This window comes from Jaculus jaculus, chromosome 8 (genome assembly GCF_020740685.1).
Source record: "Jaculus jaculus isolate mJacJac1 chromosome 8, mJacJac1.mat.Y.cur, whole genome shotgun sequence".
Lineage (NCBI taxonomy): Eukaryota > Metazoa > Chordata > Mammalia > Rodentia > Dipodidae > Jaculus > Jaculus jaculus.
Genome location: NC_059109.1, coordinates 40,907,689 through 40,978,680, shown reverse-complemented (window position 1 = coordinate 40,978,680; position 70,992 = coordinate 40,907,689). Strand labels below are relative to the sequence as shown.

The 70,992-nt window shown below is 46.7% G+C and overlaps 1 protein-coding gene across 7 annotated transcripts; it reads left to right on the top strand.

Moving 5' to 3' along the window:
* The first annotated feature begins 20,395 nt into the window (after positions 1-20,395).
* Positions 20,396-50,057, top strand: Bmf (Bcl2 modifying factor). Of its 7 annotated transcripts, none has more exons than XM_004660776.2 (6): positions 20,397-20,602; positions 21,403-21,533; positions 23,606-23,902; positions 25,496-25,656; positions 46,345-48,270; positions 48,368-50,057. In XM_004660776.2, exons 3-5 carry the CDS (start codon positions 23,611-23,613, stop codon positions 46,444-46,446), a joined length of 555 nt encoding a protein of 184 aa, XP_004660833.1. In that variant the 5' UTR covers positions 20,397-20,602; positions 21,403-21,533; positions 23,606-23,610; the 3' UTR covers positions 46,447-48,270; positions 48,368-50,057. The 7 variants fall into 7 exon arrangements, with proteins under 7 accessions (XP_045013024.1, XP_004660833.1, XP_045013023.1 ...); XM_045157088.1 differs by having other exon boundaries at positions 48,365-50,057; XM_045157086.1 differs by lacking the exon at positions 20,397-20,602 and adding an exon at positions 20,822-20,840.
* The last annotated feature ends 20,935 nt before the right edge of the window (positions 50,058-70,992 follow it).

Here is a 70,992-nt window from a genome sequence, read left to right as displayed (position 1 = left end):
TGCTTGTCTCCACACACACATTCACATGCACACATACATCAAAATTGAACCCTACTGAAAGAGAAACAGGAGTAAGATAGCTTTGTACAGGCGTTCAAAAACAAGCCCAAGAGGGAACAGAGTGGTGCCATTCTGGCTGCCCTGGCAAAGCTGGAATTCAAGTCTGATCCTGCCTCATCCAAGATGGAACTTCCTACTTCCTTCTCAGCTCAGGTTCTCTGGGTCAGCCCGCTGAGCCCACAGGGCAATCAGGGTCAGCTCCTTGAGTGTGCAAATCAATCAGGTCTCTCCTTACACACCTGAGTCTGATAACAAGGTTCATCCTAATTGGATGTCTGATCCGTGTAAAGGAGGTTGACCACATGCGCCCCTCCCCTTTTTCTTCCCTGTGATTTTGCTTGCTTGAACACACGTGTAAGTCTGTCTCTCCCCTTCGCAGACTGGCTGTAAATTGGAGGGCACGTCTCTCCGCCTGGGCGTTTCCCAGCTTGCCTTCTATCTATGTCTTGCTCAGTGAAAAAGTGCTTTCTCACTTTGATTATGTGTATGAGTTTTTGTTAATCTCTGAGTGCGTCACTATGTCTTAATCCTCTCCAGTTTTTTGTTTTTTTTTATGTGAAGGGGATCTTTGGGTTCTTATGCTTTTTTAAAAAAAATTATTTATTTATTTATTTAATGAGAGTGACAGACACAGAAAGACAGATAGAGGGAGAGAGGGAGAATGGGCGCGCCAGGGCTTCCAGCACTGCAAACGAACTCCAGACGCGTGCGCCCCCTTGTGCATCTGGCTAACGTGGGACCTGGGGAACTGAGCCTCGAACCGGGGTCCTTAGGCTTCACAGGCAAGGGCTTAACCGCTAAGCCATCTCTCCAGCCTGGTTCTTATGCTTTTTATCTTCCATGTGAAATTCTCTTCCTCTTCCCCCTCTTCCTTTCCTGTCAGGCAAGAAGAATTACCCTCTGGTTTGAGTCTGTCAGCTGGCCTCCTCCCTGGATCTTAATTTGCCCTCGGAATGCATAATTTCTCCCTCAGTAAACTTAATAATTCACAAGTTACTCTTCTCAGAGTCTGTTTTCTCAATTCTTCATTAGAATGGACAAGAACCCAAAGGCTGGGGTTCATAGACCTGGGGTACCCCCTGAGCTCTCAAATCCTCCTGCATCACTGTGAGGCTGAGAATATGGCTTTCAGTAGAGAATTTGCCCGGCATGCACAAAACCCAGAGTTCAATCTCCCTCCCCCATGAAAATATCTGAACTCTGTTAGAGAATGCACAAATGTGAACCTAAATCTAAGAGTCTGGAAGAAAGCCTTCATGATGGGTACAGGTACAGCCTATGAGACAGGACTCAAAAATGTTATATTCATTTTTACAATAATAATTTTAGGTAAAAAAGTATAGGAGGCTATTTATTTGTTATTGAGTTCCTCCACTAGCCGAAAAAAAAAAAAGACCAGTATTTCCTGAAAACTGGAGATTCCAGTATGAATCAGCTAATAAGGAAGTTCCCCTGCTTTAAACTCTTACCAAAAAAAAAAAAAAAGTACATGAAATAATCTAATGTTAACCAATCAGTTTTCCCCCATCATTCTGTTTCCTTATTTTCACCTTAAAAAAAGGATTTCAGGGCTGGAGAGATGGCTCAGTGGTTAAGGCACTTGCCTGAGAAACCCAACTACCTGGATTTGGTTCCCCACTGCCCATGGAAAGCCAGATGCACAAAGTAGCGCATGCATCTGGAATTCATTTACAGTAGCTAGAGGCGCCCTTTTGCACACTGCCTCCCTTCTCCCTGTCTCTGTCTGCATGCAAATAAATAAATACAATATGTTTTAAAAAACAAACAACAACAACAACAAAAAACAAACCCACCTCATTTTACAGGCTGAGCATGTTGGTTCATACCTCGGCACTTGGGAGGCAGAAGTAGGAGGATCACTGTGAGTTGGAAGCCAGCCTGGGACTACAGAGTGAGTTCCAGGTCAGCGTAGGCTACAGTAAGACCCTACCTTGAAAAACAAACAAAAAACACATATTTTCTTTCTTTCTTTTTCTTTTTTTAGGTTTTTTATTTTTGTGTTCTTTTTTCTAGTTTTTTTAAATTTTTATTTCTTTTTTGAGAGAGAATGGGAATGCCAGGGCCTCTAGCCAATCGAACTGAGGTCCTTTGGCTTTGCAGGCAAATGCCTTAATCGCTAAGCCATCTCTCCAACCCATATTTTCTTTTTTAGTGCATATTTTCTTATTGTAGAGTGAGAGCTTTATATTTTGTAGAATTCATAAATCACAAATAAAAGCCAATTACATATATAACTAAATTTGTAATAATTTTGCCTTTTGATGTGAATTAAACCATATTCTGTTATTTAGATTTTAAATCATGTAGTAGACATGTAAATTGTAACTGTAAGTAGGTTAAGCCATAAATTTAATTCCCATGGCTGAGCACTCATTGGAGAAATATTTAGATATGTAAATATTTTTATTACATTTTACTTATTTATTTGAGAGAGACAGAGACAGTGAGGGACTGAGTATGGGAATGCTGGGGCATCCAGCCACTGCAGACAAATGAATGCCAGACACACACTCCACTTTGTGCATCTGACTTTGCATGAGTATTGGAGAACCAAACACAGGCCATCAGACTTTGCAAGCAAGTGCCTTAAACCACTGAGCTATCTCTCCAGCCCCTGAATATATAAATCTTTTTTTGTAATTTTTTTTTTTTTATGAGAGAGAGAGAGAGAGAATCTGTGTGCCAGGGCCTCCAGCCACTATAATCAAACTTCAGAAGCATGCACCACCTCGTGTCCTGTGCGACCTTGCGCACTTGCATCACCTTGTGCATCTGACTTATGTGGGACTTGGAAAGTTGAACATGGGTCCTTAGGCTTTGCAGGCAAGCAACTTGTGGTGGTTTGATTCAGGTGTCCCCCACAAACTTAGGTGTTCTGAATGCTAGGTTCCCAGCTAATGGAGATTTGGGAATTAATGCCTTCTGGAGGCATTGTATTGTTGGGGGTCGGCTTATGGGTGTTATAGCCAGTTTCCCCATGCCAGTGCTTGGTACACTCTCCTGTTCCTGTTGTCCACCTTATGTGGGCCAGGGAGTGATGTCCACTCTCTGCTCATGCTGTCGTTTTCCCTGCTATCATGGAGCTTCCCCTCGAGCCTGTAAGCCAAAATAGACCTCTTTTTCCCACAAGCTGCTCTTGGTTGGGTGATTTCTACCAGCAATGTGGACCTGACCGCAACATACCTTAACCACTAAGCCATCTCTCCAGCCCTGTAAACCTTTTTTTTTTTTAAATTATTTATTTACTTGCAAGCAAAGAAGAGAGACAGAATAAGTGCACCGGGGCCTCTAGCCACCACAAATGAACTCCAGATGCATGTACTTTGTGCATCTGGCTTATGTGGGTACTGGGGAATCGAACCTATGTCCTTAGGCTTCACAGGCAAGTGCCTTAATTGCCAATCCAACTCTCCAGCCCACCTACTTCCCTTTTTTAATACAAGGCCTTCCTCTGTAGCTATGCTGGCCTTGAGCTCTTGATCACTGTACTTCTCAGCCTTTCTAGTGCTTGGATTTATAAGTATCCAAATTATTTTATATATACATGCATATACATATATGCATATTACAGTTGAAAATACAAAAAATATGAACAGAATTTAAATCAGCATCAAGTAATTTTGTCTAATCTCTTTTATCTTTCCCTCTCCCTATTTTTTATACTAGAGACTAGTTATTTTATTGTAGATTATATCACATCTACAGATTTGTCTGGTTGCTTTTACACTTGTTCTAAGTATGATTCTATCAAAAACAGTTGGGCTGGGCATGATGGCTCAAGACTTTAATCCCAGCACTCAAGAAGCACAGGTAGGAGGATCATCGTGAGTTTGAGGTCGGCCTGAGGCTACATAGTGAATTCCAGGCCAGTTTGGGCTAGAGCAAGAAAAGACCCTACCTCAAAAAACCAAACCAAAAGATAGAGAGAGAAACCATTGGGGAACCAATGAGTTTAATGGGCTTACTTACAGAAGCATGGGTGACCCCAAAGTAGCCTCACCCCAGCATGGATGACGGCCTCCCCATAGCTGGAGTAGTCCCTCTTCAGTTAACCTTCCACATATTATATACTCTAGCACCTCCCATGATCATGAGGCTACATTTGACGGCAGATATTACATGTAGGTACAGTAGGGAGTTGTTGAGCTCTCAATGGCCCTCCTCACCCCTCCATCTATCAAGGAAGGTCAGTAGGCTCCATTTTGAGGGTTTCTTGCTGGTTGTCACAGCTGCAGTGGCGGATAAAGACAGCAACGGCTGTGATACTTGGAGGATAGCATCCGCCTTCCAGCTTGTCTGGGCAAGGTCTCTTGTTAGTCCCGGTGTCCTTGCGGGTGGCTGGCCTATAAACTGTAGAAGCACTGGGATTACGGAGACACAGTCTGGCTTGGCGTGGGTTCTGCACACCCAGATTCATGTCCTCACTCTTACATAGCATACAGGAAGTCTTTTACCCACTGCCTCACTTCCCCAGCCTGAATCTTCTGTTCTTTTTTTTTTATTAAAATTTTTTATTTTTTAATTTCTATTAACATTTTCCATGATTATAAAATATATCCCATGGTAATTCCCTCCCACCCCACCCCCACTCTTTCCCATTTGAAATTCCATTCTCCATCATATTACCTCCCCATTGAATCTTCTGTTCTTATAAAGTCCTTCCAAAAGAAAAAAGAAAAGAAAAGCTGGGGCACTGGAAAGGACTGGGACCTACAGATTGACTGTTAGGTCAGCCTGGGCTAGAGTGAGAGCCTACCTCAGGAAAAACAACAACAAGAAAAGCTCTTCCCTATGTATATATTCCTACACTCGGGGCACATATTTGAATAATCTGAGGGACTTTAAAAAATTCTGATGCCTGAGGCTGGAGAAATGGTTCATCAGCTAAGGCACTTGCCTGCAAAGCCTAACCACCTAGGTTTAATTCATCAGTACACATGCAAAACCAGATGCACAAAGTAGCAGATGTGTCTGAAGTTTGTTTGTAGTGGCTAGAGGCTCTCTCTCTCTCTCTCTCTCTCTCTCTCTCTCTCTCTCTCTCTCTCTCTCTATATATATATATATATATATATATATAATCTCCCCCTGTGTCAAATAAATAAATAAAATATTTTTATATTTATTTATTTACTCGAGAGAGAAAAAGAGAGAATGGGCACACCAGGGCCTTTAGCCACTGCAACTGAACTCCACACATATGCACCGCCTTGTGAACCTGGCTTACATGGATACTAGGGAATCAAACCAGGGTCCTTAAGCTTCACAGGCAAGCGCCTTAACTACTAAGCCATCTCTCCAGCCCTACTTCTTTTTTTTAAGGCTGTATTTAAAAAAAAAATGGCTGGGTATGGTGATGCATACCTTTAATCCCAGCAGAGGTAGGAGGATCATTGTGAGTTCAAGGTCACCCTGAGACTACATAGTGAATTATAGGTCAGCCTGGACTAGACTGAGACTCTACCTGGGCTGGAGAGATGTCCCAGTGGTTAAGGCATTTGTTTGAAATGCCAGAGGGCCCAAGTTTAATTCCCCAAGACCCACATAAAATCAGACACATAAAGTGGCCTACATGTTTGGACTTCCTTTGCAGTGGCAAGAAGCTCTGGCTTTTCCATTCTCCTTCCCCGGTTCACTCTTTCTCTCTCTCTTACTGCTTGCAAATAAATAAAATACTGCAAAAAAAAAAAAAAAAAAAAAGCAACAACAACAACAAAACTACCCTAGGTGGTCCCAGCCTCTGAGAGTGAAGAGGTGTGGGAGGGAGATTGAGAATTTGCATTTCTCCTGTGTAGCACAATGGCAGAGTACTTGCGTGGCCTGCGGCAGGGTTTGTTCCTCAGCACCACAAAAATAACACATGTATAGATATGTACATGTTTACATGCTGCACATCACTGAACAAATGTTAGGAATATTGGCATGAAGTATTTACACACATAGTTTTATTTATTCTGATAGCAGTCATATTCTGTAATTGATTTGTAAGTTAATTGATATATTTTTAACATGCTGAAGTTTGTTTTGCATGTGCTATGCTTAACTTCCCAAACAAAACACACATTCTGAAAACCAGGCAAATGGTTTTTATCACCCATTTTTCTAGGCTTTGTCATAGTGAGAAGGAGCTAATTAGATAGCATGCTCTTTATTAGGTAGTCAGCTAGGGGAAGGCTCCTGGGGCTGAGACGTCCTCTTCCCCACCCACCCTATCTCAGGGCAGAACTGGAGCTCAGCCTCGGCTTGGCTCACCCGCCCTAGTGTGGGTAGACCCCTTCTCTGAGCCCAAGCCAATTGGCTTTGACAGCTCACACAGGTGTGCCAATCTCTTCCGGAGCCCTGACTCCAAATCTCTTACCTGGGCTCCGCAAAGGGAATTTTCCTCCCTGATTCTTTGGCTGCTCACACCTCCATGTCTGGGTCCCTGTGCCAGGGATATTTTTTTGTTACTATTTTTATGACTTTTTTTCTTTTTATATATTTTATTTATATTTTATATTTTATTTATTTATTAGAGAGAGAGAATGGGCATGCCAGGGCCTCTAGCTGCTGCAAACGAACTACAGATGCATGTCCCACAGTGTGCTTATATGGGTCTGGGGAGTTGAACCTGGGTCCTTAGACTTTGCAGGCAAGCACCCTAACTGCTAAGCCATCTCTCCAGCCTATTTTATTTATTTGCAAGCAGAAAGAGAGAGAGGGAGAGAGAGAGAGAGAGAGAGAGAGAGAGAGAGAGAGAGAGAGAGAGAGAGAGAGAAAGAAAGAAAGAAAGAAAGAAAGAAAGAAAGAAAGAAAGAAAGAAAGAAAGAAAGGGTCTTTAGCCATTGCACATGAACTCTAGATGCATGCACCGCTCAGTACATCTGGTTTACGTAGTGTGGTAGTTTAAATAGATGACCCCCAATATACTCAGTGTTGCATTAGTTTGTAGTTTGCGTCTGCAGCCACCTGACTGGAGGTGGTGTCACTGGGCGGATGTTAAGGTGTGGTGGTGGGTTTGAGATTTCCATCTAAAGATATGCAAAGTGTGCCTAGCTGGAGTTCCTGAAGTGTGCTGTGCTGTGTGGCTTTCGGCTTTTTCTCTGTTTGCCTGGTCCTTTAACCGGGGACCAACTTCTACCATTATGAAACCTCCCCTGGATCTGTAAACTTCAATAAATCCCTTCTTCCATAACTGGGCCTGCTCTGGAAATTCATCTCAGCGAACCTGAAGCTGTCTGCTACACATGGGTACTGGGGAAGTGAACTCAGGTTGTTAGGCTTGGCAGGCAAGTACTTTAACCATTGAGCAATCTCTCCAATCCCTTTGGATTTTTTTTTTTTTTTTTTGGTTTTTCAAAGTAGGGTTTCACTCTGGTCCAGGCTGACCTGGAATTCACTCTGTAGTCTCAGGGTGGCCTCGAACTCACAGTGATCCTCCTACCTCTGCCTCCCGAGTGCTGGGATTAAAGGCGTGCGCCACCATGCCCGGCTGATTTTTTTTTTTTAAGGTAGGGTTTCATTCTAACCTGGCTGTCCTGTAATTCACTATGTAGTTTAAGCCTGGACTAAAGCAACACTCTACCTTGAAAAAAAAAAAGACAAAAACTACCAAAGAAATGTAGTAGGGGCTGGAGAGATGATTTAGAGGTTAAGGTGCTTGACTGCGAAGCCAAAGGCCCTGGGTTTGATTGCCCAGCACACACATAGACCAGATGCACAAGGTGGCACATCATCTGGAGTTTGTAGTAGCTAGAGGCCCTGGCACGCCTGTTCTCTCTCTCTCTCTCTCTCTCTCTATATATATATATATATATATATTATATATATATATGTATATATATATATATATATATCTGTCTCTTTCTCTCTTTATCTCTCAAATAAATAAGTAAAAATAAAACAGAAAAGAAATGGAGTAGGAAGCTTTCTACTTACAGGGATTTTGTTGTTGTTGTTTGTTTGTTTTTGTTTTTTGAGGTAGGGTCTCACTTAGCTCAGGCCTACTGGGAATTCAGTGTGTAGTCTCAGGGTGGCCTCGAACTGTCAGTGATCCTCCTACCTCTGTCTCCAGAGTGCTGGGATTAAAGGCGTGCGTCACCAAGCCTGGCTTGACAGAGAACATTTAAGCAATAAACAGTTAAAAGCAAAACTTTCCTTCCTGCAGACAAGGAAGCTAACAAGCTCCAGGAAGGCTTTCTGAGGACAAGGCTCTTTCCCCTTGCTTCTGCATGCACCGTAGTAAAAAGCCTTACTAAAGGGTAGGGGTTTATCCCCCGTCTTGGAGCTGATGATGAAGTTGTTCTTCCTGAGGTAAGAATTTATGCTAAGAATTGAGATGGGGTTGATTTATATATTGTAAACCCTCATTGTGTGAAGGGCCAGAGGTGAAAATACTTAAAACACTTTTTGATCCTTTTTACAGTTGTGAAATCCAGAATTGATCCTGTTAAATTTTTTTTTTTCTCTTTTAGTTAGTCTTTGCAGCTGAGTAAAATTCCGTTGAGCATGTGTACGAGGAGGTTTTCTTTTCTTTTTTCTTTTTATGTATTTACTGATTTGAGATAGAGGGAAAGAGAGAGAGAATGGGATACTCCCCGGCCTCCACCCACTGCAAGTGAACTCCAGATGCATGTGCCACCTTGTGCATCTGGCTTACATGAGTCCTTAGGCTTCGTGGGCAAGTGCCTTAACCTCTAAGCCATCGCCCAGCGCTGACTCGGTGTCTTTATAACAAGGTCACGTGGCCTGAGATGGTGTGCAGGAGTCCGTGGAACCTGGAGCAGCTCCATACTAAGATCTGATCTTGCTGAAAAATTCAGAAGTTTTGAGATTTCCCTTAATTTCTTTAGGGTATGTTACATTGGGAGCAGACTTAGTGAATCAGAGCCTGAAATGGCCCATCAACACCCAGTTTTACCTTATGATTGGACATTTCTTTTTTCTTTTTTTTTTTTTCAAAAACACCACTTTCCAAGTGCTTATGCTAATTTGTTTTTTTTCTTTTTTCTTTTTTTTTTCTTTTGGTTTTTCGAGGTAGAGTCTCACTCTGGCCCAGACTGACCTGGAATTCACTATGGAGTCCCAGGGTGGCCTTGAACTCACAGCAACCCTCCTACCTCTGCCTCCGGAGTGCTGGGATTAAAGGCGTGCACCACCACGCCCGGCTTAATTTCTTAATTTTTTGTTTATTATTATTTATTTATTTGAAAGTGACAGACAAAGAAAGAGGCAGAGAGAGAGAGAAAGAGAGAGAGAATGGGCATGCCAGGGCCTCCAGCCACTGCAAATGAACTCCAGATGCATGCACCCCCTTGTGCATCTGGCTAACGTGGGTCCTGGGGAATTGAGCTTTGAACCGGGGTCCTTAGGCTTCACAGGCAAGCGCTTAACCACTAAGCCATCTCTCCAGCCCAGACATTTCTTCTTCTTCTTCTGTTTTTGTTTTTTTGTTTTTTTGAGGTAGGGTCTCACTCTAACCCAAGATGACCTGAAATTCACTATGTAGTCTCAAGGTGGTCTCAATTTCACAGTGATCCTCCTACCTCTGCCTCCTAAGTGCTGGGTTAAAGATGTGTGACACCATGCCTGGCTACCAGACAGTCAGGCTCTACAAGCAAGTACCTTTAAATTTCACCCTCTCTTCCTTCTCCTATTTATTTTATTTTATTTAATTTATTATTTTATTTTTTTTGAGGCAGGGTCTCACTCTAGCCCAGGCTGACCTGGAATTCATTACCTAGCTTTAGGCTGGCTTCAAACTCACAATGATCCTCTTACCTCAACTTCCTGAGTACTGAGATTAAAGGTATGTAACACCATGCCTGGCACCCTGACATTTCTTTAGACAAACTTATCCAGTACTGGCAACTTAATGCTAAGCCAGTCCAAAAAGAATATTTCAATATTTATTCAAATCACTGATCCTGTTCCTTTGACCCTGCCAAAAAAGTGTGTCAAGTTAGGCATGCAAAGAGCAACCAGAGAACTGGCGGCCCATAGACTCATCATCAGTCTGATGCAGTGCTCTCTCTGGGCATGAGAGTGGTATATTGCCATTTAAAATCCCACTTGGAGCTGGGAGTGGTGGCACATGCCTTTAATCACAGCACTCGGGAGGCAGAGGTAGGAGGTTTAATTCCCTAGTACCCACATAAAGCCAAATACACAAAGTGGCATATGCATTTGGAATTTGTTTGCATTGGCTAGAGGCCTTGGCATGCCTATTCTCGCTCCCTCTCTCTCTCTGTTCTCATTCTCGGCTTGCAAATAAATAAATTAAAAAAAAAATGTCACTTGGTGGCAGGAGTGCTCAGTACTGCAATATCTCTATCATACCTTCCAAGGCTCAGGATCTATTGCGGAAGAGGTGGCAGAAAGAATGTAAGAGCCAAAGGAAGTGTAGGACTCCTTACAATGTGCTCCCCACAGACACAAAATGGCCTGGATATCCATGACCTCACAGTGCCTGACACTACCTACATAAGACCATCATAATAGGAGGAAAAGCTCATGACATCAAAATAAAAGAGATACTGATTAAGAGGGGGAGGGGATATGAGGGGAATTTCAAAGGGGAAAGTGGGGGGGGAGGGAGGGCATTACCATGGGATATTTTTTATAATCATGGAAGTTGCTAATAAAAATAAATTTGGGGGCTGGAGAGATGGCTTAGCGGTTAAGCGCTTGCCTGTGAAGCCTAAGGACCCCGGTTCGAGGCTCAGTTCCCCAGGTCCCACGTTAGCCAGATGCACAAGGGGGCGCACGCGTCTGGAGTTCGTTTGCAGAGGCTGGAAGCCCTGGTGCGCCCATTCTCTCTCTCTCCCTCTATCTGTCTTTCTCTCTGTGTCTGTCGCTCTCAAAAAATTAAAAAAAAAAAAAATTGGAAAAAAAAGTCACTTGGGGCTTGTGATGTAGCTCAGTTGGTAGAGGACTTGCTTAGCATGTAAGAGACCCTGAGTAGATCCCCAACATCACATAAAATGGGCTTGGGTGGCACACAACTATAATAGGCAGAGGCAAGAGGATCAGATGAAACTCAAAGACATCCTTGGCTACATATAGAGTCTGATACTAGCCTAGACTACATGAGACCCTGTCTCAAAAAAAAAAATAAGTTGAAGCTGGGAAGATGGCTCAACAGTTATTGGTACTTGCTTGCAGAGCCTGCTGGACCAGGTTCAACACACGAGCCACCTACATAAGCCAGGTAGAAAAAGTATGTAAGAAGTGGGCTGGAGAGATGGCTTAGTGGTTAAGGCATTTGCCTGCAAAGCCACAGGACCCAAATAAGCGAGATGCACAAGGGCACATGTGTCTGGAGTTTGTTGGCAGTGTTTGCAAGTAAATAAATAAAATATTTTTTAAAGCCAGGCATGGTGGTACACCATGGTGATCCTCTTACCTCATCTTTCCAAGTGCTGGGACTAAAGGTATCTGCCACCATGTCAGGACGCAAACTATTTTCACATGGCCATGCTAAGTAAACTGTTTTCAAATGGGATGATAACTTTAAATAAAGTAGTCTCTCCCCCTGAAATGACTTCCACTAAAAGGTGGAGTGGTTTGCAAGTCGTGATGGCACACTCCTGTAATCCCAGCATTTGAAAGGTTGAGATAGGAGGATCATGAATTCAAGGCCAACCTGGGCTCCATATTAAAAATCATGTATAAATATATATATTTATACATGATTTATATATATATTATACATATAATATATATTATATATATTATACATATAATATATATTATATATTATACGTATAATATATATTATATATATTATACATATAATATATTATATATTAATTATATATTATATTAACATATATTATATATTAATTATATATTATCTATATTAATATATATGTATGTATGTATATGTATATAAAACTTATGTAGTAATTGAGCTAATAAAACCTTGAGCCAGGTGTGGTGGCGCATGCCTTTAATGCCAGCACTCGGGAGACAGAGGTAGGGGGATGTCTTGAGCTCAAGGCCACCCTGAGACTACGTAATGAATTTCAGGTCAGCTTAGGCTAGAATGAGACCCTACTTAGAACCACCCCCCGACCAAAAAAAAAAAAAAAGAAAGAAACAAACAAACAAAAAACTCTTGACTTGTCAGCACTTGGGAGGCAGAGATGGGAGGATTGCTATGAGTTCGAGGCCAGTCTGAGATTACATAGTGAGTTCCAGGTCAGACTGGGCTAGAGAAAGACCTTACCTAAAATATGTAAGTTTAAAAAAAAAAGAAAGAAAGAAAGAGAGAGAGAAAAACCAGGATAGGAAGGCAGAAGGAAGCATGGGACAGAGGCTCTAGCCTGAGTTCCAGAAATTTTTATGTCAGTATAAAGAAGGGATACAAGGCCAAGAGCAGCACACAGCCAGTCAAATGGGCTCAGACACCACATCAGAGACATTCGGGCTGTGTTGGCAGCTCTTGAGTTCACCTGACAGCTGACATGAGCCAGGCATGTGGGCCCCTGATCCTTGAAAGATAGCTGTGAGGTAACAATGACTGCCAGAGCGTGCCTTCCCTTGCTTGTCTCTTAAACTCAAGAGGATTTAAAAAAAAAATTTTTTTTCAGCCCATAGGATCCCTAAATGGCCTTGAACTGGGAAAACTCCTTCAGGCAGAGTGCACCTCCACCCATTGGACCGTGCTCATAAAAGGAAAGAGGGACCCCTGTTGGTCTTAAACAAATCCCAAATCCCATCTTAGTGACAGACCTCGGTCTTTCAGCTAGTAGCCTGAACCCACAGGGCCAGGTCAGGGAGGAGAAGACAGGGCAGAGCATGCTAAAGGTAAGCAAGGATGGAAGTAGGAACTGAAAATGTGCCCCAGAGCTGAGCAGGGCTGTTGGGCCACTTCCTGTGGGTGATGCAATAGCTTCTGCCACAGGTGGTGTCTTGGTGGCAGTGACTGAGGTTGTGGGAGTGTTTGCAACTGATAGAGGCTAGAATTTACCTCACTAGACTGCCTCAGGGTTGGCTTTTCTATTCTGGGGATAGGAGGCAATGTGCTCTGTATAAGGGAAGATTGTGCCTTTAAGGCAGTAGATATAGCTGAAGCTTCAAACCTTGGGTCTGTTGTTGCTTTCTTGTTCTTAGAACAATAACCTTAGATTCCTTATGTGTAAAAGGGGACTGGTGGTGATAGCTCCAGCCTGGGTTGTCAGAGATGAAGTGAAATCTTTTTTTTTTTTTTCCAGAGGTAGGGTCTCACTCTAGCTCAGGCTGACCTGGAATTCACTATGTGCTGGGAGTAAAGGCATGCACCACCACAACTGGCCATATATATATATATTTGTTTATTTGAAAGAGAGCCAAAAAAGGGGGAAAGGGAGGAAGAGAATGGGCACAGCAGGGCTCCCAGCCACTGCAAATGAACCCCAGATGCATGCGCCACCTTGTGCATCTGGCTTAAGTGGATGCTAGGGAATTAAACCTGGGTCCTTGGGCTTCATAGGCAAGTGCCTTAACCGCTAAGCCATCTCTCCAGCTCCTGAAATCCCTTTTGTAACAACACTGTGTCTGGCACATGTAGGTGCTCAACAGGTGGGGGTTGGTTTGACTATAGCTCAAGTGACCTGGGTAGGATTGAGATAAGAGGCTGGTATCACCCCACATTACCCCACAGTCCTAGCCTCTGCTGCGCTAGATTTTATCCAAAGTATGCTTCTGCTAAGGAGCAGGAACTTCCCTTACCTGTTGGCGGCAGAACTGGGAGCTAAGCCTAGATTTCCTGATGTTTAGCCTCAAGCTCTTTGACAGGTGGGCTTTGTGAGAGAGGAAGAAGTGGGATGTCAGGCCTTTCCAGATACTTCTGTACGAGGAAAAGCAAGGCCATCCGAGAGGAAGCTCAGCTCCTTGGGAAGGTTGTTTCTTCTCAGCTCATCCAGTTCCAGATCTTTCTGCCATACCTACCTCCTGTTTCCAGCATTTCTTTGAGCCTGTGTGATGTGTGTGAGAGGTCATGTGCTGATATACTCAAGGAATACCCCCTCCTTGGGATTGTATCTGCACCTCTAGTTCCTGGCATGGAGCCCAATATCTGGCAGACACCAGTGCGTGTTTGATAAACTCTCATCTGGATGATTGGAACCCCTTCCCCTCTTCTAGTCAGAGAGAGGCTTCTCCTACTCTAGACAGTGGGAAGGAGGGGAAGGAATTAGTTGGGAGGCATCCAACCTAACTCTCCTTAGCTCCTTAGAAACTCTTCTGAGCATCAGATTCAAAACCTGGAATATAGCTGGGCATGGTGGCACACGCCTTTAATCCTAGCACTTGGGAGGCAGAGGTAGAGGGATCCCTGTGAGTTCGAGGACAGCCTGGAGCAACAGAGTAAAAGTGCACCTGGGGTGTGTGTGTGTGGGGGGAACAAAAACAAGCAAAAATCGTGGAAGACGTTAAGCCAGGAAGGAACTCTCAACTCTTATTGTCAAGTTTCCTTGATAACACTTCATCATTCTCTTGTCTGAGCTGAAAATTTGGAGATTTTCCTGCCTGAAATCTGAAAGAAGAGTACGTGATAACATACATTTGTCTAGAAAAGGCTTCCATTCTAGTGGAAGTGGAATGAAAAGGAAGTATACTTTGATTGGATCTTTCCAGTTCTGGGCACAAACAAAGCCAACTTCCTTTTCCATGGATTGGACAGCAAGTAGAAGGACGCGGCTCAGTTTTTCTGTAAATTATCTGTATGGACTTAGTGATGGTCATTGTGTCCAGGCATGGAGGAGTGGCCTGAGCCTGTCAGGGGGAGGCAGCATCACTGTCGCCTCCTTGCTGGATCTCCCATGCTGATGAGAACCTAAGGAAGGCCAGTCATTCCAAGGACACACGCAGGATACACAGGACACTTACTGGAAATCCCCACAGGGATGTCTTCCTACTTTAAACTATTTGGATTTTCAGCTGCAGGCCTATTTGCACATTTTAAATGTAAAACTGTCTATTCAGGGGCTGAGGAGATGGCTCTGTGGGTAATGGCACTTGTTACTCCATTCCCATCACCCAAGAAAAGAAAAAGCCAGATGCAGCCATCCATGCCTGCAACCCCAGCACTGAGGGAGGGGGAGACAGGATGATCACTGGGTTTGCTGGTCAGACCTTGTTTGAAAGAAATAAGGAGGAAGAATGGTAGAGGAAGACACGTGACATCCACACACATGTGCATAGGGTACGCACATATGCATACAACATACACACACAGCACAAAAAAGAAAGAAAATATGCATTCATTCAGCAAGTAAGCACTGAGTAGTCTCCAAAACAAAAGGGAACCCACGCCCACTGTTATGTAGAACCACTGGGCTTCACACCCATGCTCTATTTTGTCCTGAGCTTGTCTGAATCTTGTGATGTCCTGCTTGTCCTATCAGAACCCTGCTGAGTCCTGATGAGTGAGTAATGAGCTCATTGGCCAGAAGCCAAGCTGTTCTAGTCAATTCAAACTTCAAACTTGAGGCAATCCTCCTGCCTCATCTCCTCAGTGCTATGAGTCCCCGCCCCAGCTGATTATATACTTTTTCTGTCTGCATGTTTCTCTGGCTTTCTCATACATTTTCTGAAACTCTAAACAGAAGAATTGTTTCGTGGACAGATGGAATGATGCAGATAGAGAAAACTGTCTTGTGTCAGGGCAAACCGAGCAAGGGAAGGAGCCCCAAACCTTCCAGGTCCCGGTTCTCCTTACATGCTTGATACCTCCTAAAGGGAGTTAAGAGGAAAGCACCTTGGATTCCCCTCCCCATCCACCAAGACCCTACCTTCCCATAAATCAGTTTCCAATCTAACCCTTCCCGGGGGGGTTGAGTTACAAATCTCTGTCACCCCAGAACTGCCTGCCTTGTAATTCCTATTATTGAGCTGTCAGCTGTTTTTTTGTTTAAAGCCACCCTTCCCAGTGATTCAGTTACTGGAGTTTCAGAGGCCATTCCTTGTCTCTGAGAGAAACCCTCTCGCCAGGTGAAACAATGATGAGGATTCTTGCCTGCTTTCTGCTGGGGGCTGACAACTCTTCAACTGACAGCAGTCTCCCTTAACTCTTTGCATCCCTTCCACATTGTTGGGGTGGCCTCCCTAGCCTCTCGGTTTCCTGGCCAATGCCTTTCTTTTAGGAACCTTCTTGTAGAACCAACATCAGTCAGCAACCAATTGGAGCGAGGAGGTGGAAAAAGAAAGAAGAAATTCTCCCCAAATGGGAGTTGCTGTGCTGTTATGTGTATTTGCTTAGTGCCCGGTCAAAAGCCTGAGGTTCACAGTGCCTGTGGTCAGGGGACACAGAGCCCGCAGGTCTTGACACAGCTGGAAGGGGAGAAAGGGCAGAGAGGGCGAGGGGGCTGCTTTGACAGTGATGAGAGGAGGGGGTGAGGCTCCTGACCTCCCTGACCCCTTTATCCCTGTTAGCCCTTCTCTGGTCCCTCCCATTCAGAAGACTGGGCCTCCTGCTGCTTGACCCTAGAGGCTGAGATCATTGGAGACCAAGCCACAGGTGTCCTGCAAAAGCAGTGGGAGGGAGCAGGCTGGGGAGGCCTGGGAGAGGTCCCCAACAGCAGCATCTCTCTCCCATCTTGCAGACTTCCCAGGACCACTAAGACAATCTCTTCAGGCTGTCCAGTACCATTCCCCTATAAGGGTTATTAGTTATATTATTTATGTTTATTAGGTTTTATTTTTTTCTAGGCAGGGTCTCACTCTAGCCCAGGCTGACCTAGAACTCATGCTGTAGCCCCAGGCCGGCCTCCTTCCTCAGCCTTCCAAGTGCTGAGATCATAGGTACAAGCCAACACACCCAGTTAAAAGGGGCAATTTTTTAATGTATCCCTTCGTTTTCGAGCCAGGATCTCCTCATATTGGCCAGGCTGGTCTCAGACGCCTGCCTCAGTTGTCTGAGCACTGGAAATATCAGATTTGGCCACCCATGCTCATCTGATTTTTAACCTTTTTTGGTTTGTTTTTAATTTTATTTATTTGCAAGCAGAGAGATAGAGAAGAGACAGACAGAGAGAATGGGCATGCCAGGGCCTCTAGCCACTGCAAACAAACTCCAGGTGCATGTGCCCCTTCTGTATCTGGCTTACATGGGTCCTGGGGAATTGAACCTGGGTCCTTTGGCTTTGCAGGCAAATGCCTTAAGTGCTAAGCCATCTCTCCAGTCCTACTTTTAACCTTTTTAAAGAAGTCATAACCCTTTGTGTGTACCCATTAACTACTTTTAGGGATCCCTAGGTTCTTAAGCTTGGGACTCTGGGGAGCCTGGCAAGTTTATGAGTTCTAGGTGAAAACTCACTCTTTCTATTCTCCTGGTTTGCTGGCTCTTGTGAGCCAATTCTGCCATGCAGGCTGGGATGAAGTAGATAGATGGCTTTAGCAGAAAAGATAGTATGACCTTCCTTCCTCTGGGCCTGTGAGGATCCAGAAAGCAGATTCAAAACTGTTGCTTGGGGCTGGAGAGATGGCTTAGCAGTTAAGCACTTGCCTGTGAAGCCTAAGGACCCCGGTTCGAGGCTCGGTTCCCCAGGTCTCACGTTAGCCAGATGCACAAGGGGGTGCACGCGTCTGGAGTTCGTTTGCAGAGGCTGGAAGCCCTGGCGCGCCCATTCTCTCTCTGTCCCTCTATTTGTCTTTCTCTCTGTGTCTGTCACTCTCAAATAAATAAATAAATAAAAATTAAAACAAACAAACAAAAAAAACTGTTGCTTGGTCCTTCCATTCTACTCTTGACTCCGAGGAATTCCCCTGGGTACTCTGGCCAACCCAAGGCACTGGCCCAGGTAGAAAGCCAATGAACAGGGCTGGAGAGATGGCTCAGAGGTTAAGCATTTGCCTAATGACCTCGGTTCGATTCCCCAATACCCACTTACAGCCAGATGCACAAAGTGGCATATGCACCTGGAGTTCATTTGCAGTGACTGGAGGCCCTGGCACGCCCATTCTGTCCATCTCTCTTTCTCTCTTCTCCCTCTCTGCTTGCAAATGCATACATACATACATATTTTTTAAAGAAGGCCAATGAGCAAAATGGGATGAGGGCGGCAAAGGAATTCAGTGCACAAGAAACAGTGATGGGCTCCCAGTGCTCTTCTCCTCACCTTTTCATGTGTGGCATGAGTCCAAGGTCATCCTGACCCTCTGGCACTCCCTTTTGGCCAAGCCTACCGGTAAAATAGTACCTCCTTTGGCTCCTGCACCTTTTGTTGGACATCTATCAAGTCCTGGTAGGGCTGGGCTGCTGGCCAACCGTGATTCTCTTTTTGCTTGTTTCTGTCTTTTGGAGACAGTATTTTCCTACTCTAGCACTCATAGCGCACAGCAGCTTGGTGGGCAGAGACTGGACACCCCACTACTCTCGAGGGCCACTCCTCTTCCTTGCTCATCTAGGCTGTTGCAGGGCTGGCGCCTCTCAGTGATCTACTCTTTGATTATCTTTTCCTCAGACTCTTGACCAAGCCATTCATCTTGCATAAAATCTTTGCTAGGACGGGCATGGTGGCACACACCTTTCATCCCAGCACTCAGAAGTAGTAGAATTGATGTGAGTTCAAGGCCAGCCTGGGACTATAGAGTGAGTTCAAAGTCAGCCTGGGCTAGAGTGAAACCCTACCTTGAGAAAACCTAAAACAATCAAAAAACCCAACAACAACAAAATCTTTGCTGCTTTCCCTCTCTGAAATGCAGATACCTGGGCTGGAGAGATGGCTTTGTGGTTAAGTTACTTGCCTATAAAGCTAAAGGACCCAGGTTCAATTTCCCAGGACCCACATAAGCCAGATGCACAAGGTGGTACATGCTTCTGGAGTTCCTTTGCAGCAGCTGAAGGCCTTGGCATGCCTGTTCTCTCTGCCTCTTTCTGTCTCTCGCAAATAAATAAAATAAATAAAAGTAATATAAATAACATTCCGATTCCTCAGCCTGGCATTCAGAGGCACCTCTGTAACCTGATCTGATACTACTTGCCCACCCTCACTTACCCTAAATCAGAATGCATGTACCAGAGGGCTCAATGAATGGGCCAGCTCCTGCTTCCCTGACAAAAGCACTCATTTAGCACTTTATTCTGGCTGGTTTCCCACCCTCCCCCACTCTGCCCCCACTGTTTTTTTTTTTTTTTTTTCACTGTGATGAAGTTGGCTTCACATTCCAAAGATATTGAGATGATTTAACATATGCAAATGAATAAATATAACACATCATAGAAATGGACTGAAGGACAGGAATCACATGATCATCTCAATAGTTTGGAAAATCTAACCTTTTTATTGTTTATTATCTACCATCTCATATCCTTAATATAACAGTCTTCAACGGTGAGTTTGTTGGGCTGGAGAGATGGCTTAGCGGTTAAGGTACTTGCCTGCAAAGCCAAAGGATCCAAGTTCTGTTCCCCAGGACCCACATAAGCTAGATGCACAAGGTGGCTCATGTGTCTGGAGTTGGTTCGAAGTGCCTGGTGGCCCTGGCAAACCCATTCTCATTCTCTCTCTATCTACTTCTCTCTCTCTCTCTCAAATGAATAAATAAAAATAATGTTTTTAAAATGAGTGAGTTTGTCTTTAACCAAAATATTTCTAATAATGAAGTATCAGGTCTTCAGAAGTGTACATTACCAACCATGAGAATTAGCTGCATTCTGATTCATATCACTTACCTTACAGGGCACAAGCATGAAATGAAAGAGGATGTGACATACATGTTCTTCTGGACTCAGAGCAGCCCCCAGCTATTTTATCTTGTTTTCCTGATTGAAAATTTCTCCATTCTTCAAGGCCCAATTTACAAGCCATCTCCATTAAGCCTTTCCCAGTGTTTGCAGCCTGAGTTTTCCCCACACCTCTCATCAATCATTGTCTCTGAAATGAACACCATTCACACTGCCTTCCATTATTCCTAGGTGGAGTGCAAACTCCATAAGGTCAAGCACCAGGATGGCACAAAGTAAGTGCTCAGTAAATGTGCGGGCAATTATCCCTAGGCTCACTCCCTTGCCCACATTACATGATCTATCTGGGTTTGGGCCTCTCAGGAGAACCAGCCCAGACTTCCGACGCTGTGGTAAGCAGAATGTGTGTGGACTGCCCAAGCTGCCCCTTCACCCTTGATCTTTCCTTTCCTCTGCCAACTGCTATCGTCGGTTCAAGAAGAGGACATCGGGGGCTCCTTTGGATGCGCTTGTTCCGAATGTCATTTAGTAACAGAGCCTGACACACGTGTTCTCCAACTCGGTAAGGCTTTGGGGCTGGAAAAGCTTTTGGCCCGCCCAGCAGGCGGGAGGCTGTCTTGCCACCAGGGACCGACAACTTGTGGCATCGCTGTGCCTAAAAGCGCTTTCTGGCTGCGCCTTGGTAATCCCGCCCATCCTGGAGAAGCCCGAGGTCGCTTTGGCGCCCTCTCCCCACCTAGAGGAGTAGTCGGGGACTCTGTGGTGCTCCGGCAGCCCCGGGTCAGGAACGGAATCCTCTCGGGATACTGAGTTCCAATTGCGCTTCCGACGGCGGTCAGAAATTTGCTCAGCCCCTAACAGCGCTCCCGAGGAAAGGTTCGTACATTGGTGACTGTCCCTGGCAGCTGCCCAGCCCGGGGCTTGGGGCTCCACTTGCTATTGGCCAGTGGCTGGCGTGACGCGAGGGGGCGGGGCCTCATCAGCTGTTTGCGGGATGCCCGGAGCGGGCGTATTTTGGAAACAATACCGCGGTGCGCAGTGGCCTCGCCCGCGCCAGCCCGCGCCCGCTGCCGCCGCTGTCCCCGCCCGCACAGCCCACTGCCGCCGCCGCCCGGTGAGCGCCCGGGAGGCCGGGGCCGGGCGGAGCTGGGAATGCACCTCCCTGGGGAAGTGGGGAGCGGAGTGGCTCTGTGCGTGAGGGCCGGGGAAGGCTTTGCACTGCGGGCATGGTTGGGGGGAGGGTGTTGACCATGAGGACCTAGGGTGCGGGCGGGAACAGTGTGCAAAGCCCACATCTGGGTGTGCGGCTCTGAGGGTGACTTTAGCGGTAGTCTTTGGAACTTGAAGGAGTTGGGTCTTGGTGAGCAAAGATCTTGGGGTGCACACTGCTGAGCAGACCTGGCCTCCAAGGTCTGACTTTGGGTAAGGCAGGGAGATACACTGTCTGCAAGGGCATCCTGTCTCCCTGCAGAGGCTGAAGGCTCCTCCTCTCTCTCTCTCTTTCTCTCTCCCTTTTTCGAGGTAGGGTTTCACGCTGGACCAGACTGCCCTGGAATTCACTATGTAGTCTCAGGGTGGCCTCGAACTCACGGCGATCCTCCTACCTCTGCCTCCCCAGTGCTGGGATTAAAGGCATACACCACCACACCTGGCTCAAGCCTCCTCTTTTTTAACAGCTGGGCTTTACCCGCCTCCTTCCCAGTCGAATTTCTGCGCTAAGTCCCCTGAGTACTCGGCACGCTGGACCCTGGCTCAGAGCCCTGGCATCACGACTCGGAGGCCGAGACTCTCTCCTGGAGTCCTCCAGGTGTGTGTGTGTGGGTGGGTGTGTGCGCGCGCAGTCGGGATCTTAACCACTGTCCAGGCTGAAGGTGTCTGGCTATTGGCATCTCCTAAGAGGAGGAGTTTAACTGCAGCATCCCCATCCCAGCCCATAGGCTTCGGGCTCAGTCCAGCGGACTTTAATCCCTTTGCGAGGAATAAAGCATTCTCTGGCAACGCTCTCAGGAAGTGCTCTCTTCCTACCAGTCTGGACATTGCCACTTTAGCTCTGGAAAACTGAAGTAGATCTTACTCTAGTTCACATTTGACCTTGCCCTGTAACCCTCTGGAGATTCCCATCTGTAGTTTCTGTGAAAGGGGGGGGAGGCGAGGGGGTCCCAGTGTTTACAGAGCCACACCCTCTAGCTACACCTCCCCCACTGTCCAGTCTCGGCCAGGGTTGAATTTGGGGGCTTTGCTGAGGAGGGGAGGGGAAGGTGATAGGCTTTGAAAGAAATACCAAGACAATGACTTGTTTGCAATTGGCTCTGGAGGGTACCTTCTGAGGTTGGGATGGCCATCGCAGGGACCCCTCCACCACCAGGTGATAGTGCATGGTCCTTTCTTCTAGGAATTGGGAAATTTGTATTTTGTTGCTGATAACTTGGGGCACATGCTTCCCCCCACAACCCAATTTGGGAAACACCATCCAAAGATGTCTGCTTTGTCATCCTAGCAATCATGGCCTCATTCTCCAGGGAAGAGTGCAGAGATAGGACCATAGATAGCTCAGGGATGGGATGGGGTGGAGTGGGGGGGAAGGAGTTTGAAGCAAGCACCTCACAGAGCTTGCATTTGGAAAAGGCAGGATTTCTGAACTAAAATTCCTGGAAGGACTTAAACCCACAGACCATCTGGCTTGTTCTTCAAAGGAAAGGCGCTACGGCCAGAACTCCTGGGAATTTTTAGTGGAGTTTGACAAGGACAAACTTGGGCCTTGCATTTGCCTTAACCATTCAGGTGCTTGCTGGTCCTGGTTGTCTCAAGGGTTCTAACAGAGGGTGGGCTGCGTTGGAAGCTCAAGGTGCTGGGTGACTCCCAAGTATAGACGTCCATGAGCCTTCAGGTGGAGTGAGAGGAACTCCTTTACTACCAGCAAAGAAACTCATGTCAACAGGCTGAATAGTGTAGGCAGTAGTGAGAACATAGAGAGAGGGCTGAATTTCACTTCCTTCTGTGGGACACACTGCACCTATCTCAGGTTCAGGGCTGCCAGAAATGGGAGGCTGGGTGGACGAGGATCTGAAGTCACAGAGATTAATGAGGCCCCTGAGCTGAAGAAGGCTGGACATTGCCAGAGGCTGGATCCACCCTTGGGGCCAACCTCTGGTTGGCAGACAGCTCTGCTCCATTTCAGGAGAGCTGCAAGGGCAGCTGCAGTGACTAACTTAGGTCCCCTCTTCCAGGACACTCTCACCACATGGCAGAGCCTGTTTGTTGTGTTGTGCAAGGAGGGGGTGGAGACTGGTGTAGAGGGAGCTGTAGGGCTGGGCTTAGCACGTTCGGAGGGAACCAGGCTACTCCAGGATTGCTTGCTTTTGTTTATGTTGCTGAGCCTTGCCCTCAGCTCAGACTGAGATGAGAGCTTCGGGGCTCCTCTTGGGGGGGGGGTATGTATGTGTATTGTGAACAGTGTACGGTCTGTCATCGCACCTTTCTGAGTTCCTACAGCCATGTACAGAGGCTGGTCACGCTTCGATTTTCCCAGGTACTCTGCACGCTGGCAGCACCTGGTCCTCCCCTTGCCATTGCCCATCCCGTCAGAGTCAGACTTTGTGTCCAGCCTAGGTAAAGGAGGCTGGAGGAAGGGTGGCTCTGGCGGACATAGGGAAGAGGTGTGGAGGGGCTCTGCTCATTGAGGTAATCCACATTTCGGGGATTGGTGTTACCCTTGGCAGGACTTCATTACTGGGGTTGTATGTCATGAGGACCTGGCCTGGATCCCTCAAATAAGAAAGGGAGCTGGAAAAAAAAAAAAAAAAAGAGGAGAAAGGGAGTCCCTTCTAGGCCTTGCCTGGGTGGGACAGCATCTCACATGCCTCTGCTTTTCCCTGGCAGGGGAGATGGAACCACCTCAGTGTGTAGAAGAGCTGGAAGATGATGTATTCCAACCAGAGGATGAGGAGCCAGGGACGCAGCCTGGGAGCTTGCTCTCTGCTGACCTGTTTGCCCAGAGCCAGATGGACTGTCCTCTCAGCCGGCTCCAGCTCTTCCCTCTCACCCATTGCTGTGGTCCTGGGCTCCGGCCCACCAGCCAGGAAGACAAGGCCACTCAGACCCTCAGCCCAGCCTCCCCAAGCCAGGGTGTCATGCTGCCTTGTGGGGTGACTGAGGAACCCCAGCGACTTTTTTACGGTGAGTGCTCTGAGCCTTAGAGATTGGGGGAAAAGTGGGGACTTTCCCTCCCCAAACCTGCTCTTTACTGTTTCCTTCCCCAATTGAGCAGCCCCGGTTATTGATTCGGTTATTGATTCGGTCTTTCAACCTTCTCTGCTTGTTGCCTCACACCTGTGCTCAGAGCCCCAGAGGACAAATTGTTTCATTCTTTCTGTTCTTCTTGGAGGGATCCTGGGTTGCCTGGAATTTCCTTCCATAGCCTGTGCCCCCTGAGTGGCTTTTTGTGTCCTGGTGTGATTTGCCTTTCGTGAAGTGGTTAATGCTGACCTAAGAGGAAGTTATGGGAGCTCTGTGTGGCTGTTGACACTCCAAGAAAAAAGCCCAGCCAATTCTGGTACAGAGGGTTCCTGAAGACAGAAGGTGGCCCCTAGTTGTCACTTGGGGACTTTCTGTGTTTGGAAGGGGAACTGGAGAAAGAGTTGGGCCTGCCTGGGCTCGGTGCCAGCAGAAGGCTGTTTCCAAGACCAAATCAGACAAGACCCCTTCATTTGTGGGCTTAAATGGTTTGTTTTATGAGAAATATGCCCTCCTCTGGCAAAAGGGCAAGGTTAGACACTCAGTCTGTTTTCTTCTTTTAGCACAACTGGCTTGTGGAGGGAGGGTGAAGGGTCAAAGGTCATCCTGGAGCAGACTGAGGAGAATCTGCATTTATTCCCAGAGGGAACTGCTTGGAGGGTACTTCTGGCAGGAGTCTGGGAAGTTGGACCAGGCCTGGACATGGACTGGGAGAGGCCTGGAGGAAAGAGGCAGGAGGTGGCAGGCGCCCCAAGCGGCCACCCTGGTGCCAGCACTGGGTGAGCATTGCTCTCTGGCCTGGAGGATCCTGGGGGACTGCCTCCAGAGAGAGACTTGGCTGCTCTGTGGGCCTCTAGAGTTTTTCTCCTTCCATTTTCTGCTGCTGTGCAGAGAGCCTCAAGTGCTGAGCCCAGCTTTGTTTAGCTGAACTACAAAAGTGAAGACACTTAATTTTTTCTTTCTCTCCACTTTCTCGATCTCCGTCTCCCTCTACTTTGCTCAACCCAGGAACTCTGGGGAGCAAATTTTCCAGAGAAGAGCTTCAGCGTGCTGCTACATGAATAAAACACTGTGGTCGAGTATAGCTTGATAAATAAGGACAAAAGGTGGCATGTTCATCACACACATTACCACCATGCCCCAGGCCATGACATTGAGTGGAATTGTTGAAGAGAAGGCTGGGTCTATCTACACCTTTCTGTATTCCCAGATCCACTTGCACGTATGTGAAGGTGTCTGGGGCGTGTGTGCGTGCGTGTTCGCACACACACGTGCAGGGGATTAAACCCAGGCCCTTGTGTGTGCTAAGTATACAACTACCACTGAACTGCACTCCCACCCCTTTATCAACTTTTATATCGTTGGATGGCAGGCAAGGCGGGCTGTCCAAGCTTGGCAGAGTGCCCTGAAGGCTACTTCTTTTCCCTCTCGCTCTAGGATTTACTGTCAACCTGAGGTTTTGGCCAGAAAGAGCAGGTATGGGGAGAATGGGGCAGTAGAGGAAAAGGCTGAGATGTGGGTCCTCTATCTTTGCAGGCAATGCTGGCTACCGGCTTCCTCTCCCTGCCAGTTTCCCCACAGGCTTGCCCCTTGAGGAGCAGCCCCCTGAAGGGCAGTGGCCACATCGAGCCGAGGTACAGATCGCCCGAAAGCTTCAGTGCATTGCAGACCAGTTCCACCGGCTTCATTTGCAGCAAGTAGGCACGGGGGCTTGGAGGTTTTGGGGGGGGGGTCGAGCCGATGGGGTTGGGGAGACCAAGGCCTGCCGCCTGTGTCCTTTTGTCAACAACTCGTTGTCAAGCCTCAGGATATGTTCCCTCCCTTGCCTGTGGGGATGACTTTGTGCAGTCTGGCTTGACAAATCCCTTTCTAGGTTCGGCTTGGGGTCTCGTCCCTAACAGACCCAAAGGGGAAGATTGTCAAGGTGCCACGGTGAAACTGAGCAGTTAGTGGTGGGTGCCTGGCTGAGGTACAGTGGGAAACTGGTAATCAGGCCAGGGGATGGGGCCTGAGTGGGGGAAAGTGGTGGAACCGGTTGAAACCTGACACTTTCCAGCTGGGGAGCCACTCCTCACTGTCTGTGTCTGGGAACCAGGGCCCAGGACTCCGGAGAGTACCTCTGAGAGAGTCTTCCCCAGACTGGTGGCCGGCTGGCCGGTGGGGCACTCCGCCGGGCGCTTGGCCGGCAGCCTGGCACCAGCTCCACCAGGGCGGAGCATCTCATGTCAGTGGAGCATGTGGCAGAGTCCATCAACAAAGGCGGCGGCTGGCAGGCTTGTGCTGGAGGAGCCGGCAGTGCCAAGGATAGTAGGCTGCCCTACTGCAGCCGCCCAGCCACTGTCTGTGCTGGCCCCCGGGCACTTAACCCTTCCCCTGCTGGCTGGCTTTCTGGATGGCTGCCAAGGCAGGAAGGAGCCTGAAGCTGAATCATTGCTGGTCCAGCCACTGCCCTGCAGAGCTGCAACACAGGGAAATGAAGACATTCTTTACCTCTGGGACCATGTCTCTGTCCTAGCAATAAAGAACAGAGAGCAAGACGGGGGGGGGGGGGGGGGGACGACTATCTAGAGATTTAAGGAACACATAACTACCAGACTTGGGCACACCTTGGGATTAAATGGGCAAGTTCAAATGGCCAGAACAGTTATTTGGTTGTAACTTTGACTTGAGGGATAAACCATGACCTCAGCAGGGAAAAGAGGACTTGACTTTGGTTTTCTTAAGAACAAGCCATTGGGGGCTAGATATGCTTAATGCTGTCTGTCAGTGAGTTTCTGAGGGAAACTTGGGGTCAGACCTGATCCTGGTGGGCTCTTCTTGCCTTTAGTGATCTGGAAAGATGGTGACCCTGCTCTGGTCCCAGCCTTAGTCCTCATTCCCTCTTTGATGGTCTTGTAGAAACTTGGTCTATCATTTTTCTTCTAGTCCATGTGTGGACTCCTTCTGATTTTTGTTCTTAGTCTCGTGGCCTCATTCCTACCCATTCTCTCCACTTTGGTTGTGCAGACCCATGGCCCAGCCCAGTTCATGGTCTTTGGTCCCAGTACTGACAAGGATGGGGGAACCCAGTGGCTGTGGCCCCTAGCCCCATTCTGAGGACATCTGGAAGGCGGTTTTCTTTATTCTCAATAATCTGACCTCAGCCAGGCATGATGGCACAATGCTTTAATCCCAGTACTCGGGAGGCAGAGGTAGGTGGATCCTCTATGGGTTTGAGGTTACCCTGAGACTACATATGGAATTCTAGGTCAGTCTGAGCCAGAGTGAGACCCTACCTTGAAAAATAAATAAGTAAATACATTTGACCTCTTTCAGCAGCTGTCTTCCAGGATAGTCCCCTATCCATTGGTGTGCTCTGACAGGACGGAGACCAGGCAGGAGGTCCCCACATCAGGACCTGGGCTCTTGGCTGGAGAGGTGGCTCAGTGGTTAAGTGCATTTCCTACACAAACATGAGGGCCTGAGAAGGCGGGAGTTTGGATCTCCAGAATCCTAGTAAACAGCTGGGTGTGGCCATCAGGATGTAGGCTCAGGAGAGGTCTTTTCTTGAGGAAGACCTCAGTTCAGGACTATGGCTTTGAGGTCACAGGTCAGTTCTCATCCTCTCAACCACAACCACTCCCTTGCCCTGCACCCCACTCTACACTGGCACAGAAATTTGCCATACTTCTGCTCTCCTGCCATCCATCTACTGCTACTTTATAAGGACTGGAAGCTGACCAATAAGGCCTTGTAGTAGGCAAAAGGGCTAGTTTCCGCAACTTTCCCATTACACAGAGATAGTCTTTTCCTTGAAGAACTCTGAACCTCTTGCCTTTTTATTTATGATAGAAAGAGAGAAACAAAGACAAAGAATGGGGGCGCCAGGGCCTCCAGCCACTGCAAATGAACTTCTGATGCATGTGCCATCTTGTGCATCTGGCTTCAATGGGTTTTGGGGAATCAAACCTGGCTCCTTAGGCTTTGCAAGCAAATGCCTTAATTGCTAAACCATCTCCCAGTCCCCTTGCTTTTTGTTGTTGTTGTTTGTTTGGTTTTTGTTTTTGAGGTAGGATCTCACTCTAGCCCAGGCTGACCTGAAACTCACTCTGTAGTCCCAGGCTGGCCTTCTACTGTAACCTGCTGGAGTGCTGGATTCAATGTGTATGTGGTACCACACCTCTTGTGTTTTTTAAAAAATATTTTTATTTTTATTTATTTGAGAGAGGAAAAGAAGCAGAGCAAGAGAAAGAGAATGGGTGTGCCAGGGCTTCCAGCCACTGCAAAGGAACTCCAGACACATGCGCCACCTTGAGCATCTGTGCCTGTTGGTTTTTATCCCAACTTCCCACGAAGGAATGGGGTGATGGCTCTAGGCAGATGGAGCACTAACACTCCTGGCCCTTTTAGCAACTGGCTTTAAAAAAAAAATATTTTATTTTTATTTATTTATTTGAGAGAGAGAAAGAGGGAGAGAGAGAGAGAGAATGGGTGTGCCAGGGCTTCTAGCCGCTGCAAACAAACTCTAGATACATGTACCACCTTGTGCATCTGGCCTACATGGGTCCTGGGGAATTGAACCGAGGTCCTTTGGCTTTGCAGGCAAGTGCCTTAACCGCTAAGCCATCCCTCCAGCCTGCAACTGGCTTTTAAGAAGTGAGTCATTGAGGTCTGGGGAGATGGCTCAGCAGCAAAAGGCACTTGCTTGATGGCCCAGGTTTACTTCTTCAGCACCTCTGTAAGAGCTGGACACAAAGTGGCTCATGCATCTAGTATTCACTGCATGCAAGAGACCCCAGTACATCTCCACCACATGAGTGCAGGTAGATAAATAAGATTTTTTTTTCAAGGTAGGTCTCACTCTAGCCCAGGCTGGCCTGGAATTCACTGTGTAGTCTTAGGGTGGCGATCCTCCTACCTCTGCCTCACAAGTGCTGGGATTGAAGGTGTACGCCACCATGCCCAGCTAAATAAGATTTTTAAATTAGTTAATTTTAAAAATATTTTATTTTTATTTATTTATTTGACAGAGAAAGAGGGGGAGAGAGAGAATGGACACACCAGGGCCTCCAGCCACTGCAAATGAACTCCAGATGTGTACGCCCCCTTGTGCATCTGTCTAGCATGGGTCCTGGGGAATTGAACCTGGGTCCTTTGGCTTTGCAGGCAAATGCCTTAACTGCTAAGCCATTCCTCCAGCCTTAAATAAGATTTTTTTTTTTTTTTTTTAATTTGAGAGCAACAGACACAGAGAGAAAGACAGATAGAGGGAGAGAGAGAGAATGGGCGCGCCAGGGCTTCCAGCCTCTGCAAACGAACTCCAGACGCGTGCGCCCCCTTGTGCATCTGGCTAACGTTGGACCTGCGGAACCGAGCCTCAAACCGGGGTCCTTAGGCTTCACAGGCAAGCGCTTAACCGCTAAGCCATCTCTCCAGCCCCTAAATAAGATTTTTTAACGTGAGTCATTTTCTAAGAAGTTATGTAAAATAAACTATAGTCGGATATTTCATATCTAGGAAATACTGTTGTTGCACTGGGTGTAGTGGGCCTGTAATTCCAGCACTTAAGAGGCTGAGGCAGGAGAAATGCTATGAGTTTGAGGCCAACCTGGGCTACATAAAACCCTGTGGGAAAGAAAAGAAAAGAAACAAATAAGGAAAGAAGAGAAAGAATTGGCTGAGTGTGGTGGTGCACGCCTTTAATCCCAGAATTCGGGAGGCAGAGGTAGGAGGATCATCGTGAGTTTGAGGCCACCCTGAGACTACACAGTGAATTCCAGGTCAGCCTGGGCTAGAGTGAAACCCTACCTCGAAAAACCAAAAAAATAAATAAATAAAAGAATTGCTATTATTCCTACATTGTTATTGTTGTTTGCTTTGGTCTTTTTCTAACACGAATCTCACTATGCCTGAACTAGAACTCACTGTGTAGTCCATGCTGGCCTCAAACTCTTGATGGCAATCCTCCTGCCTCAACCTCCTCGGTGCTGGGATTACAGAGGAGAGCCGCTACGTCCTTTCCTACATTGTTACCCTTCAACATCTTTCCCTGTTCCTTTCCCATTTTTTGCTAGTAGAGAAACTGAGGTATTGGGAAGGAAGTTATTCAGGATTAAGTTTGTTTTTTATTTGTTATTTAAGACAGGGTCTCTCTGTGTAGTCTAGGCTGGCTTCAAAGTCACTTTGTAGTTGAGGATGGCCTTGAACTTCTGATCCTGCTGCCTCCGTCTTCCAAGTGCTGGGATTTCCGGCGTGTACTTCCACACAAGGTTTATGTGACGCTGGGGGACAAACTCAGGTTTTCTTGCATGTAGGCAGGCACTCTATCCACTGAGCTACATCTCCAGCCTGAAGATTAAGTTCCTAGGTTTTACAGTCACAAGGCAGAGGTTTGAGTAACAGCTCTGCCACATACTAGTCACTGGGAAATCACCTGACTTCCTCGAGCCCATTTCCTCTTCTGTAAAATAGGGCTAATAGCACAGAATCTCACTGTGATGATTGAGAAAATGCCTGTGAAAGTTAGAAAGAAAGAAAGAAAGAAAGAGAAAGAGAGAGACAAAGAAAAAATAAATTAGGGCTGGAGAGATGGCTTAGTGGTCAAGGTGTTTGCCTGCAAAGCCAAAAGACCCAAGTTCGATTCCCTAGGACCCATGTAAGCCATATGCACAAGGGGGTGTATGCATCTGGAGTTCGTTTGCAGTGACTGGAGGCCCTGGCATGCCTATTCTCTCACTCTCCCTCTCCCTCCTTTTCTGCCAAATAAATAAATAATAAAACTAAACAGTAAAGAAAAATATTTGCCAGACACACACCTTTAAATCCAGCACTGGAGAGGCAGAGGTAGGAGGATTGCCAAGAGTTCATGGCCAGCTTGGAAGTAAAGAATGAGATCCAAGTTAGCCTGGGCTAGGTGAGACCCTACCTCAAAAACAGAAAGAAAAGTACTTATTTATCTTTTGTTTTTTTGATGTAGGGTCTCACTCTAGCCCAGGCTGACCTGGAATCACTATGTATTCTCAGGCTGTCCTTGAACTCACAGCAGTCCTTCTACCTCTGCCTCCTGAATGCTGGAAAAAATATTTACTTATTTACAATAAGAAAAAGAGAGAGAGAAAGAGAGAGAGAGAGAGAGAATGGGCACGCTAGGGTCTCTTGCCACTGTGAAACAACTCAGGATGCATGTATCATCTTGTACATCTTGCTCATGTACATACTGGGGAATTGAAGCTGCACTGGCAGGCTTTGCAAGCAAGCACATTTAACCACTGAGCCACCTCTCCAGCCCTCAGGGATGTTCTTGAATGTTGTTTCTTTTTTTTTTTTTTTTTTTGAGGTAGGGTCTCATTAGCCTAGGCTGACCTGGAATTCATTGTGGGATCAAAGACATATGCATACCCAGCTTTTAAAATTTTTATTTATTTATTTATTTATTTTTGGTTTTTCGAGGTAGGGCCTCACTCTTGTCCAGGCTGACCTGGAATTTAACTATGTAGTCTCAGGGTGGCCTCAAACTCACAACAATCTTCCTACCTCTGCCTCCCGAGTGCTAGGATTAAAGGTGTGCGCCATGACGCCCGACTTTATTTTCATTTTTTTGAATGTTGTTTCTGCTTATGGTCCCGATCACCTCACATTTGCTCTTGGTGGTTTCACAGTTCATGTCCCCTTCCCCTTGCCAAGCTGGTCTTTGAGCAGAGCTGCCTTTCCCGAACTCCCCTCCTTCCACCTGCTCTGTCCAGAGAAACCAGTGCCTAAGTTGCCCAGTGGTGGCACTGTCCTAATCCATGTTTCCTCAAAGAATGACAACTGCTCCCCATCATTGTGGGCTGAAATTCGAGTCTGGAGAAGGGCAACTGTGGAGGCAGTAAGGAGGTTGGCGGGGGCTGACTATCTCCCCACCAACCCCAGGATCTAAGGCTGGGGCCAGACCGTGGCCGTTGAGCCTCAGTTGTACTTGAAGTGTGCATTGCCCTTTTGTCCTTGAATGTGTCAGTGGGAAACCAGAGGCAGCATGTTTCAAACTGCCCCGGACGTTAGTTTCTGTGTACCATATGCTTTATACAAACTCTTAGACATACACCATCTCATCATATTTCTTAGGAATGTTGCTAGGTGGAAAACTAACCTGTTATCCAGGTGATTGATTCAGGGATCCTCTGGTCTCACAGACAGAAATCAGTAAGCACTACTTGTTGTTAGTTCTTTGGGTTTCAAAGCAGCTAGAAAGTTGGAAGTATGGGCGGGGGGGGGGAGTCGCTGGAGAGGTGGCTTAGCGGTTAAACGCCTGCTTGTGAAGCCTAAAGACTCGATTCCTCACGTAAACAAGATGCACAAGGTGGGACACGCATCTGGAGTTTGTTTGCAGAGGCTGGAGGACCTGGTGTACCCATTCGCTCTCTATCTGCCTCTATCTCTTCCCGTCTGTCTGTTGCTTTCAAATAAATAAGTAATAAAAACAAACAAAAAGACAAAAAATGTAAAGGAGTGAGTGGAGGTAAAAAGCTTTCCTTTTCCTTTATTAATAATAATAATAATTATTATTATTTGGTTTTTCAAGATAGGTTCTCGCTCTAGCCCAGGCTGACCTGGAATTCACTCTGTCATCTTAGGCTGGCTTTGAACTCATGGTGATCTTCCTAACTCTATCTCCCTCCCAAGTGCTGGCATTAAAGGCGTGCACCCCCATGCCCGACAATATTTTATTTATTTATTTTTGAGGGTGTGAGGTGGGTGAGATGGGCTCTTGCTAATGTAGCCCAGTCTGGCCTCAAGCTCCCCAAGTTCCAGGATTGTTTAAAGAAAAGGTTTGCCAAACCTTGCCATGTGTCTAAGTTCCTTCTACCGAGTCAGGACCAAGGTCCCCTCTTCCTCTTGGGCTGGCAGGGTGTAGGAGGGATGGTCCAATGATGGTGAAATCTTTGGACTTGGGTTCTGAGAGAATGGCATGCTGGTGTTCTTGTGGCCTTCCAGTGTCTTCATGGAGGAGGGAGAAACAAATTCACTTCCTGATGGAGTTCATGGATGCCCTGGCCAGAACGGATGAACCTCAGCTTCTGTCCATTTGTGTGAGCCTCCTTTAGTGGGGGCCTAGGGAGAGGCAGCAGCTGATTTCCCTCCCTATGGGAAAGTCTTCTATCACAGTTGCCCATCTTGAAATTTGTAGAGGTGTTTCCCCCCCCCCCGCCCCCACCTTATTGAGGTAGGATCTTTATCCAGTCTAGGCTGACCTGAAACTCACTCTGTGGTCCAGGCTGGCCTCGAATTCATAGCGATCCTCCTACATCTGCCTCCCAAGTGCTGGGACTAAAGGCGTGCGCCACCACACCTGTTTCATCTTTTGGTTTTCTTGAGGTAGGGTCTCACTCTAGCCTAGGCTGATCTGGAATTCACTGTGTAGTCTCAGGCTGGCTTTGAACTCACAGCAATCCTCCTACCTCTGCCTCTTTAACATTTTTTTAAATTTATTTATGTTTGAGAGAGAGAAAGAGAGAATGGGTGCGCGCCAGGGCCTTGGCCATTGCTAGTGAACTACAGATGGGTGTGCCCCCTTGCAGGCATGTGTGACATTGTATGCTTGCGTCACGGTGTGTTTGGCTACATAGGACTGAAGATTGGAACATGCATGTTAGGCTTTGCAGGCAAGCACCTTAACTACTAAGCCATCTCTCCAGCCCCTGCCTTTTGAGTGCTGGGATTAAAGACATACACCACCACACCCAGCTGTAGGGGTATTTCTGAGAAATGTTAACAAGCTCAAAAACAGTAGTTGCTGAAGGCCTTTGAGTGAGCAAAAGCTTCAAGAGGGCTAGAATTCTACATGGTGGAACTTTTTTCTTGTAATCTTGTACCAGGAATGGCTCCATTCAGAAAAAATCAGATTCAGAAATTCCCTGAATAGTAATTAGAGTTTTTAGAAAATGAAATGTGGGAAAACTTAGCTACTCCGTTGAAACCATCTTTATTTGTAATGTCACTTGAAGGGTCCCAGACTTACAGGCAAAATCCCCAGCCCTGGATTTACACTTACAAAGCCCTGCTTGGTGTCCATGGGCAAATCATTTAACCCCTCTAGATCTCAGGTTCCAATGCTTACCTTGCAGAGTTGCTGTGAAAGGCCTTTGGGGACTGTAATACAGAGAACTGTTGGCCCTGGGTGTGTGTGTAGCTCATAGGAAGCCAGAGTTACTTGCCTAGCATATATGAGGCCCAGCTTTGATGCCCAGCACTGCAAAAACAAACAAACAAATCTATGAAGATTTGGATAGTTGAACCCATTTATAAACGTTAAATGATGAGTTTCATCTTTTTTTTTTTTTTTTTTTTTTATTTTCAAGGTAGGGTGTCACTTTAGTCCAGGCTGACCTAGAATTCACTATGTAGCCTCAGGGTGGCCTCAAACTCACAGCAGTCCTCTTACCTCTCCCTGGGATTAAAGGTGTGTGCCACCAGGCCCTGCAGGTTTCATCTTTTTATAAATATATATTTATTTATTGTTATTGAGAGAGAGACAGAATGAGCACACCAGGACCTCCAGCCACTGCAAGCAAACTCCAGATGATCTGGTTTGTATGGGTACAGGGGAATCGAACCTGGGTCCTTAGGCTTCACAGGCAACTGCCTTAACCACTAAGCCATTTCTCCAGCTCAAGTTTCATGTTTTAACAGGACTGAAATCTCAGCTACTGGCGAGGCTGAAACAAGAGGGTCACAAATTCAAGGCGTGCTTAGGCAACTTGGTAAAACTCTGTTTTTCAAAAGAAAAAGTAAAAGAGGGCTGGGAATATAAATAAAATAGTTAAGAGCTTGCCTGGTATGTGCAAAACTCCTGGGTTCGATCCCAAGTATAACACACACACACACACACACACACACACACACACACACTTCAGGATTTCACTTAGACCTGACTTTCTAATTATTGGGAAGCTTTTTTGGAAGCTGCAGCCACATTGGTGACTGCATGGTTCATTAAGTAGCAACATCTCTTGTCCAGCAGCCTGGATCCTTTGTTCTGGAAGCTCCTGACTGCTTCTTACCCCTTGGGATACTTTCCATGTTATGAGTGGTTTTCTGGGGCTCACACCATGGCTAATGAGGTCACTCAAGCTCTGGATGGAATATTGCTCTGTGCAGGGTCCCCAGAGATTTACCCTAGAGTGAGAAGTACCCCCTGGAAGAGGTTCACCCAGGACAGTGCCAGGGAAGAGTGAGGCTGGGGGAGGGCTGTGGAGAGCTGGTGTGCGTGAGAGCCAGGGCTGGGGCTTGGGGGCCCTGTGTTTGCTCTGTGGCTGGCTCTGTTTATATCACTTGCTATATTTAGCTTCTGAGTCATCATCGTGGCAGACTAAAGGCTGAGTTCCCCACACATTCTGCACCTGACTGCTCTCTCTTCCAGGAGAAGGGCCTTGTAGTTCCCAGCAGTTCATCTCTCCTTGCCCACCGGATGGGAGTTGGCTTTGGTGTGTTTTCTGGGGAGGAAGGGTGGTGGGAAGACAGGATTGGAAGAGGCAAAAGGAAGGAGAAAGAAAAATGCCTGGTTTGCCTTTTGGTCCATGTCTGTCAGCCAAAAGGGCACATTCCATGACCAGAACAAGAACAGTTTGCCTGTGTGCTCAGAGGAGGTTTGCAATCTTTATTCTTGCCCAGTTTGCCTTGTCCTGTCCAGCAGCCTGACCCCAGACAGGACAGCCGCAAAGGCCCCATGTTCATAGTCCAAGCCTTGAAGTTCCTTCTTTATAACCATGCACTCCTACAATGAGCCTGCCTCTCCTTGATCCATTCCCTTCTCATTGTCCAGGACACACATTATTTCCCTCCTGAGCTCTGAAGAAGTGGCCTAACAGTCTCATGGAGCTATTCTGAGATGGAGGGAAACCAAAACACAAGGTGACCCCCGGGAGATCTGAATAAGGGTCGCAGTAGTTCTCCCTCCCGGTTATGAGGAACATGAGTGGTAGCCCCGTAGTAATGTACCGCGACCAACCTCAGCCCCTAATGGCCAGATCCAGTACCCTTTGGTTCTGTTGAAGGAAGTTCTGCTGCCCCCAATGGAGAATGACTGTTTTAGGGTGCTCTTTCTTCTTTGGAAAAGCGGTTGGCATTGCTATGGTAGTTTCAGCATCCTGTTAAGCACCTCTGCCTGGGCTGAGGAAGTTCTTGGCAAGGAGTAATTTCCTTTTCCGTTTTGCCATGTTGCTAATCACAGGGGTGTCTGGGTCTGAAAAGTCTGGGGTAGGGGCTCACTGGCCCCCTTAGTGTTAGAATCCCTGGTTTAGCTCGGCAGCCTGGGATTCAGAGTCTGATTGTCGCTGACCGCTGCAGCCAGTCTCGAGCTGGTGCTTGGTGTAATGGGGACAAGCTGGTGAGCACAGGTGTTCAGGAAAGCTTTCTGCAGGGTGAGGTGGGCCTTGGCTTGTCCCTGTGCTTGCCAGGCTAGGGCAAGCTGCTCAGTGCTGCCACCAGGCCCGAGGATGGACATTTATTTTTCTCATTTAATCAGCAGGGCAGCTTTGTACTTCCAGACCTATTTTGTCAGAAACAGGCTCAAAGAAGCTAGGTAACATGCCTAAGTTACTCTGTAAGGGGCTGAGGTCAGAGTTGTACAGGTTGGATCTGTTCTAGAACCTTCCTCGCCATTCCCTGCTTCTCAGCAAATACATTCCTGAGGCAAGGGTACAGTGGAGCTGTCATGTATTGCCCTAACCATTCTGTCTTTTCTAGTACCCAGTTTTGTGTTCTCACTTTTCTCCCCATTAGATTGTAAAATAACTGAGGACAAGGTAGACGTCTGAACTGCCTTTATGTCCCTCATAATTCTCAGCTCTGCTGGGTGCTTGATAAGACCTTGCTGGCTTGAGCAAAAACATCTTCCCAACTTCTCCCGAGTGGAATTTTCCTAAGGGTGCCCTTATCTCAGCCGCAGGCTCTTTCCTTTGACCTTGGTCTGGGTAGTTTTATAGTGTGACAGGGGAAGAGAGGGGACAGGAAAATTTGAATTTACTGTGTGGCTACCTCTGTGTAGCAGACTGTGTGCAGTTCTTCATTTTGAAGACAATGAAGGTCATTTCAGAACATGATCTGGAGTTCTCATTTCAACTACTCTTAGCTTTATTTCTGTTTGATCTTAATTTAGCTGAAAGATTTCAGACATTGGTGCCGAAAGGTTTCTTTTTTCTGGTCCACAGCATCCTTTCTGAGCAGTTAATGATCTGAAAACAATGCCTTTAAACATACTAGGGGAGCAGTGCAATGATGATTCTCTTTGTAACCACTCTGAAATATTTTAGGGGAAAAAAAAACTTTGGGGGTTGGTGATATACCTTGGAGGTAGAGTACTTACTTAGGATGCACAAGGTCCTGGGTTTGATCCTTAGCACCACAAATAAATAAATGAGGAAAACAAACTAGCTTTGGAGTTAGAAGTCACAGGCAGAACAACTCAACTCACCTAACTTGCTTAGGACAACTTTTTGGAGCCTTTGGACCCTCATCTGTAAAATGGGGTTGATCATAGCCGTCCTTCCAGTGCCCCATCTTTGTGAGGATCCGGGGAGAAGATAGGAAAATATCCTAAGTTTGAGACAATACAAATTGCTGTTTGGTAGATTTATATTTTGAATATTAGGTCCTGTTTTTGGTGTTTGCTTTTTAAAAACTCTTTATATTTATTTATTTATGAGAGAGAGAGAAAGAGAATGAGAATGGGTGTGCCAGGGCCTCTAGCCACTGCAGACAAACTCCAGAGGCATCTGCCACCACGTGCATCTGGCTTACGTGGGTTCTGGGCAATCAAACCTGAGTCCTTAGGCTTTGCAGGCAAGTGCCTTAACCACCGAGCCATCTCTCCAGCCCATTGTTTGCTTTTTGAAATGAAGTCTTGTGTAACCCAGGCTGGCCTTAAACTCAGTATGTAGCTAAGGATGACCTGAGTGCTGGGATTATAGGCATGTACCACAATGCCTGGTATATGTGGTGCTAGGAATCAAACCTAGGGCTTCTGCATGCCAGGTGAGCACTCTTAACAACTGAATTACAACCCAGCTCCTGTTAGGTCCTTTCTAATTTATGTATTTAAAGAGACACAGAAAAAGATGAAGAGGCAGTAACTATAGGCACTCGAGGACCACCTGCCACTGCAGACAAACTCCAGATGCATGTGCCACTTTGTCTTTGTGCATCTGGCTTTATGTGGATATTGGGGAATCAAACCTGGGCCATCAGGCTTTGCAAGCAAGTGTCTTTAGGCACTAAGTCATCTCTCCAGCCCCATTTGTTAGGTCTTTTTAAAAAAACCTTTTAATTTTTAGTTATTTATTTGAGACTGACAGAGAGAGAAAGAGGCAGATAGAGAGAATGGGCTTGCCAGGGCCTCCAGCCACTGCGAATGAACTCCAGGAACATGTACCCCCTTGTGCATCTGGCTAACGTGGGTCCTGGGGAATCGAGCCTCGAACCGGGGTCCTTAGGCTTCACAGGCAAGCGCTTAACTGCTAAGCCATCTCTCCAGCCCTTGTTAGGTCCTTTTAAGCAGCGCCGCTTGGCCCTGCTGCTTCTTTGGATTCTCTGGGTGATTTAGCTCTGCTGGAGCATCTGGAACCCTGGTGACACATGAAGCCCCCACAGGGCATGAATTGGATCTGAACAGGGACAGGCAGAGGGAGATTCTTATCCAGGGAGGACCTTTGTGCTTAATGCTGAGACTGTGTGGGACAAAGCAGTTTGATTTGTGTAATCCGACCTTTTCAGATACCACAGCCAGCTTTTTTTTTTTTTTCTTTCTTTGTAAACCTTTTACTGTTTGGCCTCTCCCAGGCAAGGGGCCGAATCTATCTAATAAAGGACATCTTTCCACCTGGCCAGATATCAGTTGTTCTTGGCCTCAGACAAGTGTGTTACCTTACAGGGCTGACTGTTCTGCAGTGAGTCTTAAGTGCAATGGTGCTCATCCATTTTCCCATTACACAGGACGAGTGACTGAGCAGTCACGTGTAGCACTTTGCACACGGTGGGGATTTAAACACGTGTCTGTGATCATGCCTGCCTCCCCCTCATAGCACGAAAGTGAAGCTGACCCTGGAAAGACCAGCATAACTCTCCGTTGAAGAGGATGCTTTGCATACTCCATGTTTAGACTCTTTGCCTTGAGTGTTTTCTTTTTATTTATTTATTTATATATTTTTTTGAGGTAGGGTCTCACTCTAGCTCTGGCTGACCTGGAATTCACTCTGTAGTCTCAGGGTGGCCTTGCACTCATGGTGATCCTTCTACCTCTGCCTCCTGAGTGCTGGGATTAAAGGCCTGTGCCACCATGCCTGTCTCTTTTTAAATTTTATTTAGTTACTTATGTACCTGTGTGTGTGTGTGTGTGTTTGCATGGACACACCAGGGTCTTTTGATGCTACAGATGAATTCCACATGCACACATTACTCCGTGCCTAGCTTTACGTGGGTGCTGGGACTCAAACCCCAGCTGTCTGGCTTTGCAAGCAAGCACCTTAAACCACTGAGCCGGCTCCCCAGCCCTCCCTTAGACGTTTTCTATTCTTCCCCTCTGTGCCTGCATTTGAATTCTGTGAGTCTGAGGGCTTTGGGGTAAGCATTCCATCTTCCATCCCCAGGCCCTTATCCTTGAGCCCCTCACTTTCTGGGAACCCCTCTGTTCTTTGAGACACTCGTGCAGGGTCTGGGAGAGCTGGGCATTGTTCCAGGGGTTTGCCCTCAATGATCTCAGATTGTGTGCTGGGCATTGGGCCAGGTGCCTGAGACTCAGAGGCCAGCGTACTCCTTCCTGGTTCCCCCTTCATGCTCCCTTCTCCCCCACACCCTCTTCTGGAAGAACCGACCCATGCTCTCCGCTGTTTTGGTGTCTTTGTGTCCTTCATCCTGTTTGGTGAAGGCTGATTTCCTTCCTCCTTGCAGTTTCTCTCCCTGGCCTACCTTCAAGTCCTTTTTCTTGCCTTTCTCATCAGTCCCTTTTGTTTGGCTTTTAGAAATATTTTGTTGATTGTTGTTTTTGTAATCAGGGCATTCTTTGATTCTCAGTGGGTAGCAGCTTGGTTTCCTCCTGGAGGGCTGTAGGAGAGGGCTGAGTGCTTATATGAGGATCTGCTTGTGCTCAGGCAGCGTTCAGGGCATGGAGATGGGCTGCCAGCCAGCCCTAGCCAGCATCTGGCCCTGCCCAGGCCTTGCCTCAGTGTGAGGACACTGTCTTTGGCACCTAGCATTGCAATGCTGAAGGGAACTGTGGTGACAAACTCCTTGGGGTTGGAAAGCACCTCAGTGGTTTCCAGAAACCTGTCTGTGGCCTGGCTGCTACAGAGGCTCCTGGGCACAGGCTGTCTCTGGCTTGGCCACCTTGGTAAGGTATTGCTTTGGCTGAAAGAGGTTGAAAGGGACTGAAGAAGGTGTCAAATTATGAAGTGTTTTCTTCTAGGTGGACCATGAGTGATTTTACCTTCTCCTTTTTAATTTCTTATATAACAACTGACATGTATTGCTTTTATGATTAAAATATATAAGTATTCTTTTTCTTTTTTCTTTCAGGGTTGGGAATTGATCCTAGGGCCTCCCATGTGCTGAACAAGTGCTCTATCACAAAGATATGTCCCTGGGTCCCTTCTCATTTTTATTTTTATTCTATTTATCTATTTTTGTTTTTTGAGGTAGGGTCTTGCTTTAGCTCAGGCTGACCTGGAATTAACTATGTAGTCTCAGGGTGGCCTCGAACTCATGGCAGTCCTTCTACCTCTGCCTCCCAAGTGCTGGGATTAAAGGTGTGCACCACCATGCCCAGCTTTTTTAAAATTTTATTTTATTTTCAAGGTCAGAGAGGGAGAAAGAAAAAAAATGGGTGCTCTATGGCTTCTTGCCACTGCAAACTCCAGATGCCTGCAGCATTTGTCACAGCTGTCTTTATATGAGTGCTGGGGAATTGAACCAAGCCATCAGGCTTTGCAAGCAAGTGTCTTTAACTGCTGAGCAAGTAATCACCACCCCAGCTCTGATTTGTATTTTTTAAAAATCTTTTTTTTTCCTAGGTGTGGTGGCACATACCTTTAATCCCAGCACTCGGGGAGCAGAGGTAGGAGGATCGCTGTGAGTTTGAGGCCAGCCTGAGACTACATAGTGAATTCCAGGTCAGCCTGAGCTCAAAAAAACAAAATAAAACAAAATTTTTTTTTTTTAAACTTTTTTTTTGTCATTTTTATTTACTTATTTGAGAGCGACAGACGAGAAAGAGGCAGATAGAAAGAGGGAGAGAATGGGCGCGCCAGGGCTTCCAGCCACTGCAGATGAACTCCAGGTGCGTGCGCCCCCTTGTGCATCTGGCTAACGTGGGTCCTAGGGAATCGAGCCTTGAACCGGGGTCCTTAGGCTTCACAGGCAAATGCTTAACCACTAAGCCATCTCTCCAGCCCCCACAAAATTTATTTTGAGGCAGGGTCTCACTCTATTCCAGGCTGACCTGGAACTCACTCTACATTTCAGGCTGGTCTTGAACTGACAGCAGTCCTCCTACCTCACCTTCAGAATTCTTAGAATAAAGGTATAAACTACCATGCCCAGCTAAGCTTTTTAATTTTATACGTCTACATAATGTATTTTGATCACAGTCCTCCCCCATCTCATACCCCTTCTTTGCAAATAGTACCTCTTCTATTTTGATGTCTCTTTTTTCTTTTCTTTTTTAAAAAATATTTTTATTTATATTTATTTATTTATTTGACAGAGAAAGGGGGAGAGAGGGAGAATGAGTGTACCAGGGCCTCCAGCCATGGCAGACAAACTCCAGACACATGTGCTTCCTTGTGCATCTGGCTAACATGGGTCCTGAGGAATCAAACATGGGTCCTTTGGCTTTGCAGGCAAACACCTTAACTGTTAAGCCATCCCTCCAGCCCTTCTGTGTGTGTGTGTGTGTGTGTGTGTGTGTGTGTGTGTGTGTGTGTGTGTCTCCTCCATTATCCATAATAGCATGTTGATGGGCCCAGTGTTGCATAGGTTTTGTACAGGTCGCAACAGCTGCTGTAAGATCATGAATGTACTGGCAACTCCATGTCTGGAAGACAGCATTCCAAAACACTCCTTCCCATCCTTTGGCTTTTACATTCTTCTATCTCAATGTTACTGGACTCTTGGAAGGCATGAGAGAGGTGTCTCTTAGTACTAACCACTCAACAGTCATTTCTTCTCAGCACTGTGATGGGTTTTGAGTCTTCCTAGTAGTCACTGCCATCTGCAAAAGGAAGCTACTTTGATCAAAACTGAGAGCAGAGGCTGGAAAGATAGCTCAGTGGTTAAGCAACTTGCCTGCAAAGCCTAATGACCTGAGTTTGATTCTCCAGTACCCATGTAATGCCAAATATGCAAGGTGGTATATGCATCTGGAGTTTGTTTGCAGTGGCTGGAAGCCCTGGCATACCCATTCTCTCTATATTTATTCATTTTTATATATTTGAGAGAGAGAGACAGAGTATGACTAGGCATGCCAGGGCCTCTAGCTGCTGCAAATAAACTCCAGACACATATGCCACCTTGTGCATCTGGCTTACATGGGTCTTGGGGAATCCAACTTGGGTCCTTTGGCTGTGCAGGCAAGCATCTAATTGCTAAGTCATCTCTCTAGCCCTCTCTCTATTTCTATCTACTTCTGTCTCTATCTCTCAAATAAATAAAGTAGTTTTTAAAAGGTAAGAACAGCACTAATCTAGTGCCCTTCTGATTTTTAAAATGTCACACAGGGAATTTGTTCCATATATAGATTCTGGCCTGGGCTAGAGTGAGACCCTCCCTCAAAAAAAAAAAAAAAAAAAATATATATATATATATATATATATTTATTTATTTATTATTATTATTTTTTCCTTGGGCCCCTTTCCTGGACATTCTGATTCTGTTGGTCTGGATGGGTCCTGATCACTCTGTTTTGTGACACAGTTGTGTCTGGAAGCCACAGATCTCAAACATCTGTATCTTTCTTACAAGTCACTTGAATTTTCACAAACAGGTTACTGGGAGATCCAGCTTACAGTCAGATCCTCAGACTCCTGGTCTGAAGATGGAGCCATCGCTCATAGTGCCTCCTTTCCAGCTAATGGGCCCTGAGGACTCAGGCAAGGGCATGGAGCTAGGTTCTTCGCAGAGTCTGCCCTGTGTGTACTGCCTCCTTCAACTATGTCTGCCCATGTCCTCTGCCCATGTCCTTCAGCCATCCTGCCTGATTACCCACTGGTCCACAGCTGTTCCTATGTCCCCAAACACACCCAAAAGATGGGATGAGGTTGCTGTGCCTCATTCTCAGGGACCTTAAGGCCCAGTAGGCAGATAACCCCATTAGTGAGTTTGAGAGAGGAGCAGGAGTATACAGAGATGGGATTGGCTCAGGCCCCTAATCATAGAATTGTAGTTTCTTTCCTTGGCCATCGAGCTATTCTTAGATGATGTGGTGAAGGGAATGGTGAAGGATTTGCTCTGGTACAAAGGTAGGTGGTGTTTCTCAATGTCCAGTGATCATAGGTAGAAATAGTATTCTAGGGCCAGATATTCTGGGTAAAATCTAGGCCCTGCCACTAGCAGAATTAGCTCTTATCTGCAATGGGCATGGCAACACAGAACCATTTCACCAGGATTTGAGAGGTAATTTTTTTTTCTTTTAATATTTTTTTTATTTATTTGACACAGAGAGAGAGAGAGGGAGGGGGAGGGAAGGAAGGAAGGAGAGAATGGGCGCACCAGGGCCACCAGCCACTGCAAATGAACTCCAGAACTCCAGATGCATGTGCCCCTTTGTGCATCTGGCTAATGTGGGTCCTGGGGAATTGAACCTAGGTCTTTTGGCCTTGCAGGCAAGGGCCTTAAGTGCTAAGCCATCTCTCCAGCCCATGGTGATGTGCAGAGAGAATGCTATTCCTAAGGCATGCTTCACAACTCCTGGGGATCTCTTTGAAAAGACACATTGTTATTCGGTGAGCTCCTGGGTGATGAGTGCACCTTTACAAGTAAGGATGTAAAGCGTGCAGGGTGGAACCTGGCGCATTCCATCTCTTTTACCGGTGTGCTTGGGCTTGTGATTGCCACTAGTCCTTTCCAAGCAGGCACCCGAGGAGATTCAGAATGCCGCTGCAGGGGCCCACCTTTCTCGGGGTCTCCTCCTGCTCTGCTCATGACCTTTGCACCTGTCCCGGGCTGCAGCTGGGACTGAGGAAGGGACTCTCTCCTAGCTGCTTCAGGCCCAGGTTGTCAGCATTACAGCTGAGTCTTGTTTTCATAGTGCTTTACTCTAACCAGATTCTGCTAAGCCTGGTGTGTATTTCCTCTTTTTACTCATCTTTGTTTACAAAACACGAGGAAGCCATCAGTCTCTGCAGCCCCGTCTGCCAGGCTTCTTGGTGGCACAGCTGACTTCCCTGCCTTGCCTGGCAGGCGCTGTGCCTCCAGTTTATTTTCCAAGCGCCTCTCTGCAGTTGTACTGGACGTGTGGGGTGTCCTGTGTCAGCCTCAGTAGACCCGGCATTTGTCTTTGAGGCTGAGGACAGAAGGGGAGACCCACACGCACCTGTCTGGTTCCCTGGGGAAAGCTGAGGCTGGATGGAGCCTCAAAGCTGCGGGAGTCCAGGAGACTCAGGCTCATGTCCCACTTGGCTCACCGACTTCCTCTACCTGTCTCCCCTGTGTCTAGGAGTTGCCTGGTGGGGGCAGATGGCAGTGGTTAAAGACTGCCTAAGATAATGCTCCTGCCCCCCAAGAAGCTCCACATACATTTGCTGCCTACTGGGTCTTTGAAGGAATCCAAGTCTAGCCTGTGCTGCTGGCCCCTCTCTGCACACTAGGTTTTTATTCTCCCGTCCACCGAGAACCCTGTGGAGAGGCCCCAGTCCAGTTCTCCTCCCCTGGCAGACAAGGAGAGAACAAAGACCGCCTCTTCCAGTACTGCCTTGTCCCCTGTGGGCCTCTGTTGGGCTCTAGGAAATGGTACCTGTGTGGACAGGACACCAGCCACAAACTTACAAGCCACTGACCCCTCCACTTTGCCCCTAGCTTCCCAGCCTGACAGTAGGACCTGGGATGACCTCCAGAGCATGGTGTGCATTCTTTGTTTTTGTTTTGTTTTCAAGTGTGTTCTTGCTTAAGGTTTAATTGGCTCCAGTCAGTAGGAAAGCGCTCCAAGAGGGATTATTTATGGCTTACTGTCAAGAGCAGCTATAAAAAGGGCAGCCTGGAGCTGGGGATGCTGAAGGGGGAGAGAGCGGGTGCACAAATGCGTGTGTGTGTGTGTGTGTGTGTGTGTGTGCGTGTCAGTGTGTGTGCGTGTTTGCACTGGATGAAATCAGATTTTTGCTGCCTCAGCAGTGTGGTTTAAATTGAAGATTAACCCTTTGACCTTCACAGTGTCAAATCACTTGCAGATGGAGGCTCCCCCTCTTCCCCTCTGTGTGCTCTGTGTTCCTTTGGAGTGGGGGGAGGAAGGGGCTTCTTGTCTTTCTCGCTGAAGCAAGTTTGTTGTTCAGGCAGCTGAGGTTTGGAGGGCTCAAGAGCCAATCTGATTAAAAGCAGCTCTTGGCTCAACTCTGGAAAATCCTGAGAGTAGGGGAGAAAGTCTAATCCTCCCATACACAGTGCCTGATCTTTCCTCCTTTCTTTCTTTCTTTTTTTTTAAAATTTGTTTTTTATTTATTTATTTGCAAGCAGAGAAAGAAAAGAATAGGCGTATCAGGACCTCCAGCCATTGCACACGAACTCCAGATGCATGCATTACTTTGTGCATCTGGCTTTTTTTTTAATGTGAGAGAACGAGAGCAAGAGATGGAGAGAGAGAGGGAGAATTGGCACACCAGGGCCTCCAGCTACTATAATCGAACTCCAGACATGTGTGCCACCTTGTACACATGTGCAACCTTGCACACTTGCTTCACCTTTGTGCGTCTGGCTTATGTGGGACCTGGAGAGTTAAACATGGGTTCTTAGGCTTCACAGGCAAACACCTTAACCACTAAGCCATCTCACCCAACTCCTGATCTTTCTTCCTTTCTGGTTTTTGTTTTGTTTTGTTTTTTTTTTGAGGTAGAGTCTCACTGTAGCTCAGGCTGACCTGGAATTCACTATGTGGTCTCAGGGTGGCCTCAGACTCACAGCAATCCTACCTGTGCCTCCTGAGTGCTGGGATTAAAGGTGTGTGCCACCACGCCTAGTTGATCTTTCTTTTTAATGTCAAAACTGTAGTTATCTTTGGAGAATGTGAGCATTTCTTCCTCATCCCTTGTCTCTTCTCCTCCTCCACCCCCAGTGTGTTGCACAACATGATGTGGCGGTCTGAGGTCTGGCCATATGAGCTTGTATGGGAACAGGTAAGGGACCAGTGATCGAAGGTGGTACCTGGTGGTTATAGTCATCTCTTTTTCTTGCAGCACCAGCAGAACCGTGACCGCGCGTGGTGGCAAGTCTTCCTTTTCCTGCACAACCTGGCCTTGAACCGGGAAGAAAACAGAGATGGGGCGGGTCCCAGGTGAAGCTGGGCTGCCCTCATTGAATAGGGCACCAGAAACACAGTCTGGAATAGGATGGACATTGGGGAAGACTGATGCTGTGTCTTGTGAAGTTGTTTTTGTTATTATTTTTTTTTTTAAATCTCTATTTCTCTCTGTATATACAACATACTCCAGTGGAACTTTCCCTGCTTAAGGCCTCTACTGGGAATGGAGGCCTTTGTCAAACACTGTTGAGAGACAGGCTATTGGTGGAAACTCCTAAGGGCTCTGACAAATAGATTCTGTCAGCAGTTGTAGAAAAGGACCTGTTAGCGGATAGGAGTCCCAGCTCTACCAAGCCTGTCGGCCTTCCCCCGTGTCTGGAGGCTGGGGACTGGATAGTCTCACTGCTTTAACCCACCAAGACCTTGGCCAGGGCTTCCAGGCTAAGGATGGTGACACCCCTTGCCAGCCAGGCAGCTCCATCTTTTGGTTCCCATTTTGCCCAGCTGGTACCTACCCTATGGGCTCAGGGATTCTTTGTCCAGACCCAGTCACCTCCAGAAGACCTCAGGGAGGGTTCAGCTTCTCCAAGGACCTGCCCTCCAAGGTGCCACAAAATGAACAAAACTTTTTAGTCGGCCTCAAATCTGCCCTGGTCTCTTGTGGAGGCCCCTGGATTGGTCTTGAGGTACAGAACTACTGCCACCTCTGCTGCCTGGGTGTCAGCTGCAGATGAGCCAAGTCACCACGCTATACCCAGCAGCTTGTGCCTTTCTCAGCTCTGGTTTCAAAAGACCCAGGTGACCGGACTTGACTGCATCCCATCGGGCATCCGCGGTGCCGTTCCACTGAGAAGTCAGCCCCAGGCCTCTCGGCTTTCTTGAAAACAAGTACCTCCTCCCTCTTATTCCCGTTCCTTTCTTCGTACCTAGTGGGATACAGGAAGAAGCCAGGATGGTGGCTTTGAGAAGTGACTTGAAGTACTTGCGAGTGGAACCATCAGAGCTGGGTACACATTTCCTGTCTTCCTTCAGCTTCCAGCTTGGCTGGAAGTGAGTGAGCTCTGGAACCCAGCATGATCGCAGCTGCCTCTGAATTCCCCTGCTGCGGCGCCAGTGGGGGGAACATAAAGCACCTGCCCTTCCGGCTCTGGCAGCACACAGGGAGTCTCTTAAGCAGACACCTAAGAATTAAATTATAATGCTTGCATACGTAAGAAAAGACATTGGTGCTAAAAGTGAAGCAAGGCCCAAGGAAGAGATGGCTTGCCTGCGCGCGGAGATGACCCCAGGGTTACTGAAGCAGTTTGGAGGAGGAGACCAGAGTTGACTTGGCAAATCGCAACAAGCCCAAGCTCCTCCGGGTTCTGCAGAAAGGAAGTCTTCAGTGTTGCGGAAGGACAGTTATCTTCTGGCTGGACAGACTGTTCACTCACTGCACAAGGACACCTACAGAGGGAGCTCGTGGAGGCTGAGATAAGAGCCTGTGCTGGGCTCATTAAACTGTCTGCTCTGGTGGAGGGACTATATCCGCTCAGAGTTAGGGGTGCCTTGCCTACTTTGCACAGAGGTACTGTATGCACTCTCAGTGGTCCTGAGAAGGACCTCAAAGTACATGTGTAAGCCTTTGTGTTGTTCCGTTCAGATGATCGATCTGGGGGTGATTACCTCTCCTTGGCCAGAATCATTTTCTCAGGGTGTGTACCATGGTTTGTCTGCTAAGGAGCCCCAGGGAAAGGGTTGGAAGACTGGCTCTGGGATGTACTGACCATTGTGGACCCAGCCTTCTTACGTCTGTCCATGCAATGTAGATGTGTGTAGGACATACACTGTCTTCCCCTCTCCTGGATCAAGGCTGTGACAGGTAGGCTCCTGGTGTATACTTGAGTGGTATGTGCCCACACTTACCATATATAATATATCAGCCACCTTTAACCCTTTTTTTTTTTTTTTTAAAGCAGACTTTCCATCTGAGCTGAGAGAGAAAATGGGCCAGACTTTGGTGCCGAGGTACAGCTGGTAGCTTCAGAGGCCTTGCCAGACCCAGGCTGGGTGCCCTTTGGCCTGTTTGGAGAACTGAGCCCAGAGTTTGGTCTGAACATTGAGCCTGGGGCCAGGTGGAAGTCTCCACATCAGACCAAGCCAGGAACTCACTGAAGAGAGCCAGGGAAAAGTTTAAACCTCTTCGGTCTTAACCCAACCGGAAGCCAGGCTGGAATGAAGCACCCTGCTACAAGGAGATCCCCTAGCAGGATCCCCAGCCCCAACAAAACAATCACACCTCCCCCTCCCCCTCCCCCCAGACCCCAGGAGGTACCTGGCCCTCAGCTCCGCCCCCACCCTCCCCACAAGAGGTTCCCCCTGGTTAGCTGTTTTAATTGGCCACTGATTCAAACTGGCCTCACATTCCCCCAGTCCAGCCTCTGGAAGGGCCAGCCGTGGACGCTCGGCTCCCCTCCCCCACTCCCCGGTGTCTGCAGCGAGGACGTGGAGAATCAGATTTAGAGGGGAAGACTGACCTGGGTTGTGACCTGTAACCAGCTGAAGGCTTTTGTGAAGTCCTGGAGAGGTGGTTTGGGTGAGGTGCTGGAAAACTCAGTGTAGAAGGGCAGAAGGCCCGCATTCAGGGACCAAACAGCCCTCCTAATTCAGGTCCCCCCAGGGAGGGGTTTCCTAGAGACTAGTGGACAGAGCTGGAGGGGGAAGAAGCCTCCGGGCCAGACGTTGACTACCCTATAGTGAGGCCCGAGGGCTCCTCTCCTGCTTTCAAAATCTGGCTGCCGCTGAGCCGCCTGCCCCTAGAGGCCTTCTCTTGCTCAATCTGAGGTGGAAAAAGATCACCTCCCAGTGACCTCCCTCGGCCCCCAGGGAGTGGGCTGTGTCCAGAGCTCTGCGGCAGGGCTTGCTTCCAGGGCCAAGAGAGGCCCAGGCGACTTGCCTTGCTCCCCCCCATCCCCAGCCATGCAGCCCAAGCCCGACTCTGGCAGGGAGGGGGTGTTGGGAAAGGTCCAGCCAGGGCCCCCATCAGCCCCGAGCTTTCCAGGAAACGCGCAGCGAGGCCGCGGTGACCATCGGGATGAGAGCTTGTTTTTCTGGGGAGCATGGGGAAACTGAAGCCTTAAGTCTTCCTGGCTCTCTGTAGGGCTCCTGCAGAGCAGTTCGTGGGGGGGGGGGCACCCTCCCTAGCTGGAGGAAGCTGTGGCTCTATGTGAACATGAGGACTCCTCCAGGCAGCGCAGGGTCAACCCATCAGGCCTCAAAGCTTCCTGGGGTTCCCTTGGCTACAGGCCAGGGAATAATAGAGCAAGCTGATCTCTTCCATAGATGTCAGCCTCATCAAAGGTGCTCAGGCGTGTGCCCCCGTCAGCCTGCACTGCCTCTTTCCACAGGGGCCCAGTGTTGTGCCCCATCCCTGGGCCCATGGGGGGCTGCTGGGAAAGAGACCCAGTGAGATGTAGCATTTCATTCATCCCCAGCTTGGTTCCCTGGGGTTTTGGGCACACTGCCTCCGGAAGAGGAATGGTGACTTTTTTTGTTGTTGTTTTTTTTCAATCTGTACAGAGTATTTGGCTTTGTTCTTTCCATGCATACATTTGTATATAGTTTCCCACATCAGTTGGTACAATTTTTAATAAAACCATTTAAGGCAAATCTCTTTTCTTTTCCTAAGTGTTTAAACAGTCCTCCGGACATGTTTTTCTCCTACAATCCTGAGTTACCTTGGAGGCTCTGGGCTCCTGTTGCATTTCTTTTTCCTTCTTGGAGAACAGAGTCCACAGGGGTGCTGTAACCGGATGGCTTTGGAGTCATTAGCTTGGGACCGGGTCTCAACTCCAACCATTTGAATAACTTTGACAGTATTGTAGCCTCAGCCTTCCCTTCTTCCCTGTGTATAACACAGGCTGCTTTTGGCTTCCAGCAGTTGCAGCATCTATGGTAGAAAAGGGTCTCCCATCCTTCCCACACATAAGTTACTGCTCTATCGAGCTGGGCCTTGGCTTCCTTATACCAGGGAAACATCTTGAGCCTGGCTTGGTGACACAGGTCTGTAATCCTACCTACTTGGGAGGCTGAGGTACAATTATAAATTCAAGGCCTGCCTGAGCTACAGAGTGAGTTCAAGGCCCAGCCTGGACAAGTTATGGAGACCCTGTCTCAAAATAGAAAAAGTAAAAAGGGTCCTGGGCATATAACTCAGTGTTAGACCACTTACCTAGCATGCATGGAGCCCTAGTTCAACACTCAGTACCACAGGAAGTAAATAAATACATGGCTACATGTCAGGAGGCATGTGCTTGATGTTAGAGTACTTCCTGGCTTGCATTTCTGGATGAATTAACAATGTGTGTGACAAAGTAGGTTTGAAAGCTCCCAACAGAGCTTTGTAAGTCCTTGGGGGACACCTCTGCTGGTCCGATTCAGCACTGTTCTGAGCAAAAGGCTCGGGTGGCCTTGCCTGTGCCACCCCGCTTTGACCGAGGAAGTCGTCAGCTCTCCACGTCTTGCTCTTTAGCTGGGGCAGTCTTGCTTTACAGATGAGTAAACTGAGGTCCGCAGAGAAGCTAACTTTTTTGACATGGACTCACTATACAAGCTGAGTCAGGTGTCGGGGGGGTGGGCTATCTCACCCCATCTATCTGTGTTTCCATTTAGAAAGTGCATAGCTAATGCTCACCTCTTTGAGGAAGCCAAACTTGTCTATTTTTTAATGCCAAGTAACTGTTTCTTCTGTAAAACATGGCACTTCTAACCACTCTATATTTGGACGGAGAGGTTTGTTTTTACTGGAGTGTGGTAGAAGTGGGGCTTGGTACCACGGCCGGATGTTTTTCTACATTTAACATGCCGGGTTGTAGTTGGGTCCATTAAGCGTTTCTGGCTATGAGGTACCCAGAGAATTAGTAAGTGTCTGGTGATGTCTTTATTTGAAATAACATTTATTTATTTCTTTTGGTTTTTCGAGGTAGGGTTTCACTCTAGCCCAGGCTGACCTAAAATTCACTATGTAGTCTCAGGCTGGCCTCAAATTCACAGTGATCCTCCTACCTCAGCCTCCCAAGGGCTAGGATTAAAGGCATGTGCACCATGCTTGGCATAACATTTAATTTTGATTCATTTATTTATTTTTGGTGATTTTGCAATGCAGCTCTGGTTGGGTTATGCTTGGTACGTAGCCCAGGCTGGTCTTGAACTCATGGCAATCCTCCTGTCTCAGCCTACTGAGTTCTGGGATTACAGGCATGGACTACCATGTCCAAAATATCTTTCTTGAAAATTATCTGTTCTTAATTTAGGTAGCAACCTGAGGTACCATTCTTTTCTATTTTTTAAAGTTTTAAAATTTCTCTCTTATTTATTAGAGAGAGAAGAGAATGGGCACACCAGGGGCCCTAGCCACTGCAGGTGAACTCCAGATGCATGCTCCACCTTATGCATTTTGAGGGATGGAACCTGGGTCCTTAGGCTTTGCAGGCAATCACCTTAACATCTGTGCAGTCCTCTGAGGCATCACACTTGTTCTATCCTATCACACTTCTGTATAAAATCCTTCCAGAGGAAGCATGGTACAAAGTTAAAGACACAGTGGACCAAATTTGAACCAGGTTTTAATTTTATTTATGGGGGGCGGGGCAGACAGTGAGCATGGGCATGCAAGGGCTTCCTGCCACTGTGCATGAACTCCAGATGCATGCGCCATTTAGTGCATCTGGGTTTATGTGGACACTGGGGAATTGAACTAGGGTCCTTAGACTTTGCAGGCAAGCGTCTTAACTGCTGAGCCATCTCTCCAGCCCCTGAACAAGGTTTTATTACTCACCAGTTTGTGTGGTAAGTCCCATCAGTTTTCTGTGCCTCGGTTTTCTTTAGCTGTAACATGAGATAGTAACCTAACCAGAGGTTGCTACGGGGGTGAAATGTGTGAGTGCATAGAAGGTACTTAGAAATAGTATTTGAAGCTGGGAATGATGGCGCACGCCTTTAATCCCAGCACTTGGGAGGCAGAGGTAGGAGAATTGCTGCGAATTCGAGGCCACCCTGAGACTACATAGTGAATTCCAGGTCAGCCTGGGCTAGAGTGAGGCCCTACCTTGAAAAATAAAACAAAGAAAGAAATAAAATAAAGAAATAGTATTTGAGGACTGGCAAAATGGCATAACAGTTAAGGCAGTTGCCTGCAAAGCCAGAGGACGCAGGTTCTATTCCCCAGGACCTATGTAAGCCAGATGCACAAGGTGACACATGCATCTGGAATTCATTTGCCATGGTTAGAGGTCCTGATGTGCCCATTCTCTATCTGCCTTTCTCTCTCTCTCCTCTCTCTCTGCTTCTTTCTTTCAAATAAGTAAACAAAAATAATTTTTTAAAAAAAGAAATAGTACTTGAAATATACTAAGTTTTCAATAAATGGTAGCTATTAAAGTATTACTTTTATTACTTGTAGGCAGGGGATCTATTAGCTCTGATCATTCTCTTTATTTATTTATTTATTTGATAGAGAGAATGGGCACACCAGGGCCTCCAGCTACTACAGACAAACTCCAGGTGCACATGCCACCTTGTGCATCTGGCTTATGTGGCTCTTGGGGAATCGAACCTGGGTCCTTTGGATTTGTAGGCAAATGCCTTAAGCACTAAGCCATCTCTCCAGCCCAGCTCTGATGATTCTTACTGGAAATGTCTTCAGCTCCCATCTTCCCTCTCTGCCACATCACCATAAGGTGTGCTCTCTAGCCCAGATGACTATGGAGTCTCCTTTCTGCCCTCTTGCCATCCGTTTCAGTCAGGTTCACATTTCTGGCAGAAAACACCTGACCAAGAGCAGCTTGTGAGTTTATTTTGGCTTGCAGACGTGATGGGAAGCTCCATGATGGCAGGGGGAAACGATGACATGAGCAGAGGGTGGACATCACCTCTGGGCTAGCATCAGATGGACAACATCAGCAGGAGAGTGTGCCAAACACTGGCAAGGGGAAACTGGCTGTAATACGCATAAGCCTGCCCCCAACAATGCACTTCCTCTAGGAGGCTTTAATTCCCAAATTGTCATCAGCTGGGGATTTAGCATTCAGAACACCTAAGTTTATGGGGGACACCTGAATCAAACCATTACACAATCCTTGCCACAGCCACCTCCTTTCTAAAGGCAGCCACAATCCCATCATTCCTGCTCAAAAAATTTGCTCTCTGGGTCATGCCTTCTCCCCTGGTATTGGCATTCTGAATGTGTGTTCCGCATAATAAATTACCCCCAAATGTAACAGCTTAAAGCAACAGGCCTTTTATGATCTCACAGTTTCTGTGGGTCAGGAATTCAGGATTGGCAGCCCAAGGTAGCAGTATGATGAGGCTGAGCAGCTGGCACAAAGGTGGAGGTTCCTGAAGGAGTCACCATGGGTTGATTGTCTGAGGATGGGTGCAGGCGGGAAGAGAGGGAGGCAGGGAGGGAAGAAGGGTATACTGATATGGTGGTTCGGAGTGATACAGTACAGCTCTCCTGCCCGGGCAGGTGGTGCCTGGGAGAGGGTGACGCGGAACTTGCGCGAGCCTGGCCTCATATCACAGCAGCATCTGATCGTACTCAGAGATAAGTTTCTCTGGTCCAGTGTTTCAGCATTTTCCTCGGCTGCTCAACTGAGGCAACAGAAGGAAATGCTAACTGCCTGGGGTTTCTAGAGAAATGATCATGTCTGCTTGTTGAACTTCATGGGCCTTTTAAAAGATTTTTCAAGGACAATTTTCACTTTGTGTGATTTTTGCCTCACAGGAGGTCTTGGAACTGATCCCTGTGTAAAATGAGACTCTTTTGGACAACTAAACCCAGCCACTCAGCTCTTAATCCCCTGTTTCCCGGGAGAACTTTTTGCCCTGCTAAAAGGGAAAGTTCTGTATAGAGTTGGAACTAGGCTGGGCATGGTGGTGCACCCCTTTAATCCCAGCACTCGGGAGGCAGAGGTAGGAGGATCACCATGAGTTCAAAGACCACCCTGAGACTCCATAGTGAATTCCAGGTCAGCCTGAGCTAGAGCAAGACTCTACCTTGAAAAACCAGGGAAAAAAAAAAAAAGAGAGAAAGAAAGAAAAAAAAAAGAATTGGAAGTAGAAATGCTGCACAGGAAAGTGAGAGGGAGTGATGTTAATGATGTCCTCTTAGCCACTGACATTCACAGGTCTCTGGCTTCATGCTACCCTGCATCTAAGGGATGCCAACCCTTCCTGAGAAGATGAGGCTCTCTGATGAACCGGTGACCCTGGCTGAGCCCTGCGGCAGGGGCAAGGCACCACCCTAAGCCCAGCTCCAGGACTCAAAGCAAGACACCTGGCCCTTGTACAGGAAAAAAAAAAAAAATCCAGGTGGAGGCTGGAGACATGGCTCAACAGTTAAGGCACTTTCCTGCAGAGCCTAGCAACCTGAGTTCAATTCCCCGGTACTCACATAAAGCCAGATGCACAAAGTGACACATGCATCTGAAGTCTGTTTGCAGCAGCTGGAGGCACTGGCATGCCCATTCTCTCTGTCTCTCTTCTCTCTATCTCTCTCTGCTTGCAAGTAATAAATAAATAAGCAAATAAATAAAATAAAATGAAAAGAAATCCGGGTGGTTTGGAACAGTAGAAAACCTACCCAGACAGAGCTAAAGAGGTTTATAAGCTGATTCTATCCCTAACTGGCTGAATGACTTGAAGCAGGACTTCTTTGGTCCTGGGTATCTGTCTTCATTTGTCAGTGAGATAGGACCTGACTTCCTTTCTGTCCACTCTTGTGTCCAGCAGTTTGTTTTGGGATTTTGAATTCTTTTGTTCTTGCTGAAATAATATACTGATGCTCTTCTCAGGAAAAGGCACACAACATGCCCAGATACAAGAATTTGGATGTAAGATTTCAGGTGCTTAGCTGAGCATGGCGGTGCACATCTGTACCCCCGGCACTGGGGAGGCTGAGGCAGGATGATTCACACAGTTAAGTCACTGTCTGAATTTGCCACAAGGCCACCAGGTTGAAGGACTACAATGTTTCAAAAATGTATTTATTTGTGTGTATGTGTGTGTGCATGAGTGCACAGGCCTCTTGCCACTGCAAAAGAACACCAGGTGCTTGAGCAACGTTTTGCTTCCAGTTGAGGTGGGCACTTTGGGAACTGAACCCAGGCAGACAGGCTTTGCAAGTAAGTGCCTTTAACCACTGAGCCATTTTCCCAGCCCCAGGACTATGTAGGGGGTTTATTTATTTATTTTTTAAATTTATCTATTTAGTTGTAAGAAGAGAGACAGACAGACAGAGAGAATGGGCACACTGGGACTTCCAGCCACTGCAAACAAACTCCAGATGCATGCGCCACTTGGTGCACCTGGATTTATGTAGGTACTGGAGAATCAAACTCTGGTCATTAGGACTTGTAGACAAGTGGCTTAACCACTGACCATCTTTCCAGCCCCAGCACTATGTTTTGTTTTGTTTATTTGTTTGTTGTCTTTTTCGAGGTAGGGTCTCACTCTAGCCCAGGCTGTGCTAGAATTCACTATGTAGTCTTATGGTGGCCTTGAACTCACAGAGATCGTCTTCCCTCTGCTTCTTGAGTGCTGGGATTAAAGGCGCGTGCCACCACGCTGAGCAGGACCATGGTTTTAGAGTCAGCCAAAGAGCAAGCACTTGCAAATGCTTAGGCACCTGGTCGAACTCTTTTCCTTCCAGTCCTGCAAGAATTTGCCTTGGCATCGCGTGCTCCTGGTCCCCTGTCGCCTCTGTGTCACGCACCTCGCCCCACGTGTGCTGGGGAGGAGGATGGTGTAATCCCCAGACATTTGTGTTTATTGTACTACATTCCTGATTTCAGAGACTCACGCTGTCAGCAGCACTCAGAGACCAAAGCCGTGACAATGGGCTGGTTCTCTGGGAGGTCACAATCCCAGCCCAGACAGGTTATTTGTGGCCAGTCTTTTTTTTTTTTTTTTTTTTTTTTGAGGTAGGGTCTCACTCTAGTCCAGGCTGACCTGTAATTCACTGTGGAGTCTCAGGGTGGCCTTGAACTCATGGGGATTCTCATACCTCTGCCTCCCGAGTGCTGGGATTTAAGACATGCGCCACCACGCCCAGCTTGCCAGTCTTTTTAAATTATTATTATTTTTATAGCTGTCTCATCTAGCTTAAGAATGGACCATGAATCTGGAGTGCCTTTCTAAAATCTCAGAAAGGGGCTTCCGATCATGGAGTCTTGGGGTTCATGCTAAACTTGGACCTTGGATGTGTAGGACAGTGTGGCCTGTGACTGTGGGAGACCCAGAGCAGACATAAGGCAGGAACTCTGCACAACCCAGATTTAAAAAAAAAAAAAAAAAAAAGTTTGTCACCTGAATGAGGCCAGGGTTCTGCCCTGTGATTCTGACTTTGAAGTAGAGAGGGTTCAGTGCCTGGTGGCTACTTCATTTCTAACACACATTTACTAAGTGCCCTTGAGCCCCAGGCATCAATTTCATAGGTCCTAACAGCACACATACACTCAAGTGGATCAGGCACTGTTCTTAATGGCAACTACAACCACAACAAGAAGAACAAACCTCTAGCAGGCCAGGTGTGGTGGCCCAGGCCTTTAATCCCAGCACTCGGGGAGGCAGAGGTAGGAGGATCGCCATGAGTTCGAGGCTACCCTGAGACTGCATAGTGAATTCCAGGTCAGGTCAGCCTGGGCACCAGTGAGACCCTACCTTGAAAAACCAAAAACCAAAACAAACAAACAAAACAACCCTGCAGCCCCTGAGGCTAGAGGATCAAGTCTGTCAGCCTTTTGCCTGACATCAGGGCTGGTACTGCCTCAGTGACTCACAGCATGTTTTCACTCCCGACTCAAAATTTCAACAAACCCTTCCCGCAATGTAGGGAGAAGCTGGTGACTTTTTGTCAACTGGATGAACCTGAAAACTAGATTTCATGTTATTAAGGACTGGGAAAAACACCCCCTTTCTCTTTCATAACTGACAGTCACCATTTGCTTGACTGCCAGTAACTTGATTGTGTGAGTGGTTCTGGACATGCCTAGGTAGACTAAAGAACTATGCTGGGGCCCTGGGTATCTGTTTTTTGTCATTCCCTCCCATAGCTCCACAGTCCAGCAAAGAGCTTGACTCTGGCAAAGTGCTCAGAAATGAAAGAAGGGAGTGAAGAGACACAGTTGTGAGGAACGAGGCACGCGACATTGAGCTAGGTGTGCCCTCCACTGCCATATTCACTTCTGACTGATGGTTGCCTTTCTTCCTTGAGCCAAAGTCTAGAAGTAGGATTCTGTAGTCTTTCAGGAAATGTAACTCACTTCAGTAAGGCTTAATGCAGAAAATTATGACTGAGATGATAGGCTACAGGCCGCACAAGATAGCAGGCCACCTACCTTGCTCTGGGTAGGCCGTGAACAAAGCCCACACTCACGAAGTGATTGTGGGTCCTGAGGGCCTTAGAGAAGGATGGGGCACTAGGCTGCTAGTGTCTGAGGTGCGGCAGCCTGCCAGCTCTCCTCGGGCAATGCCCTGCCAACCACTACCCTCCTGCACCTGAGGAGGAACAAGGGTGTGATGTGGCTAGGACTGCCTTACTGTTTTCTCTAGGGCACTCAGCTATGCAGTGTGGGGATCAGGTGTGTGTGTGTGTGTGTGTGTGTGTGTGTGTGTGTGTGTGTGTGTGTGTTGTGGAGGCATGATGGATATATGGACAGGAATTAGCCTGCACTGTTTAGATGTGAGGACCTCAAGGAAGTACTATGGATCATCCATCAAAAACACCCGGTAGGGCTGGAGAGATGGCTTAGCAGTTAAGCACTTGCCTGTGAAGCCTAAGGACCCCGGTTCGAGGCTCAGTTCCCCAGGTCCCACGTTAGCCAGATGCACAAGGGGGTGCACGTGTCTGGAGTTCGTTTGCAGAGACTGGAAGCCCTGGCGCGCCCATTCTCTCTCTCTCCCTCTATCTGTCTTTCTCTCTGTGTCTGTCGCTCTCAAATTAAAAAAACCAAAAAAACAAAAAAACACCCGGTACCTTGCTCTTGCTTCCTTCCAGTGGCTTTGGTCTGCTTCCATCTCAATACTGGCTATAGGAGTGTCCCCTTGCAATCTCTTTCTGCTTTCTTTCTCCCTCTCTCTTGTTTTCGAGACGGGGGTCTCATGTAGCCCAGGCTGGCTTTGAACCCCTGATCCTCTTGCCTCCACTTCCCAAGTGTTCAGATTACAGACATGTGGCGCCATGTGTGGTCCTAGCTCTGGGTTGTTGTTTTTAAAGTTCTCTGGGCTGGGCCCTGTGGTTTACACCTTTACTCCCAGCACTCTGGGTAGCTAAGTAGAAGGATCGCTGTGAGTTCCAGGCCAGCCTGGGTTACGAAGGGAGCCTGAGGGGCTCCTGAGACAAAAGTGAGGTCCTGATTTAAAAAAAAAAAAAAAAAGGAAACAGAAAAGAAACAATAGTTCTTAGCTCCACCATGAGTCACAACAGAAACTCCCTGTGGAAGGCCAGGATCCAGCAACAAAGGGTTAACCTCCCCCTGCTGGTGTCCTACAGACCTGTGGAACCAGTGTCAGCCTTTTGTGTGCACCGCAGCCTCAGGACTGCCGCTCTCTCGAGCTTGCTAGCAGCACACAAAGGCTCCTCTGTTTCTGGCCCGGCTGAAGTCACATGCTTTCACTCTTAACCCAGAGCTTTAAAACTAAACACCCACCCTCTTTGGCCCCAGATGACCCTGTTTACGTCTGTGGAGCCAATTCCAAACAGCAATAGCAGTGAAAACTTCTGTCGGGAGAGACTTCTTGACTATTGGTGAAGAGAGAACAAATCTTCACTTTGTATGATATAAGGACTCTTAAGAAGTTTTGGGAAATGGCTTAGAGGACTAAAAAATATATAAGGAAGCCAGCAGCTGGCCCCCAACTTCTCTATTTTCTAAAGTATCTTTTACTGGAGACCCCAGGGGCTAAAGATAAAGCTTGCAAGAGACAAAATGGTGAGCAGTGTTGTAAGGGTAAGGGGCAGAACATTCTGGATGTTCATAGTGAGATTTTTACTTTGTTTAATCCTTGGGGAAAATGACTTTTTTTCTTTCTTTTTAAACAAAAGAGGCCTCTCTCTCTCTTCAGTAGGGATTTTTTTTTCATTGTGTGGCACTGACAGCAGGAAAGAAAGATTCCCTTCCTTGGCATAGGAGAGTGACCTACGGAGGCTTCTGGAAATGTTTGGGCTGAGATCTAGTTGTGAAGGACTTTTTTTTTTTTTCCTCCAAGGTAGGGTCTTACTCTAGCCCAGGCTGGAATTCACTATGTAGTCTCAGGGTGGCCTCGAGCTCATGGCGATCCTCCTACCTCTGCCTCCCCAGTGCTGAGATTAAAGGCATGTGTCACCATGCCTGGTTTAGAACTTGTTTGTGTGTGTGTGCGTTTAACCCTAAAAATTCCTTTCTTTCACTTTATGAAAGTAGCCCATGTTAACTATGAAGGAAGTCCAGTTTCCTTTGATTGTTCTAACCCTGATCAAAGTAGTAGAAGTGGAAGGGGCAATGCCAGAGCCCCGAAGTGTTAGTAACATTGGAGTCTCCAGATAAAGCACGATTGTGAGCACCTCGATAGCAGAAATGATCAAATGCCTTTACTCTGGTGCTCATCCCCAAGGCAGCAGTAGAGTAGAAGAGAAGAACCAAGTCAGGCAGTTCCGTGTTCTAGGGACCAGCGGAATTCCTGAGGCAGAGATTGCCATATGTTTCATCTCCATCTTGGGCAACGGTGCTAAGAAACTGGCAGCCTACCTGTCTTGAGAAGGGTTCTGATGCTGCCCCTGGTCTTACCAGAAAAGAGTGCCATGGCTAATTAGCAATGTCTGCTGGCCACGGGAGGAAGACGTAACAGCCATATTTGTGGCCACCTTCCTAGTGCATCTCAGAAAGTTCCACTGTCATATGTAAGCTGAGATGAGTAGACATTGGGCAACCCCAGAGAGGAAACCGTAGACTGGATGACAGAGGTCACAATTATGGCAGAAACAGTGGTGCTCACTCAACATTGTGTTCTGAATTAACTGAACCATGTGACAAGCCTAAGCAATGAAATATATATAGAAATGAACTGCTGCCTCTGAGCTGAGGCAGAAAAGAACTGCAGGCTATTCCTTTCGTTCCTTGTTTCTGTGATTGAAGAGATGTCTTGTTCTACTAGCGTGATTATGAACGGCACAGCCTCTGCCACCCCGGGTGCCTGGGTGATCATATAGAGCAGAGCCTCTGGGATGAATGTGTACTATGAGAGAAAAATCACTGTAATTTGAGAGTTTCTTTATTTACTAGCCTGTCCTGAGCAGTAGAGTAATGAGAGGGAAACAAGTTTTATGGGGGGAGGGGAATAGAGTCTTGCAATGTAGCCTACACTGGGTTCAAATTATTGATTCTCCTATGACCCATGATTCAAGTATTGCTTAGTTTCTGCACATACTTGAATTTGCTATTTCAAGAAATAGCTGGGTATGGTGGCACATGCCTACAATCCCAGCTACCGGGGAGGCTGAGGCAGGAGGATTGGGAGTTTAAGGCCAGTGTGGGATACATAGTAAGACCCTGTCTCAAACAAGCAAATGAAAATGAGAGACCTTGGTGATTTACTCATACATTAAAGAAGTTCTTTTTTTTTTTTTTTTTTTTTTTTCGAGGTAGGGTCTCACTCTAGCCCAGGGTGACCTGGAGTTCACTAGTCTTAGGTGGCCTTGAACTCATGGCGATCCTCCTACCTCTGCCTCTGAGTGCTGGGATTAAAGGTGTGTGCCACCATGCCCGGCTTAAAGGATTTCTTAATAAAAAAGCCAATTAGCTCATCACTGAAGTAGACTTGAAACACACTGACCACAGCTCAGGGAACTTTGTGGAAGAGGGGCAGAAAGATTGCAAGAGTCACAGGGTGGGACGTTATATCTCGAGGTATTCTCCCCCTCCCGCCCTGCCCAATATCTGACTGCTGCTCTCACAACACATAACCCACAACCTCATAGGGAATAGCAGCAACCCCACTGAGGAGGGCATCCAGCAGAATGGGACAGAGACAAGGGAAAGGCTGGTACCAACACATGATATAGCCATACTAAGTATGTCCATAATAAAAAAAAAAAAAACATAAACAATTAGGTTCCACCTCATTATTCTTTTTAGGGTTAAATTAATAAAAGATATGAATTAAACTTGTAGTTTTTGAATATTTTAGTTTTATTTATTTATTTGAGACAGAGAATGAGGCAGAAGAAGAGAGAGAAAGAATGGGCACGCCAGGGCCTCCAGCCACTGCAAACGAATTCCAGACGCATGTGCCACCTTGTACATCTGGCTTAACGTGGGTCCTGGGGAATCAAACCAAGATCCTTTGGCTTTGCAGGCAAGTGCCTTAACCACTAAGCCCTCTCTCCAGCCCTAATTAGCTTTTTTTTTTTTTTAATATCAAAATACAAGTTTAAGGGCTGGAGAGAGGGCTTAGTGGTTAAGGCATGTACCAACAAAACCCAAGGACCCCAGCGCTCACGTAAAGCCATGCGTCCAAAATTGTATGCAGTGGCTACAGGCCCAGATGTACTCATTCTGTCTGTCTGTCTGTCTCTCTCTCCCTCAAATAAGTAAATAATTTTTTTTAAAAAAAGCTGATTACTTTCTGATCACAATAAACAAAATATTTACATGCTCTATTCCAAAATGGTTGAACAAATGGTTCAGCTTGTACATTTGTTCAACACAACTTTTGCTGCCCAATTTTCTTTTCCTTTTCAATGCTATTCTTCCTGTTCCCATCACAAATATTAGTATTTGTGTGGCTGAGCACTTGGCCAGCTTATTTTCTGCCCTCAGCTGCTGGCCTTTCCCATTCCCAAAACTCAGAGCCCTATGTCGCCTTCATTGTGGTAATAACCACTTAGTGCTTATTTATTGTGCCTGAAATCTATCAGTCTGCTTTTCTGGTTCATGTTCTTTCTCTGTGTCTCTCAACAGAATCTTTAGCTCAGGCTGCTCTTGAACTCACCATGTAGCTGAACATGACCTTGAACTTCTGATTCTCCTATATCTACTTACCAAGCGCTAGGTTTATAGGCATGTACCACCACAGCTGGTTTTATGAGCCAGTTCTGGGAATTAAACCCAGGGTTTTTCGTTTGTTTGTTTTGTTTTAGTTTTTCAAGGTAGGGTCTTGCTGTAGCTCAAGCTGACCTGGAATCCACTATGTAGTCTCAGAGAGGCTTTGAACTCACCATGATCCTCCTACCTCTGCCATCAACCCCCCACCAAGTTCTGGGATTAAAGGTGTATGCCACCATGCCAGCTGAACCCAGGGTTCATTCATGCTAGGCAAGTACACTGCCCACTGCGCTAACTCCCTAGGCCTGTGATTATTTCTTCAGAAAATATTCCCAATGGCAAGTTCTAAATGTAAGAAATACTAAATGCCACAATAAAGTCTCAAATCTGAAAGGCTTCACACAACAAAAATTTATTTCTCACACAGCTAGCTAGCTAATGTGAATGTGTGTTTATTATGCTGTCATTGTCAGCAAGTTCCTAAGTACCTTCAAAAACCACTAAGACTGGGAAATAAAAGGCAGAGAAGGTACATTGGGTTCTTAACCATGTCAGCTTAGAAGTGACATATGTCACCTCCACTCACTTTCCACTAATGAGGGCTAGTTACATGGAGTCATACTTATCTCAAAGGGAATGAGGGGGGGTTCAGGGACTAGGAAGCTCAACTGATAAAGTGCTTGCCATGCAAACATGAGGACTTGAGTTCAATTCCCAGGACCCAAAAAGAGTTAGGCATGAGGGCATAAGCTTGTAATGCCAGCACTAGGGAGGTAGAGATAGGTGAATCCCCAGGGGTGGCTGACCAGCTAGTCTAGCTCCAGGACAATGAATGACACTGTCTCAAAAAAAAAAAAGGGGGGGTGAGTAGACAGTACTTGAGGGACAACAGCAGAGGTGGTCCTCTGGCCTCCAGACACATGCACACATACATGCATGCATATCTGCAGACACATGATTAGACAGACACACACACACACAGAGATAGTGGTGGGGGCGGGTCTGGAGAACATGGTCTGACTGGGCAACCACTTCTCAGAACACCTGTCATTGCATCAGCTTTTCTTGGGCAGTCTGAACCAGTGTCTACTTTACCCCAGGTAGGATGTCAACAACAGACTAAAGGAAAAAGTCCACCCACTTCTTTATTTTTTTATTTTTTATTTATTTATTTATTTGAAAGAGACAGAGTGAAAGAGAGCAGGAGAGAGAAAATGGGCACACCAGGGTATCCAGACATTGCGAGTGAGCTCCAGACGCATGTAGCACCTTGTGCATCTGGCTTATGTGGGTTCTGGGGAATCGAACGTGGGTCCTTTGGCTTTGCAGGCAAGTTCCTTAACCACTAAGCCATCCCTCCAGCCCAGTCCACCCAATCCTAACTTGGAAAACTAATGAGTTTATTTGGCTTACTTATAGGAACATGGGTAAAGGGTTACTTACAGGAGGATGGGGACTCCAAAACAGCCCCATCACCTGAAAGGCTCACCCCAGCCCAGATGTTGACTTGCCCAGAGTTGCAGAGATATGTAATGGGGTGTTAGATCTTCAGGAAAGTCCTTGCACCCTAAACTCTAGGTCCATGACTACTTTTAATCAAAGAATTGAACAACAAAAAGGACTGAGAAGGATGATTATTAAATTATTATATTTATTGAAAGAATTACAGAACCAGGGAAACTCACGTGACTTGAAAGCCTGGGAAAACCATGGAAAGAAAGGAAAGAAAAGAAAGTTCAAAGAGCTCCTGCCATGTGGGGTGCTTGAGTGGGTAAAGAGCCCATGTGGAGAGTTGGGGCTAGGGGGCTCTCCCCTTGGCTTGGCTCTGGACCAACCAGAGGAGGAACTCACCAGCGGCTGGGGGTTCAGGAGAGGTCAGGCAGCACAGAGAACATGCAAACATATGTCTAACCTTATGGTGGTGGGCCCTACCTTATGGTTCTGCGTTTGGGCTAGGGACTGTCTTAGGAAGAGACTAGCCATGACGCCAAATTCTGGGAGCTGAACTTTGACCAACCACAATGTTGGGATGATTAGATTTAAATTCTAGGAGAGACCTCCCTCCCAGGAGGAGACAAGGTTGTTTGTGGAAAGACAGATCTACATTGCTGAAGACGCCACATACTTGGGCTGCAAGGCCACTGAGAAATCCCGCTGGAACTGAGCTGATAAGCTCCTCCATGTAGACCAGCTGACAGAAAGGTGAAAGAAGCCATTCTACATGTAGTTCAATGGGAGAAAGAGATACCACCAGTGAAGATACTCAACAGTGGACACTGCAAGCCTTATAATTGGCCAGCCAGCCCAAATGAGCCAACGGGTGCAATAGTGGCACCTCTATCATGGTGGAAACCAACTGCCCTCCACTTGGACTGGAGGCCCACTGCATGGGAGGGAACACATCCCTGATACTGAAAACTTAAAACAGAGGCCTAGGGGTGTAACATCTGCTGATGTCTGGATAAATGTATATACTATGCTTATCAAACTGCCCAGTAAGCACTTCTCTTAATATTTATACCCTTATATTAGCGCTACTCTCACTTTGGGTAGAGAATCTTCTCTTTCCAGGTGGCAGTGACTTTGGGACGACTCTGAAAGTATCATAGTCCTGGAAAGAAGTGCCTGGAGTACAGAGTAACATCTTGATCACACCTTCCAAGGCTCAGGGTCTAATGTGGAAGAGATTGCAGAAAGAATGTAAGAGCCAAAAGAAGGGTAGGACCCCTTACAAAGTGCTCCCTTCAGACATAAAATGGCCTGGATATCCATGACCTCATAGTGCCTGACACTACCTACACAAGACCATCATAAGAGGAGGAAAAGATCATGACATCAAAATAAAAGAGAGACTGATTGAGATGGGGAGGGGATATGATGGAGAATGGAATTTCAAAGGGAAAAGTGGGGGGAGGGAGGGTATTACCATGGGATATTTTTTATAATCATAGAAAATGTTAATAAAAATTGAGAAAAAAAATAAAAGAAAAACAGATCTAGGGAAGAGATAAGAAATCAGACCATCCTTTGATTTCTAGCAAGTGCAGACCATCCTACCTTTTTACTTTCAGGAGTCTCCCTAAAAGAGCTACCTGACTCCCTCTCAGATAGAGTCCCCCTCTTCAATTAATCGTCCACCCTCTGTATATTCTAACCACTTCTGAAAGCATGTGCAGTGGGGGCAGAATTACATGCAGCTGGGAAGGAGGTGCAGGAAGAAGTCGCTGCCTGGAAACTCAAGAGGATCTGATGACTTCTTCCATCTCAGGTCTACAGGCCTGACCTTGAGAGTCTCTTTCAGGTAATCACAGCTGCTCTGATTAAGATGATAATGGAAGTTATGCTCAGGGGACAGCGCCCACCACACCTGTGCACTGTGGAGGGCTGTTTAATCACCGTAGACAGTTATTCTCTCTCGTCACAAACAGTGTGCATTCCTCAAAAGCCTTTGAGATCTGTTCCCAAATTCTCTTTCAGTAAGTCTATATCATTTTATTTTTTTAATATTGACAAGTTCCATAATTGTAGACAATAAGCTATGATAATTCCTTCCCCTCTCCTAATTTCCCCTTCACATATAATACCCTCCCTCTCAATTAGTCTCATTCATTTACTTATTTATTTTGGTTTTTCCTAGGTAAGGTCTCACTCTAGCCCAGGCTGACCTGGAATTCACTATGTAGTCTCAGGGTGGCCTCAAACTCATGACGATCCTCCTACCTCTGCCTCCTGAGTGCTGGGATTAAAGGCATGCGCCACAATACCTAGCAGTCTCTTTTTTATTTTGATGTCATCATCTTTCCTACCTATTCTGTGGGTCTTGTGAAGGTAGTACCGGGCACTGTGAAGTCATGGATATCCAGGCCATTTTGTGTCTAGAAGATTGCATTATAAGCAGTCCTACTTTCCTTTGGCTCTTATGTTCTTTGTGCCACCTTGTCTGCAATGGACCCTGAGTCTTAGAAGGTGTGGTAGAGATGTCTCAGTGCTGAGCAATCCTCTGTTATTTCCTCTCAGCACTATGGTGCCTTTGGAGTCATCCCAGAGGCCACCGCTATCTGAAAAGAGAAGCTTCTCTAACCAAGAGTGAAAGTAGCATTAATATATGGGTATAAACATCAAGAAAAGCATTTACTGGGCTAGAGAGATGGCTTAGGGGTTAAGGCATATGCCTGTGAAGCCTAAGGATCCAGGTTGGATTCTCCAGATCCCACATAAGCCAGATACACATGGAGGCGCATGCTTCTGGAGTTTATTTGCAATGGCTGGAAGCCCTGGCATGCCCATTCTCACTCTCTCTCTCTCCCTCTCTCTGACTCTAATAAATAAAAATAAAATCTTAAAAAAAGAAAAGAAAAGAAAAGCACTTATAAAGCCGGGCATGGTGGTGCATGCCTTTAATCCCAGCACTTGGGAGGCAGCAGTAGGAGGATCACCATGAGTTTGAGGCCACTCTGAGACTACATAGTGAATTCCAGGTCAGCCTGGGCTAGAGTGAGGCCCTACTCGAAAAACAAAACAAAACAAAACAAAAAAGATAGAGAAGCACTGACAGGGCAGTTTGGTGAACATAATATATGCATTTAGCCAAACAACAGCATGTATTACTCCCCTAGGGCTCATGACCTCCTCCATCATAGGCTTTTGACTAGGTTTTCAGTACCAGGTATGTATTCCCTTCTGTGGAGTGGTCCAATTAGAGAGCAACTGGTTTCCCCCATAACAGGCATGCCATTATTGCACCAGTTGGCTCATTTGGCCTGGCTGGCCAAACTTAAGGCTTGCAATGTCCACTGCTGTTTATCACCACTGATGACTTCTTTCTCCCATACACTGTTTTTTTTAATAAAAATTTTAAAACTTTTTAAAAATTTATTTAAGAGACATAGAAAGAGAAAGAGGCAGAGAGAGAGAGAGAGAGAGAGAGAGAGAGAGAGAATGGGTGTGCCAGGGCCTCCAACAACTGCAAATGAACTACAGAAGCATGTGCCACCTTGTGCATCTGGTTGATGTGGCTCCTTGGGAATTGAACATGGGTCTTTAGGTTTTTCAGGCAAGTGCCTTAACATCTAGATCATTTCTTCAACCCTTAAGCACTATTGTTTTTTTTAACATATTTATATAAATATAATTAATATTGATATTTAAACTTTAACCTATAGAAACAGAAATATAATTTATAGTACATAAGGGTCTTATATAATAAAGATTATCTAAAATTGAATACAATATTATAACCTGAAACATTTGTAATTTGCTAATTTTGAGTGGAAAGGATATTTCATTGTTTAATATGAATATTCTTATTTTCTAAAGGAATGAGAAATACATACTTAATTGGCATGGTTTTTTGTATTAATTGCCTTTCAGTAGTTTCAGTAGTTAGCTTCTCTCTCTCTCTTTCTCTCTTTCTTTCTCTTTTGGGGGGAACAGGGTCGTCTATGTAGCATAGGCTTGCCTTGAACTTTTAATCTTCCTGCCTCAGTCTCTTTTGTGTTGAGATTATAGGTCTTCTGTTTACCACCATGCCTAACTTGTATTTGGCTCTTTTAAACTTGCAGCATTAGCATTTTATGGTATGTTTATTAGCTGTTATTTGTTTTATTATTTCATTTACGTATTATTTAAATTTTTTTTATTTGCAAGCAGAGAGAGAGAAAAAGAGAGAAGACAGAGAGAATGGATGTGTCAGGCCCTCCAGTCTCTGCAAACTCCAGATGCATGCACTACTTTGTGCATCTGGCTTTATGAGGGTCATGTGAACCTAATCTGGGTCATTAGGGTTTGTAGGCAAATGCCTCAACTGCTAAGCCATCTCTCCAGCCCTATGTATCATTATTATTTATATTAATTATAGCAGGTTCTTCTTCTTCTTCTTCTTTTTTTTTTTTTTTTTTTGAGGTAGGGTTTCTCTTCAGCCCAGGTTAACCTGGAATTCACTATGTACTCTCAGGTGACCTTGAACTCACAGTGACCCTCCTACCTCTGCCTCCCAGTGCTGGGATCAATGGTGTGTGCCATCATGCCCTGTGGTTATTCTCTTTTACCCCTTTGTCTCAGCTCTTACCTTGGAGACCATTCTCAGTGGGGTTATGGTATTCACTTAAGGGTCATGAAGGCCTCAGTCAGTCTCTGTGATGTAACAGGGGACCATGCTTCAGGATATTCCCACCCACTCTGTGGCTCTTACAATCTTTCCACCCCCTCTTCTGCAATGTTCCCTGAGCCATAGCAGGCCTATTGACAGTCTAATTTGTCTAATGCAGTGTTGAGTTCTCTATAGCCTCTGGCTTTCTGTTTTGATATGTTTTGATTGATCACTGTGTTTGTCACCATCAACCTGGGGCTGGTTGTCAGGCTAGTAGTATGAGCAGTGTTCATGTCATCACTTCCCCTACAATTTGTCCTAGGCTATAGCAGATGTGGTAACAGTGGCACATTTCATGGTGGGCAAGTTGGCTAACTTCTTATTGGTGGATCATGGTTCTCCTCTATTTTTCTGCCATCTGTAAAATAAAGCAGATTCTCCAAACAAGAGTGAGACCAAGGCTGGAGAAACAGCTCAGAAGTTAAGGCACTTGCCTGTAAAGCCTAAGGACCAGAGTTAAATTCTCCAGTGCCCACATAACCCCAGATGAACAAGGTGGCATACATGTTTTGTTTGCAGTGGCTAGAGGCCCTGGCATGCCCATTCTCTGTTTTTCTGTCTGCCTCTTTATCTCTCTCTCACTCAAAGAAATAAATCAATAATTTTTTTTAGAAGAGTAAGAGCAGCTTTAAAAGGGGGGTATGCAGGGCTGGAGAGATGGCTTAGCGGTTGAGCACTTGCCTATGAAGCCTAAGGACCCCGGTTCGAGACGCACGCATCTGGAGTTCGTTTGCAGCGGCTGGAGGCCCTGGCGTGCCCATTCTCTCTCTCTCTGCCTCTTTTTCTCTGACTGTCACTCTCAAATAAATAAATGAAAATAAACAAAAAAATTTTTTTTAAATACAATAAAATAAAAGGGGGGTATGCAAATTTGAGGTTTTTTTTTTTTTTTTAATTGGTGTGCAAGCCCACTCTTCTTTTCTAGAGAGCAGTAGGGGCTTCTGTCTGGAGTCTGTGAGTTTCCTGACAATGGGATTCTGACTTGATTTCCAGTACCAGATATGAGTTCTCTTCCCTCATGTCCAATCAGAGAATAGTTGGTTACCCACAGGGGCAAGCCACTATTGCACAAGTGCATACTTCTTGAGCAGCTGGCTGATTTCGTATTCATAAGGTCGCTTGCTTATTCATCCTGCTGGTGACCATTGTCCTCCAGGGAGTCCCACAGGGCTTTCCAGCACTATGAGAACTAGCCAGGTGGGAGCTAGTTTCCTGTTTAGCTCCAGTGTGATATTCCGATCAGCCAGTGGTGTCTTCAGCAATAGGGTCTTACCTTTTGGCTCTGGCAGATAATCAGGTGTTTGGCAATGGCCTGCATTGTTTGGGGGTCCTCATGGGTCTCCCTGGCCAACAGCTTACTATAGGGGTAGCCCAATCCTGGGCCTGGGGATTTCTGTGACAGAGTCCATGATTTTAAAGTTAAGTTTTGTCCACTTTCTGTCTGGACTGTTTCCCCTCCCTCTTATTTTATCTTTATTTATTTATTTGACAGAGAAAGGGGTTCAGGAGAGAATGGGTGTGCCAGGGCCTCCAGCCATTACAAACGAACTCCAGACATGTGTGCCCCCTTATGCATCTGGCTAAAGTGGGTCCTGGGGAATTGAACTTGGGTCCTTAGGCTTCACATGCAAGTCCCTTAACCACTAAACCATCCCTCCATTAGTTTATTTATCTGAGAGGGGAGGAGGGAGGGAGAGGGGACAAATATAGGCATACCAGGGCCTCTCACTACTGCAAGCAACTCTAGATACATGTTGTGGTAGTTTGAATGTATGTTCCCCAGGGACTCCGACATTTTTTTGGAAGAGAGGGTTTCAAGGTAGGGTCTTACTACAGCCCAGGCTGACCTGGAATTCACTATATAGTTTTGGGCTGGCCTCTAAATCACCTTTGCCTCCCAAGTGCTGGGATTAAAGGTGTACACCACCACACGTGGCTGACTCAGGTGTTTTATTAAAGCTTGTCACTTGGGTCTCTGGCCACCTGGCTGGAGGAGGTGTCACTGAGGGCAGATCCTGGGGACCAGCCCAATGGTATGTTTGGGGACGGATCTGAATTCCAGACCAAAGGTTTGGTTTGAATGCTTTTTCGTGTTTGCTGGCTGATGGTGGTTTTTCTCTCTGCCTGGATTTATGAATTGGAGCCAGCTTCTTCCACCATTGATGGACTTCCCCTGGATCATGTACACTGAAAAAAAACCATTCCTCCCCTAAACGGTGTCTGGTTTGGATGGCTGACCCAGCGATATGAAACTGTTTACTACACATGCGCTATACTTTGTGCATCTGGCTTCACGTGGGTATTGGGAATCAACCCCAATCTATTAGGCTTTGTGAAGAAGTGACTTTAACCACTGAACAAGCTTTCTAGTCCCAGG

Coding starts and splice junctions, on each gene's coding strand:
- Bmf (XM_045157089.1), top strand. CDS start 23,611: ATGGAACCACCTCAGTGTGTAGAAGAGCTGGAAGATGATGTATTCCAA. Junction 23,903..25,495: donor ACCCCAGCGACTTTTTTACG/GTGAGTGCTCTG, acceptor CTATCTTTGCAG/GCAATGCTGGCTACCGGCTT. Junction 25,657..46,344: donor ACCGGCTTCATTTGCAGCAA/GTAGGCACGGGG, acceptor TTTTTCTTGCAG/CACCAGCAGAACCGTGACCG.